Raw genomic sequence first — 72,089 nt, forward strand, 5'->3', positions numbered from 1 at the left:
CTTTAAGTTTTCAAGGTCCACAAATATTTTTAGGAACACAATTTTTGCAAACACATCACTTAATTAGACATAATCAGGTAGAAGAGAAAGACTGTGTGAAGAAAACTCCAAGTTAAAAGGTAATTTCCCCTCTATCCCATTTATCCCTCCTCTAGCGATCCACTTAGGACAAGGAATTAATGTTATTAACAAGGAATTAGACACAGAAAAGGGGATTGAAAAATAATAATTGAAGAGAGAGGAAATATTATTAGTGCTACCATTACAGTCTGACCAGAAATTCCCAAATGAGGAATAGATCTGCTATACATACATACATACATACATACATATATATATATATACTCATATATATTATATCACTTGTATCACTTGCATCACTTGTCATCCCATTGCTCATCAATTTGCTTGAGTGGGCACCAGTAACATCTCCAGTCGTCTCTGTTGTGGGCTAGTGTAGACCAATGGCATCTGCTAACTCCAGAAACACGAAGAGTCTCAAACTGTTCATTCAGGGTCTTGACAAAGAAGACTGAGCATCTGGTAGGTGAGCGGCCAGGCGTTCTTTTGACGTCCCGCGAAATCTAGTCTGTAACAGCTCTAGTCCAGCTATCATCTCCAAATCGCATTACATGTCCAGCCCATCTGATTTTTGACGCCTTGGCAAACAAGACAGCATCCCTATTTTTGATCATTGATGGAGGTCGGAACTCTGGATTCCTTCTCTCACTTGAGTGAAACTTGATATTCCAAGCATAGCTCTTTCGATTCTTCCTTGGGTGATCCAAATAGTGTTCTCATCCTGTTTTCATAGGGATCAGGTCTTTGATATGTATATTAATGCAGGAAGAGTGGTGGAGACGAAAAGATGTGCCCAGAGCCAGAGGTTCTTCTTCCTCTTAACAACTTCTTCCACACTCTTGAAATCGTTCCATGCCACTCTGTTCATCCTGAGCAGCTCAGGTGCCAGGTCGTTTGTCATGTTGAGTTCTCGACCTAGATACACATAACTGCTGCATTCGGAGATGTTTGTTCCATTGAGAGCAAATGAAATGTCAGGTACTAGTCTGTTTCTTATGAACATTGTCTTGGTGAGATTCAGCTGCAGTCCGACCTTTCCACACTCATCGTCGAAGTCAGCCAGCATTTGTGCTGCTTGGCTAATGTTTGGTGTTATTAGAATGATGTCATCAGCAAAGCGGAGGTGGTGTAGTTGCCAACCGTCTATCTTCACTCCCATTCCTTTCTATTCCAGTCGTCACATTTCGTTCTTGAGGGTGACACTGAAGAGTTTCAGTGAAATGGTATTGCCCTGCCAAGCCTCTCTCTTTACGTCGATGACTACTTCCTTGTAGAATGGTGAGATCCTGGTAGTGATTCTGTAATACAACTCTTGGAGGCTTCTGATGTACTGAGTTTACACGCCCTGTATACCTATGACTTTGATGACAGCTTCCATCTCAACAGAATCAAAGGCCTTCTTTAAATCGATGAATGTTAGATAGAACGGCATCTTGAACTCTCACAAAACCTCAATGAGCTTGGTCACTGTGTGGATATGGTCGATTGTGCTGAATCCTTTTCGGAATCCAGTTTGCTCGTATAGTTGTCCTTTGTCTAGAGTTCTGTCAATCCTATTCAGGATGAGTCAAGTGGAAAACTTGTAGAGGAGGGACAACAGGCAGATCAGGCGATAGCTGCTGATGTCGTGGATGTCTCTCTTCTCGTATAGCAGAACAGTCCTGCTGGTTTTCCACTGGGACAGAACCTTGCATTCAGACAGGTAGTGTGTGAAGAGCCGAGCCAGTGTTTTGACAAGTACTGGGGGGCAGATTCTTCAGGTGTTCGGTCTGACCTTGTCTGAACAGGGTGCTGTATGCGTCTTTACCACCGAAATGGCATGTCAGATTTCAGAAAGGAGAATGCTGAGCACAACATATCCATCCTGCGAAATTTGGTATGTGGGTAGGTGGACATGGCTGTAGAAGAGATCAAAGTAGAAGTTGTGGATAATCTTTTCCATTGTCCTTCTGGAAGATGTGATAGATCCATCAGGACATCGGAGGGCAGTCATCTGGGTCTTATAGTTGGTGAAGGACAGGCAGACGTTGCAAATACTTTTTCTGGCTTCTGTCACATTGGCCAACACTGCTGCTCTTCTCTCTTTTAGGTCTTCCTTTATCACTTCTCTGCATATATATACATATATATATATATATATATATATATATATATATATCACTGTCACTGTCATCACTGTCATCCCGTTGTTAGTCAATTTACTTGAGTGGGCACCAGAAACGTCTCTATTCCTCCCAGCCCTGAGATTTTAGCAGCCTGTCCTTGGATTGGAGGCTCTTTCAGGGTCAGGGGAATGAGACCTATTGTTACTGGTTTTGGAATATTGAATACGCCATGGGGAGCTTGCCAGTATGTGCAGATACTCTCGGTAGTTTGCTGGGCACTCCGAGAGGTATGTATATATCTGTTACTGTATTTGGGATATGAATACACCACGGGGATTTTGTCAGGCTTCCTGAGCGGGCAATAGACTCTTGGTAGCTTGTCAGGTTCTCCAAGAGGGAGAACTAGGCTATTAGATGTCCTGAAGCTTGGTTTTATAGTCTCTGGATGTTGGCCATTGATGGTCACAGCTCTGGGGGCACTTTCTGGGTGTGACTGCCTAGCTACTGGAAAACTGAGATCTGGGTGAAAGAGTCCCAGTCCCAATCCAAGCAGCCTTGGAGATCTATCTATCTATCTATCTATCTATCTATCTATCTATCTATCTATCTATCTATCTATCTATCCACATATATACATATACACATGTGTATATATATGTATATATAGATATATATATATATACTTGTTTGTTTGGGGTGACTCTGAAATTAAAACATTAAAAAAAACTTTGTTTCTGACTCTTTTACTAAGCAAGCTATTCGGCACTTGTAACATGTGGAAGGAAAGACTCAGAGACATTCCTTGTGATGTAATGAGATTGTGGAGCGGGGAAGGAGAGAGAGAGGAGCGAATCAATCTTGGTTTCTTGGAGTATATAGTTTGGCATAATGGGTCTAGATAATTTCTGTGGGTCTAGACAAAGTAATAAAATTTAGTAAGAGGAACAAACCGGTTTATTATCATTCATCTTCCCAGTCTTTAAGGTGTATTAAAATTCAACTACAAGCATGGGGGGAAGCTATATGAAGCCTGAAGGGATCATTGATTGCAAAAGCCACAAGGGTGAGCTATTGGGAATTGGATATCTGTGTGCCCCAAATATATATAAAGTGAGCTTAAGAATGAACTCAAATCAGATAGTATCCATACTAAAAGAGCTGATTGGCCATAAGCAGATTCTATAGATTTCATTTCCCCCCCTCAAAAAAAAGTATACATTGGGACTTTAATCCATAATGTGAGCTATCTGATATAGGGCTTTGGGAGACAATTAGGTTTTGATGAAGTCATAAATTAGAGTCTTCATTGTAAAATCAGTGCAGCATAAAAAAGAGTCTCTTCTTTATGATTGATAGTAAAGAACCTCTCTTCCTGATTAGAAACCAAATATGAAGTTTCCCACCAAGTAAGAACAAAGTAGAAAGAAGACAGTCTAAGAGCCAAGAGACTCTTCTTGAGGCAACCAAATTGGCCATTAGTTGTATGTTGGAATTCTCAGTCTGTGGAACTGTCAGGAATTTTTGTTGGTTTAGTCATTCAGCCTATGGCATTTTTTTATGGCACCCCAAGGAGACCAATACAGTTGCTTTGTGGTGACAAGCTCGGTAGTAAGTTTCATATGTAATATTGTTCCTAACACCCCCATAAAATTGTATAAATCTGCATTATTATTAGCATAGGTACAGAGACTTAAGCATGATGAAATTGACATACTCTAAATTACTCATTAAGAATTTATGGCAAATAGAAGAAACTGGAAAGTTAAAGGAGAGGTTTTTAGATAAACATAGATTTTATTTTGTTTGCATCAATAAGTAAAATCATAAAAATTAAGTATAATAAAGCATTATTATTAACTTTCCTTGATTGATATAATTTTGATTTTGTCCTTTATTGTCCTTTTTTATGATAAGCATAATCATAGCGGGTATCCTTTAAAAAGATAAAAAATAGTCAGAGAATATCTTTCAAGAAATGAGGTTGCAGAGCAAGATAAAATACCACCATTTGTATGAGATAACCAGGATCAAGAAGCAATTATTTATTCATTTAACAAGAATCTACTTAATTTCTACCATGTACCAGGCAGGCAAGGTCCAGGGAAAATGTACAGGAGGCATGATTCAGGACAGAGGAGAAATGAACTGGAGAGAACTCCCAGGAAATGATCTCATTTCCATCGAGTGGAAAATGAAGTCAGTCACCAAATGTGAAGATGGCATGACGCTACAAAGTCGAGGCTGCACCCAGAAATGACATAATCATCGTGATTTGCTTTGGAGCTCAGCAGCAAAAGCAGAGGAGGGAGAACATGGAGGCTTTCCAGAGTCAAGGGACATCAAATGAAAACAGAGAAAGGGCCAGGGTGAAGAAGATGAGAGCATCTTGAGAACAGGATTATATTTTCTTAAAATTCATCCGTGGAAGTTGCTGTGGATGTGAAGAGATGAAGAACAAGGTCCAAGAGTCATTTCATCAAGGTGAGGGCTGAGCACGGAGGATTGGAAGGAACTGGATGCAGGTAGCTAATAAAGGGTCCACAACACCTACAATCCAACAGCTCAATGAAACGATTTAAGAAAACCCACCCCTATTCAGTGCATGGAGTTCTAACATAATCAGAGAGAAGATCACGAATCTCATATCCCCGACTGATGCTCAGAGAGATCTGAAGGGGGAATCTAAATGGTATGTTGAGACAACTGGAAACTGATGGGTTCAAGCTTCAAATGCTGTTACCACTCACCATGAAACCTCGTTCTCTGCTGAATACAGTACGTTTTTGTTGCAGGGCAAATGGGTGGGAAGCACATGGCAAGCCTCTTGGGTCTCACATTCTGTTTTAGTTAGCTAATCCATCAATTAAGTGATGCACTTAAACTATTTGAAGACAATCAAGAGAGTCCTTAGTCTAGAGCGATCCAGTCAAGCTGACATGTGGCGGCCCCAGCGCTAGCCCTGGCCCAGACGGCATTCCCTCAGCGCCTGAGGTAGAGACACTGCCTTATTTGTTTGGGCAGTAATTGTCTCCCTGCCCTAAAAGAGGCCCGAAAATTGCTTCTATGTTTAGACACAAGATTGCTCTGTTGAGGCGGATGGCCAGAGAGTCTTCACCTCTTGATGGAAGCCTGTTATTCTTAAAATGCTATTTCCTAATTTAGGCCTTCGTGGTATTTGGGGAGGGGGATGTGAAGGAGTATTTGCTCAGCACAGGCTTAGGATAGTGAAGACCTTGACCGGTGTGTCTGAGGAGGCCAGGATGGATCCTTCCTGGTCAAATATTAATTGTACGGGTATATGGTCTACTATTCTGGGGAAACTTTGTGATTAGCTCCATCTTATGATGGTTCAGTTTTAATAAGGACAAGTTAATCATTGAGCTGAGTGAGTTTCAAACCACTGTGTGAAGTACGAGTCCAAATTCACAATTCCAATTGCACATGTGGAGAAAAAAAGATTCTTCAGTACTTGATCTAAACTACTTACAACTTAATAATACTCAGACCCTTGTAAGTAAGTACCTACCATTCATTTCATTTAAGCCCATAATTTTTAAGTTTCAGATAATCAGTACACTATTTACATTAACCATATGCTTGCTTGCATCATACACCACCAAATCACCCCCGTTGTTCAAGGAGATGAAACGTATGAGACAGATGTATACACAGACTGACTATGGAGATTTCACATTTGATCATGACCAACTTCAGTTTATTGTTCCACTTAGTTATGATGAATGAAAATCTTTCTCATTGTCTCAAAGAGAGAAAACATATTTTTCCAAAGAAATTCTCAGCAGATTAATCTAAGACTCTCATGCCAGAATCAAAGCCTGCAAGAATTGTTCAGATTTTAAAGTAAAAAAATACATTGTGTGTTTTATGTTCTTGCATCTGACATCCTGCTAGCCACAAAATCTGCTCCTCAGAGAGGGGTTGCTATCCCTATCAGTACAACTTCTATTCTTCTAATGACTCAGGTTCAAGTCATCCGTGACTCCCCCATCCAGAGCATTAGGCTACCCTGTTGGCTCTATCTTCAAGAATCTGACAACTTCTTACCAACTCAGGGACTTCTACTATGACTTAAAACATGACTATCTCCCACCTGGATTGTTTTCAGTAGCCTCCCACCTGATTCTTCTTTCATTCTCTCCAGTCTCCTTTCCAGCAGCCACAGCACTCCTCTGCAATCTGGGGCAAGCGTCAAAGAATTTAGGATTGTCCCGATCTGCTCTCTGAGACCATCTCCTACCAGTCATCCTACAGCTCACTCCCCTGCTGTTACTACTTCTCAGACAGGCTGTGTTCTCCCCTGAGGCTTTTGCACTTAACGGTTCTCTCTATCTGGTATGTTCTTCAAGAAGACTATGTGGCTTTATTCTTGACTTCTTGCACTTCAAATGTCATCTCACCAAAGAAGCCAGATCAGCAACACCCTGTCCAATATGTCCAATATTGCTACAGGCTCCCAGGACTACACACCTGATCAATTTGCCCTGATTTATTTTATTTTGTAGCATCTATTGCCTCTGACATATTATGCATTTATTTACCTCTTATATTTACTTCTCATTACCATAACCTAACATTACCTTATATTTACTTCTCATTACCATAACCATGCATTACCTAGCCAGTGGTAGACACTCAATAAACATTTCTTGAGCCAATGGTGATGATAATAATAATAACAATCTCTTAGGCTAGATTTCCTATATAGCAGTAGTAAGAAAGTAGTAAGAAATGTGAACACATCATCCTTAACATAGCAGTCTAGCTCTCATTGGACATCAAAAAAGAGCTGAAGAAGCCTCAAATAAAAATATAAACTCACTTGACTCTTTAAACCTAAAGAAATCATGGTTTATTAAAAATTTTGAAAAATTAATTTGAATCATGTATTTCTATATTTCTATGTTATACATAAATATATAATTTGAATCATATATATGCAATTCATTTGAATCATTATATATTTATAAAATTATATAAATATATACATATAAATTAAATAAAATATTTAAAATAAAACAAAATATTTAAAATAAAAATAAAATATGTAAGTATAAAAATATATAAGCATCAGAAATATTAATTATTTCTATAATATTAAGCATCAGGAAGCAGTGGAGATGGGTCAAGGGACTCATCCTTTGAATACAGAGCCTGTGATAGTCCCTGGGCACTGCTGAGTGTGGCCCCAATCCAGTATAGACACACACACGTGTGTGTGTGTGTGTGTGTGTGTGTGTGTGTATACACACTGACCTGGGTTCGATTCCTCTGTCCCTCTCGGAGAGCTCAGCAAGTTACCGAAAGTATCCTGCCCACATGGCAAGTTACCTGTGGTGTATTCAACATGCCAAAAACAGTGTATATATATGTATATATGTGTATATATATACACACATACATCCATATACATATGTAAAAACAGTATATATATACATACATATATACAAAAGAGTGTGTATATATATATATACACACACACACATACATGGACTGGAGTGATAGCATAGTGGGTAGGGCGTTTGCCTTGCACGCAGCCAACTCGGGTTCGATTCCTCCATCCCTCTCAGAGAGCCTGGCAAGCTACTGAGAGTATAGCCTGGCAAGCTACCTGTGGCATATTCGATATGTCAAAAACAGTAACAACAAATCTCACAATGGAGACGTTACTGGTGCCCACTCGAGCAAATCAATGAACAATGGGACAATAGTGCTACAGTGCTGTACACATACATACATGGGTATATACATGTATGTATATATATCATCAGAGTAAGGTTGACCAAGACAAAACTTTGCCTGCCAAATATCTCAGGGGTAAAATCCTGCACATGCTCTAAGAAGATTTTTATCTCTCATATGAGTGAAGAGTTATATGAGAGATATACTAACTCTCTGGGAACTTTACTCCTTACATTAGTTTTAACAAGTCTCTGTGACTGATGAAATTTCTCTGCTTGAGCTGACAACTTGTGTTTTCTTCCCCCTTCTCCTTTTCTGGATTGCGTTTTCTTCCTACCTTCTGTTCCTTTTCCTTCAACAACCAGATTGTTGGCTCAATCTAGTCTCAACAAATAGAAATCTGGGAATTCCCAACAGGAATCTGAAGATTCTAGGCAGTATCTAAGAGGGAAGAGCACTGGCAGGAGGTACAGATGAGAAGTACGAGACTCAGGGGGTATTGTAAGCTTTTTAAGGAAGAGTTGCAAAAACAAATAGCCGGGAAAAAAGCAAAACAAAAACAAATGAGCAACAACAGCAACAAATCATAGGAAAACCAAAGCCCTTTCAAAGTAGCAAGTGACAAATATACAAAAAGTTTACTTCTCCTTATTTATCAGAATTCTCTCCTATCACTGTATCACTGTATCACTGTCATCCCGTTGCTCATCGATTTGCTCGAGCAGGCACCAGTAATGTCTCCATTGTGAGACTTGTTGTTACTGTTTTTGGCATATCAAATAAGACACGGGTAGCTTGCCAAGCTCTGCCGTGCGGGCAAGATACTCTCGGTAGCTTGCCGGGCTCTCCGAGTGGGACAGAGGAATCGAACCCGGGTCGGCCTAAATGCACTAAAAATTCATTCCCAACTTTCAAGTTGTCCTTAACTCAGAAAACAAAAAACAGACAGATACAAGTACAGCAAATCCTCAAATAATGTCATTTAATCAACATCTTAAATATTGATGAGAAAAAAATCTCAGCTGGCTCTGTACAAAATGTTCAAGGACACTTCATACACTTAAAGCCACCATTTCCAATAAGCTATTGATGGCAGCAAATGAAGGCTCACTGTACACTGATTATTATTAGGAAAAGAGATATATGTCAAGTTTGAAAAGAGAATACAGGAGGTCAATGCAATGCAAACAAGTCTTTGATACAGGAATAGTCTTGGATGATAACCTGTCAGTACCTATATTGCAAAGCATAATACCCAGAAGTAAAGAGACAGAGAAAGAAGAAAAGTGCCTGCCATTGAGACAGGCTGGGGCAGGAGTGGGGGTGGCAGGAGGGAGATTGGAGACATTGGTGATGATAAATGTATTCTGGTGAAGGGATGGGTATGGGAACATTGTGTGAATGAAACCCAACCATGAACAAACTTTGTAACAGTATTTCATGGTGATCCAAAAAAAATTAAAATAAAATAAAAATAAAAATATGAAAAAAGAATAGTTTTGGATTCTAAATAAGTATACTACTTATCTTTTATACATTAGAAAAAATATTTAAATTCCATAAACATTGGGTAGAGGAAGCTACAATGAAAATGATACCAATAAATAAGGTACTTACCCAAAGAGAACCATGGTGAGAGAAAACCCAGAAGGGGCACTCAGTAAATGTATATTTTATATTTTATTTTATTTTCTGTGCTGGAGTGATAGCAAAGCGGGCAGGGCATTTGCGGCTGACCCGGGTTTGATTCTTCCACCCCTCTCGGAGAGCCCAGCAAGCTACCAAGAGTATCTCACCCTCACAGCAGAGCCTGGCAAGCTACCATGGTGTATTCAATATGCCAAAAACATTAACAAGTCTCACAATGGAGACATTACTGGTACCCTGGTACCTGCTCAAGCAAATCGATGAGCAACGAGATGACAGTGACAGTGTGCAAGACCTTGAATCAGACCCAAGATCTCACACATTCAAGACCAGTGAACTAGGGGCTGGAGGTATCGTACAGCAGGTAGGGCATTTGCCTTGCACATGGCCGACCCGGGTTTGATCCTTGGCATCCCATATGGTCCCCTCAAGCACCACCAGGAGTGATTCCTGAGTACAGAGCCAGGAGTAACCCCTGAGCATCGCTGGGTGTGACCCAAAAAGACAAAAAAGACTAGTGATCTACTGATTAGCCTCATCTCTGGACCCTCAAACCCCATATTAATTTATCACGAGTCATTTACCTATGTGCACTACGTCCAGCTGAAAAGGATATTCAAAATGAAATAGCTTTATAGGACAAGGATTGAACCTGCATTTTTATTTAAACATTTCTCTTTGGACTTCTGGGAAATTTAAGGGTTTTTAGCAGTATTTGACAGATTCTAAATATCATTCATGCCTTTGAGGTCCATTCATGATGAGTCATGCCACTGAAAATTTCTTCTAATATTCCGCCCCTAAAAGGAAATTTTACCATGTTAACAATAGCAAAAATAATTACATGTCATATCAGCAGTCAGAAGAGATTCTCTACATATTTTAGGCCACCATGGAAACTGGAAATATTTTATTTAACCAATCAGGCATTTCAGTGAAAATGGTATCAGCAGAAAGAATACTTTTTAAAGAAACGCATCAAACCTTTTCTGATTTGAAATAGATCTGATAAGTTTAGCTAGCAAATATTTCCTATTGTCTTACTATTAAAAAAATCAAATTTTCATCATATTCCAGGATCGTGGATGTATCTAAAAGCAATTGCTCAATGCCACTAATGATAAGGATTATCTCCTACTGAAAACTGGGGAAAGCCCATGAGAAATAAAAGCAATTTATCTTACTTATCTTTGGTGTCATTTAAACCCTTGAAAAATATTGCCACATTGATCTTCCTGTTAGTTTTCCTTCAAAGAACTATTTCAAACTTCAAGTATTGGAATGAATTGTGTAAAATAGCATTTATTTTCTCATTTCACATGCATATAATAAAGATTTTAGAACTTTTGTTTAATTTTATATTCTTTGTATTTTTAGGGAGTCTCTCCAGCAAATGTTTGGGGTACGGATGATGGCAAAGGCACTTTCAAAGATATTTGACCACTATGTGGCCTAAATGATCAGTATTTGGACCCAGTGATGGGGTACTCCTTTAACCCATTGATCCTGGGTGATATTAGAGCCACCTGGCAGTGCTCCAAGACCATGTGGAATTGGGATCAATTTAGGGGTTTGGTACATATAGGCAGGTACTCCAGCCCTTTGAGCTACCTCCATGGTCCTCAATTTTCAAATAACAAATACAAACAAAACCCACTAAGTGCTATTGTACAATTATTATGGTTTTCCCTTTATGTGAATTGTAATAGGGGCTCAGTACCTTTGCTCATTTGCTACGCATTCCTTGGGATTAAATGTCTGATCTAAACACAATGGCCCTTAAATTCTGTCCATATAAAATATATTTAAGAGGAAATAAGAGCAAAGTATATTTTTGAAGCAGACTCTCAGATATTTATCTAAATGAACTCTTGAGGGTGAAATATGAATATAATCAGAAATAAATTATGAACTGAAAATAAAGTTAGACTACAAGAAAAATAAATTATTCTCTGTTCACATAGCATTCACTTCTAGGGAGGAATCTGCTCATTCTTATTCCTCCTGAAAATCCAGGCAGATACAATCAAATATTATTTTCTGATTTTTGAAACGGACCTTACCCACCATCTGAAAACTGGAGAAGTGATTATAGTGTCACTTCCCCCTTTCAATTTCAAACAATTAAAAACATGCATGCTAATGTCGCAGTGGTACAGCTTTTGCCTGGCATGTGAGGTCCTAGGCTCAATTCCCAGCTCCACTTGCATCACAAAGCACTGCCAAGAACAAAACCCTGAACATTAATCTGAGAGTAGCCACTGAGCACAGCCAGCTGTGAACAAAAACGAACAAACAAGAACAAATGCTTCATCGCTCCCTAGCTAAATTCCAAGCACGGTATCTTTTTCTCAATGAAGTAAGTAAGTATCACTTTTTCCTAGCTTTCTGAAGATATAATCTACTTTTAACATTGTGTAAGTCTAAGGTGGACCAAGGGATGATCTTATAAACTGCTATATTGCAAAAGTATTTTCGGTCATTTTAATATATCCATCACTGGCATAGTTACTTTTGTGTTTGTATGAGAGAGAGAAATATTAAGATTTATTCTCCTAGAAACTTTCAAATACATGTAAGAGTATTCCTTACTATTATTACCATGCTGTACATTATATTCCAAGAACTTATTCATCTATTTTTCTGGAACTTTATACTGTTGGGCCAAAAATTCCCACTTTCTGCCATTCTGGAAGCTATCGTTCTATCATTTTTCAGACTTTGTCAATTTTAGAATCTTCAAAAAGTGAGAGCAAACAGTACCTGCATTTTTCTGAGTTATTTCACTTAGCATATAGCTCCCATGTCTTCCTATATGGTGCAAATGTCAGTATTTCCTTTTATATCACTATATTTATGTATCATATGATCTTCAGATATATAGACACACGTGGGCTAGCTAATTCTTGGTCTTGGGCCATAGTGACTAAGTGACTAATAATGTTATGATTGTAAGAATAGAGACAGTTCTTTAAGAAATGGTTTTATTTCTTGTGGCTATTTACCCACAAATAGAAATGCTGGGTCCAAATGCTGGGATTTTAATTTTTTAATTCATGTTTTTATAGTGGCTAAACCAATTTACATTCCCACAAATAGTACACAGAATTTCCTTTTGTCCACACCCTTTTGTGTCTCTGTGTGTGAACATTATAATAGGTGTGACATAATACCTCACTGTGGTTTTGACTCGATTTCAAATCAAATTTCTTTGAGGGCTAGAGATTTTGCAATATTCCATGAACCTTCTGGCCATATCATGTCTGTTTGGGAAAAGTTAGTGTGAAATTATGCTAATTTATATTTCATGAACTTTAACTAAAGGGTTAGTTACATTATCTCATAGTTTTCTTTACATTCGATTTTTGAGTGGTCACCCATGTCAGTGCTTAGGGCTTGCTCCTGGAATACTCCTGGCAGGATCAGGGTCCTTCAATCAGCCAACCAGGTTCTATCCTGGGCACTCCATACGGTCCCCAAACCCTGCCAAGAGTGATCTGTGAGTTCAGAGCCAAGAGTAGGCTTTGAGCATCACCCAGAGTGGCCAATAAACAAAATAAGGGAAAAGAAGAAAATAAGAGGGAAGGAGAGGAGAGGAGGGGAGGGGAGGGGATAAAAGAAAGAAAAGAAAATACAGGAAAAGAGAAGCAAAGCAAAACAAAGCAAAGCAAAGAAAAAAGAAAAGGAAAGAAACAAAAAAAGAAAAGAAAAGAAGAAAAGAAAGAAAAGAAAAGAAAAGAAATAGAAAAAGAAGTAAGAAATCACTTGCAAAGTTTGAGGGAACTATACTCTCTTAGTAATGTATCACCCTAGTATAAGCTGCCTTACTAACAATGCTTCAAAAAAAATTTTTTTTTGTTTGTTTGCTTGTTTGTTGGCGGGCCAAGCCCAGCAGTGCTCAGTGGTTGGTTCACTCCTGTTCAGTGCTCAAGATAACTTTTGGAAGGTCTTGGCGCACTGTTTGAAATGCCAGGGATCACATAGAGTCAGCAGTCTGCAAAATAAGTGCCACACTCCTGCACTACCTCTCTGGGCCCCCAAGTTCAGTTTCTTAAGTCAAATCAGTTAACTTATTCAAATTCCAAGCATGAGCCTCTTTACAAAAAATATATTTTATTTTCTAGTTTATTGTTCAACTTGGACTGGAGCAATAACACAGCGGGCAGGCCTTTGTCTTGCACGTGGCCCACCCTGGTTCGATTCCTCTGTCCCTCTCAGCCCAGCAAGCTACCCAGAGTATCCCACCTACATGGCAGAGCCTGGAAAGCTACCTGTGGCGTATTCGATATGCGAAAAACAGTAACAAGTCTCACAATGTAGACATTACTGGTGCCCACTCGAGCAAATCGGTGAGCAATGAGATGACAGTGACAGTTACTGTGATTGTTCAAATTAAGCTTTAAAGAATAATATGAAGAAAACAAGGCAAGTACCTTACCTCCTGTACCACGCCTCTGGCCCTACTAGCTTGTTTTTAAAATGAGAAAACTGAGTCCAAGAGATGTTGAGAGGTTTATACAAGATCCTAATGCTGAAAAAAAATGTAAATCTGTGACATAAGGGCATCTCATTCAAATTCCAATGTACTTTTCCTGCACCGTGCCAATAGCAGAAAATAATGAAAATAAATTTATCATATGATAGAACTTTGCAAAAGTACAGGTATATATTCCTTTAAAAAGTACAGGTGCTCTTTGAATTATCCAAAAGAGACAGGGAGGGGGAAAGGAAGATGTTCTGTTTTATATTCACTCTCACCTGAGTACTTTTCCTTTTTTATGCTATTCTGCATAATATTTTGTATAATATTTCATGTACGAGATAATTTTTTTCTATAAAGAAAGCTGGAAATCTGACTCTGACTGGTTTGATCCATATGAGGACTAATGCTCTTTCACTATCAATAGATAAGAGTAACTGAGCAACATAAAGCAAACATGGTGAAGGGTTTTTATGAATATCTAAAAATAACTATTGCTAGAAACACAGAATTTAAAATACACAAATCTCCTGGAAATGGTTGTCTTCCTCATAAATTAGTCTCTTGTACTAGTATAAAAAACCTAAGGAAAGTAGATAAAGTATATGAGAGAGTGCCCTTGAACTTCAATTCCTTCATTGGATTGATGCATAACCTGTATGAAAATTTAAACTCACACACACACAAAAAGTTCCAGATAGTAAGTGTCTGTCCTGTGCTGAGTGCAGAGAAAAAGTAGAAAAAGATCCCCTTAAAATGTGTAAATAGGGGGTAGAGATATAGCACAGTAGGTAGGGCCTTTGCCCTGCAAGCAGTCGATCTGGGTTCGATTCCCAGCATCCCATATGGTTCCCTGAGCAAAGCCAGGGGTTAATTCCTGAGTGCAGAGCCAGGAGTAATCCCTGTGGATGGCCAAGTGTGACCCAAAAAATAAAAAAAAAAATGTGTAAATAGTATAAACCTTATATGGATCTGAGCTTCAGATTTATTTTCGACATAATCCTAGACACTTACTGGTATGTTAATATAGATATTGTTTCTGGGCAGTTAAATGCAGAGGAAATATAATGGAAACTTTTTTATTAAAGAACTGTGATTTACAGTTATTGATAGTCATTTTGAGTCATTCGAGTCAAGAGACTCAAGAGAGTCTCTTGCCTGCATGCCTGGCTGTCTTCCCCGGGGCCCCTCGGAGGGGATGGGCTCCAGCTTCCCTCCCCACACCGAGGAGAGCTCCTGGCAGCCAAAGACCACCAGAACCTAGCCACAGCCCTGCTCAAGGCCCCTCTCCACATGTTCGGACAGGCCTCACGCATGAAGTACCAGCAGAGGAACCCAGGTGTGTGTAATCCCGTCAACGGCCAACATTCAGAGACTTAAAAGCGAACTCCCAGAAGCTTATAACCTACTTCTCCCTCTGAGAGAAACTAGCAAGCTACTGAGTTTCCTGCCCACTTGGGACAGCCTTGCAAGCTTCCCATGGTGTATTCATATGCTAAAGCCAGTAACAAGCTGATCTCATTCCCCTGACCCTGAAAGAGCCTCCAATGCGGCATTGTTGGGAAGACCAAGTGGAGAGAGGCTTCTAAAATCTCAGGGATAGGATGAATGGAGAGGTTACTGAGCCCACTCGAGAAATCGACGATCAACAGGATTTCATGATTCGTGTGATTCATGATAGTCATTTTAGGCATATAATGTTTCAATACCATCCCACCACCAGTATCAACTTACCTTTACCATTACTCCCATATTTCCTCCCCACCCCAACTCCCACCGCATGCCCACCTGTCAGCTTGACAGACACATTACAAAGTTTCAGTGGTTGCAGTTTAGATCTCATGATTTTAAGTTTTGTTGAGTTTGTATTTTGAATATATGGTGGTACCACCTACCCATATCACTAGTTTCCTGTTCACTCATTATCTTCCATTCTCTTCTTCCCCACTTGATTTACTTCCTTTCCTGTCCTTCTCTATAAACACTGGGGTTAAGGGTGATGCAGGCACCCCCTTTTAATCAAGTAAATTTCCTCATCCAATAATCTATACACCACAGATAAGTGAGATCATCCTGTGTTTGTCTTTCTTCTTCTGGCTTCCTTCATTCAACATAATATCTTGCAATTCCAACCATATTGAGCAAATTGCATGATTTCATCATTCCTTGCAGCTGCGTAATATTCCATTGTGTGTCTATACCCATGTTCAGTGGAAAATTTTAATGCTGGGAGGATATAGACTTAATTTACAATTCACAGACAGAACTTTTCAGTAGGAAGTCATTAACTCAGTTTCTACCCAACTTTATTAAGGGACTGTGATTTCTAAAGCTGCTAATGATCATTTCCTGCATATGTTGTTTCAATGCCACATCCACCACCAGAGTATTTGCTTCCCTCCAGCAATGTCCCAAAGTTCTCCTCCATCCACCCACCTTCAAAGAGTTCTGGGATCAACTCCCCAATTCTATTGCTTATAATGAACCAAAATCTTAAATTCTTAGTAATCAACACACATTGAATGAGAATCTGTAAAAAATGGAACAGGAATACTGAATTATCAAATAATAGAACATCATAATGCAAATTCAAATAAATAATACAAAAATGGCTAAAAGAAAATAGAAAGCTAAAACAGACCATTAATTAAGGACAGGTATGTTAAATTTCACAGTACTTCTAAAGATGAAGAATATGGTTAGTGCAAATAAAAACATGTTAGGCTATATGACAGATTAGACACATTTATAAAGAGAGCCGATAACGTGGAAAATCAACATTAGAAAAACTACACTAAATGAAAATAAAAAGAAAATTACATGAAATCAAGACAGAAACATTTAAAAATTAAAACTATATGGCCGGGGCCGGAGCGATAGCACAGCGGGTAGGGCATTTGCCTTGCACGCGGCCGACCCGGGTTCGATCCCCGGCATCCCATATGGTCCCCCAAGCACCGCCAGGAGTAATTCCTGAGTGCAAAGTCAGGAGTAACCCCTGAGCATCACTGGGTGTGACCCAAAAAGCAAAAATAAATAAATAATATATAAATAAAATTAAAATTAAAACTATAGCAGAATGTTTTATAGAATTAAATAACACATCAGATCTATAATTAGAGTTCCATATTTCTTTTAAAAAATACAATATAAGGCAAAGGAAATGTTACTGTTTGAGAATACTGACTGGGAATAAAATATTTCAGGGCAGAAATTTAGAAAGCACAGACTCAGGCATATTTTTAAAAGTCAAAATAACATGTAAAAGATTACAGGAAAAACTTAGGCAAGAGGTTAAATGTAATACCAAAGGAGATGTACTCCTTGTAATATCAGATTTTCAAAAGCAACAATAAATCCACATGATGGAGTAATCTTCAAAGTTCTGATAAAATAACCGACATCCAATGAGATCTTGCAGTTTACTGCAACTTGGATGGAACTGGAGGATAACATAGTATGTGAAATAAGTCAAAGGGAAAACAAGCACTGCATGACTCACTTATTTGAAGTAGATAAAGAAACATAATAAGAGAACTGACAGTATCTACTGGGGACAAATTGTTGGTCTTTGAATGCAGAACTGAGAGGACGTGGCAGCAAAGAGAGTATGAGAGTAGGGCAGACTCAGGGAGACACAGAGTCAGAAGAGTCTTGGTTCTTGTTGAGAGTTTTGTGCATTTTGGTGGTGATAAATTATAGTAACTTTGTTCATCAAAACCACACAATTTAACCGTATTGTCACAATTTTACCAAATGACAATTAAAAAATATTTTAAAAATTGTCATCCAAACATATGCAAAACTATGATTAACTATTATTAATGAGTGAACATAAAATAAACCTATTTTCTATTATGTTGACTTTATTTCTTGTAAACCCCCACTGAAAGAAAGTCCATTCTTGGGACCGGAGAGATAGTACAGGGGATAGAGCATTCATCTTGCATGCAGCCATCCCATGGTCAGTCCCTGGCGCCCGGATGAGTTTCCAAGCCCCTCCAGGAATGAACCCTGAATGCAGAGCCAGGAGTAAGTCCTGAGCACTGCAAGGGGTAGCCCAAGCATGAAATAAATTTCTGGTTTTTTAGTCCTGCTTCCAAATTGAACACACAAAGGAAACTTTTCGGTGATTACATTATGAAAGGTTGACACGGTAGATATTTGCTTTATCCAAGATTTATAGCCAACTTTAAAACAAGGATGATTGGGACATGATGAATATGCAAGCAGTAATCCATTGCATCTGCTCTTCCCCAGTCCATTTCCACCATAAAGTTGTTGCTCTATACTGGACTGTGGGATATACAGACAAAGGGAAAGAAGACAGGGAGGGAAAGGGAAGCTGCAACTCTGCAGACATCTTGGCTTACTGTTCTGCTTAATGATATCTTAGGGCCTCGCATTAAATTAGAACCAGCTGAATCAACTATTGTTATGTTATCTGAATCAGACAAATTTAAAAATATTTTGTTTTACTACTTCTAGGTACAGTATATATGTATTTACATATACATATATGTATATGTGAGCCATTTGGTAGATAAAACAATAGTTACCACAAAGCTCTCAGGCAAGGACCCCTGATCTTTATTTCTCTAGTTCAGCATGTAGCTGAAATCTGTATAATCTTCATGATAGCTATTCTCTCTGCCAAAGCTACTCTGAGACTCACTAAAACTTTCCCAGTGGGTCAGTCCATTAGCAAAACCAGGTGTTTCTGCAATTGTGACACTGTGAAACCCATTCATAGAGCTCTAAGGTCCTTTAAACGCTCACTGCACCTGTGCTTTCTGGTTGAGTCCAGTGACTGCTTATATTTTTCCGGAATCTCCGTGTTTGTGTAGGTGCATTTCTTTGTTTCTGAATTTATTTTTGCTGCATTTTAAAGAGGAAAATTTATAGAAAAAGGTTTAACAAGCTGACGTTGGGAGTCACTCACATTTCAACCAGGTGCGCTCCAAATGTGCAGGTGGAAAGCAACGCGCAGGTAAGGCGAGCACGAAGGGAGCAGTCGGGGCTGAAGGATTAATTGTGCAGGATCATAATGAACATATCCCAAGATGCTCCTTAAACATATGTTACAAATTAAGATACTTTCTTCCTTAATTTTCCTTTTTCCATTTTCTTATATATTTTAGATGCTTACTGTAAGCATGGCCTATCCATGAATGTCATGAAGTGAATATCTATGTTTCACAGATCAGTTTAAAGCTTTAGAAATTTTAATTTTAAGGCAATGAAACCATAGAGTTACTCTTCTAAGTAACTGATTTTTAAATATTTGAGCATTGTGTGAAGAACATTTGAAGTTTCTTGTTTTTTTAAATTATATTGTAATGCAGTAATTATACCCAGATCCATACCCTTAAAGTTTGATTTTACGCAGGCTAATTTTTCATTTGGGTTACTCAGTGTTCTCATTCTGATCATTTTAGAGGGCATATGTGATTAAAATGTAATATTTAATCAAAATGACTTTTCTTAAATAGTAAATCTGAATAACATATTATTTTGTTTTCTGTCTCAGATCTTGTAGCATGTGAGCTTTATGCTCTCCCAGATAATTTCTAGCTAAATAATACACATAGAAATGGAAAGAGTATCCTTTGGGAATAAAATTTAATATCAAGCTTAAATACAAACCCTTCTTTTCAGGGTTGAGATATGGTTCATCCAAATGAAAGATGAAAAATGTTTAATGTTTTCAAGTTTTTTTGCCCCCCTCCTTACTATTTTGTCCCCCTTACTATTATTGTGATGACAGTGGCAGCAGGTGGGACTGGGGGCACGGGAGTGTCTAACTCACACACACAGCTAAATACTCACCAGCAAGGCACAATTTACTTGTTGTGGTCCTGGGGAATCCCAAAAGTAGGGCCACCAGGATTGTAGTAAGCTTGTGGGCTGGTGATGGAGATCAAACTTGTGACCTCACATCTACAAGGCAGTTAACTTGTGACCGAGCTATCCCTGACACCTCAATATTTTAATGACACTCAACTTACTTTTCCAACAGTGAAATATTTAGCTGCAATCACTCGTTTCACAAGTACAGTTATGTTCCATGAATATGATATGTGAGTTCAGCCACCCAGATATTAAGGGAACTGGTTTTCTTTCATCCAAACATTTTGAATTTAATAAGATAGATGATTGCATCTTCTGATACTTAGATGATGATTGCATCTTCTGGTACTGCAGAAAATATGAAGCAAGCTATGCCTGACTATTTGAGTGAAGGAAGTTGTGACTTTAACTTCTTTTTTCCTTTTAATTTAAACACCCAAACCTTGTTTTCCTAAAGTTCTGGAAATTGGAAGTATAAAATTGAGCTGCCTCGCTCAGAGAAGGGAACAAGTAGAGGATGTTGGGAGGACCCATTCTGGTTGGAAGATGTGAGCTGAAAGTAGACTATAGACCAAACATGAAGGCCACTTAATACCTCTATTGCAAACTACAACACTCAAAAGGAGAGAGAACAAAAGGGAATGCCCTGCCAAGAGGCAGGATGAGGTGCTGGGGGATGGGGTGGAGGTGGTGAGAGGAACACTGGGATCATTGGTGGAGGTGAATGGGCACTGGTGGAGGGATGGGTAAACGATCACTGTATAACTGAAATGCAAACACGAAAGTTCATAAGTTTGTAACTGTACATCACAGTGATTCTCTAATAAAAAATTAAAAATTGAGCTGCCTCTAGAGTTGATTTTTCCTGAGACCCTGGCTTGCTATGACCTCACGTGATCTTTTCCCCAGCAAATGTGTCCCTTGAGTCTCTTCCTATTCTTACAGGGACACCAATTCCTTCTAAAGAAGGATCACACCCCAAGTCCTCATTCCGCACGAATCACCTTATTAAAGATCCTACCCCAGAATGCAGCCCATTGGGTTTAGGGCTTCAAGGCGTGAATGAATGAGTGTGAGGGGTGAGTCAAATTCAATCCACATCATAGAATAGTTGGAGAAAGAAAACCAAAATTGGACTGTAGAAGGTGCAGGTTTTACTAGCTCTATAATTGGGGCAAATCCTTTCATTTCTCTAAACATCCCCCTTTTCCTTTATAAAATAGCAATGATCATTTATTTATGTCAAATTACTTCTAAGTACTTGGCTCCATTTGCAAATTATTTATTATAAAACTTTCTAGGGGCAGAAAATGAGGGTCATGTTTCAGTAAATTAAAGTTAAAAGGACAGCCACAAAGCAGAGGTTACACGCTGGCATCCTGAGGAACCAGAAAGAGCAAGCTGGTTGTTAACCTGTGCAGTGTTTAAATATTTTTAATTAGTTGCCAACTTTTAAAAGTTGATTGAATTCACACATTAAAAAAAATCCCACTAGATTTCCAACTCAGCGTTATTCAAAATGTGGTAGTAGTAGACTGACTTGGAGTAGCTAAATTACCACCTTGGGTTGGATTTTTTCCATTAAACCACAATTGCTATTATTTCTGACAATTGCTATTTATTATCATATGTATGCTGTTGACAGAAACATAATATAGCTCCATTGGGTCTCAAGGTCATTGCCTTGGTCAACATAAAGGTTGAATATAGCGATAGAAAGCAAGTCTGCTGTTTAAGTCAGTCACAAAAGGCATGGGAGAAGTCTTAAGAGGTTCTAAGAGAAAAAAATGAATGTTAAAAAAAAATACCCACGCAATAGTTGCACATAGAAATTAAGGATTCCTGTTTACATTTGCAGGCATTTTGATTCCCAGCATAAAAAAATAAACCTTCCAGCTCTGTAAGTACTTGAGGGCAAAGTACATCCACGCCACACAGCTAGATTCAAGCCTTCTATGTTAGAATGCAAGCTCTTCTAGCAGTTTCTTCAGCTGTTGTTTTGATTGAACTGCTAGCTCTGCTCTGTGGACAGGGCTACCACTGAAAACCCCTTCATTCGCTTGGAAATGAAGATGAATGTTTGCAAGGAAATAAGGCGGACTCTGATGGGCTTCACAGAAATAATCGCCATGAGGCACGCAACCTGAATATTAGAGGCTGAATGGTCGGTTTGGAGGGAACTGGGAGGGACAGGGCTGCCTGCCCACTCAGCCTGGACTGAGTCATAGCCTTTAAACAAGGCCTTGAGTCAGAACTATCAGGCCAGGGCTGCTGTTTTCCTGGCTCGTGATAAGCCTGTCTCTTTTTATCCAGAGGTTGGGCCTGTGATTTAACATAGCAATGACAGGGATAGTTATCCCCAAAAACATCCTTAACAACTCTTTCCTAATACAAATCACTTATTCTTTGTGAAAGATGAGTGAGTCATTCAAGCAGCAGACTGCCCATTAGTGGTGCATTGTTAATTTGCTCTTTAATTAGTTTAGTGGCATATAATTATTTGAGGTCAAATAATAATTAAATTTTTGTACACTCCTTTTTTCCCTGGTCAATTACCACTGGACCACCCTCCATGATAAAGGATCTCTAAATAACACACAGGACGCTCGCTGTATAACACCAGGAAGTGTGTGATTTTTTTTTCCCCCAAAAAAAGTCCCTTCAAAAAAAATCTTCATGAAAAGAATCATTTTATCATCATTGCTCATTGTTCAGTACTCTCCTTTTAAGCATAAAAATCATTGAATAGAAATATAATAAACTATTCTTTTAATTGAGTTACTTGACAAAAATACAAAAAATACAAAATTGTTAATAAATATTAATAAATATTAATTCAATTTGCAACTACTATAAGCATGTTACCTTAGAAATTGCACAAAAATATATCAATCTTCCTCAATAATCTTAAATAAAACACCAAAATGATCCCATAATTCATTTTTTCCCAGAAATAAACAGTTTATATTGGAGATGATTTAGCTAAAATTTCACATAGTTTGCCTTAAAGACTAGAACTCTGAAATAATTTTCTCATTTGACTTATAAATTAAGGAAATCATGTCTATAATATTAATTATTTTTTATTTATATTTAAAAGATATGAGATAGGAAATTAGGAAATAGATATTAGAAAAGCAAGGCTACTATGTTTATGAGTGATTAAAAAGGCTGCCTTTGTATTAAAAAGCAATAAGAACCAAAAAAGCCTCAAAGTTTTCACCTAAAAAACCTCTGAGTTGAATAAAAATAAGTTCTGGTGCACTACCATCATCGTCCCTAGAAAGAAAATACCTCAATTCAAAACTTTTTCTGATTAATACCAGTATTCATAGAAAAATTTCAACGGACACTTTGTTATAAGTTAACCTAAGCTAAACTCATAACTTTTGTCAATTACAGAAGGAAGGTCTTAGGAAGAAATGTTGGGTGGGTGGGGTGGTGGAGGAGAATATAATACAATCCTATATAATCATTTTTTAAGTCATAGGAAGACCTTTGCCAACAAAATATTTTGTGAGGTTTTTTTTTTAATTTATATAAACTTAACACAGAGCTGGCATGAATTAATGAGTCTTCTTGATAAGTACAGAGCCAGGTGGTAGTTAGAATAGTTAAACAGATTTTGTTCAGGAACTATAGAAACAGTAGAGGAAAGCTTAGTATGTAACTGAGTTCAGTTCTGAATACAAGAACAATTGTAGAATTACAATCAAGGAACAGCTTGGGAGACATTCAGAGTGGGAGAAATTTTACTAAATAGATTTGGTGGAATTCATGCTGAAGAAGCCAGTCAGGGTGATCTGCTATTACCTGGAGGTTTGGGGGAAGGGTGTGTGTGTGGGGGGTGGGGTGGATGTGAAAAAAGGTTAAGTCTCCAAATTAAAACCATATAGGCCATGTTTGTGAAATATAAATGATATTACTATTATTTCTGCCTTTAGGCATTATGTATAGTGCTCTGGGCTAAACCCTTTATAGCATTATCTCATTTAATCATAAACATAATGTTTGTAAGACAGGGAAATCAGAACTTAGATTGCGTGAATCAGTCATAGTTACATAACTGTGAAAATTAGGCTTGGAAATGAGTTCTGTCAGACTCTTAGCTCCAAATCATTACCCACGTTACCTCCCAGCCCTGAAGTGGAGCCTAAACTTTATCACTTATTGCAACCATTTTGTGGTTATAAACCATTGAAACTTTCCTTCTCCATAGGAGTAGAAAGTTGAGAAAATGCTTTCAACCTGTTCATCCTAAGAAGGACACACCTCCCTGGAAATACAGCCATCTTTGGTCTTCAGACAACCTGCTTTGAATTCAAACAAATGACTTGAAATTCAGGGTGAAATAGCCTACAACTGAACTTACTAGAGGTTTCAAAGTGACCTAACGTCGTTAGATAGCCCCATAGATGAAGTTTAGGCCACAGAAAGCAGGACTGGATATCTCTGATGTGGACTAAATGGGTATAAAGTCAGTTACAAATAGTACACTGGTAAAAGATTTATTCTTGTCATTATAAGAAAGCTATGAACAAAAGAGAAAGATAATAATGTTTGTGAACAAGGTTTTCTTGGTTTATTTATTTAGAAAAGGACAAAGTATTATGGAAACTAATCTCAGTCTATAAAGATAACTTATGAAAAGTGAATTTTTTCATGTAAAATGGTTTTTATTTTGGTGTAGAGATGATAAAAATTGACTCTGCATTATAAGTATGATAGATATCGAAATGTTATAAAGCTGCAAAGATATGAAGATGAAAACATTTGGAATATATGACAAAGATTCACTACTGCTAAATGTAATATTTTAATTGTTGTAAAACAGAGACTCACATGTAAGACTTGCATGATAAAGACACAAAAAGTAGCAATTCCCTTGACCACATTTCTGTGTTCACTTAAAACTTCATGAATACCATTATTATTACTCATAAGCATTTAATGTTAATTAAAAAGTTTTAAGAGATCCAGAATGATAGTACAGTTCTATCCTTAGAACACTATATAGTCCCCTGAACCTGCCCAGGAGTGATTCCTGGGAGCTGATCCAGGAGGAAGCCCTAATCACTGCTGGGTGTGGCCAAAACACAACCTCCCCACAAAAAAATCTCCCACTTCTAATTACTTCTTCCAATAAAAATCTTGGGTTGAAGAGACAGTACAGGGGTTTAGGCACTTCTCTTGCACATGGCCAATCCTGAGTTTGACACCCAGCACCAAATATGGTTCCCTGAGTATCACCAGGAGTGATCCCTGAGCATGAGCCAAGATTAAGCCCTGAGCACAGTTGAGTCTGACCCAAAGGCAAGCAAACAAAACCAGAATGGATGCATCTTCTCCCATATTTTTGGGGACTGATAGAGAATGCCAACAGTTCATCAGAGCTTCAGACATCAACAAGGGAAAGTCTGCTACCCAGAAGACAAATCTCTGGCACAGCAGTAGACACTGACCCCTATTCTGTAAAACCCACAGTGTAAGGATTTCTGCTCCTTCAAATAAACACTGGGACAAGTCAATGAGGAACCAACTATATTAGTAAGCAACCTGAGTATAGACCATACTTAGTTCCTATTCTGAGGAGAATATAACATCATTCTCCAAGTTGATGTGAGACAAAAATAGATCTAAAAATACCTGGAATATTCAAGTACAATCTTAAGAAGTTTAAATGGAGATTAAAATAGAATATTAACTCAGGTTGATATATGCTACACTCAAAATCCAGCCTCCTTGGAATATGAAAATATATTTTGTATGTTCTCCCAATAGGGTGCAGTAAATTTTGAGCAACTTATGACCAGGAAGTCAGTACATTCTCGTTAGAGCACATTTTTACATTGGACTGACACGATCAAATGATTATATATGTCCCACCAGCTATTCCAGAAGGATTTTCTATAACTGAAATAGATTTCTAATTACTTTTTGTGTCTTGGTGGGTCCGTTGTTGTTGTTGTTGTTATTGCTTTGGGGACCACACCCAGCAATGCTCAGTGCTTACTACTGGCTCTGTATGCAAAGATCACTCCAGGAAGTGCTCAAGGACCATATGCAGTGCTATGAATCGACCAGGGTAGATTCATGCAAGACAGGTGCCTTAATCCCTGTTCAATCTCTTTAGCCCTGATGAAGGTTTCTAACTGCAATTTGCTACCAAAACTGTTCCCACCTTGAGCCTTATGGATGTCAGAGTTCAGAATGTTATCTCCAATTACTCCATTATTATGTTAGGCTACAAGCAATCTCTCAGATTTTCTCAGTAAATATTTGAGTTGATTCTGGGGAGAGAAATTGTATAACTTTCTTGTGATTTACTATCACCTTGACCAAAACAAGAATTTCATTGGAAGATATAGGACTACCATGGATTACCTTTAATAAAACCCTTTTGCCCATAGAGGCAGGCTGAGGGGTGGTAGGGAAATTGGGGACATTAGTGGAGAAAAGTGGACAACAGAAAAGGGACTGGTGATGGAACATTGTATACCTGAAACTCAATGATGAATAAGTGTAATTCATGATTTAGTAAACAAATAACATTTAAAAATAAACCCTAGTGCTCAAAGAAAAAATCCCAATCTTCCCCTGTAGTCAAAGAAATAGAATATTTCATAAATACTCCTTTTATCACTATGTACTTAAAAGTTGCTGAATCTCAGACTTAAGTGTGTATAGCACAAATCTGAATAAGTATAAAATTTCATACTCCCATGTCTAAGATTCAGTCAGTAGATTTGGGGAGGGACCCAAGAATGTCTGCACTTAGCTATTTTTTCCATTTGGTAATAGTATAGCTTACCCAAAAGCACTATTTGTCAACAACATTGCTAACCAATGGAAAACAGCATGCCATAGACACAGTGAGTTTCTAACATTCTACCAGTCTTTTGTCCTTCCACAGTCTTTAGAAAACTGAATGAAGTAGTCCACAGAAATTTTTACACGAACTGTTCCAAGAAAAATGAGTTAACCTCTTTCTTGTGTACTAAAAAAAACTACCTAGTCAAAATCTAGTGAATCTCTTCTTTGAAGACAAAATTAGTGACTTTCATTTAATATAACATTTAAAATAACCTGAAGGTTTTAATATGCATTGTAGTAAAGAGGTAAGTTCCATACATTTAATATTTTCAGTGTTTTTCACTGTCTATTTTCCATCCTATCTAAGAGTTGAACTTTGGTAGCAAGGGACCTTAAATGTCAAAGAAAATCCTAGTTAAAGCTCTACATTTTCAGTGTCATCATTAATGACTTCTGTTATCATTGCTGACATGAACTTATGAACTACTAAACTAAGCTTGACTTAATTCATATTAATCAAGATGTCAGATAGGAGTACTTACCCTATCTCCCATTTGACTTTTAGGTCTCATGTTTTCTTCCCTTATAAAAGGTGCCATACTATCAGTTGAAGATTGAGCAATGGCTCAAAGTCAAGTGGTTAAATCAATTAAAGCTGTCCTTGGATGTTTAAGAATACAACGTTCAACTTATCACCTAGAAAAAAGTGTATCATTGGAGAAGTAACCCTAGCAGAGGAGACGAGAGAAGGCCATTAATGGTAAACAGAAGAGGGCAGGAAAGAGTGAAAGATGTGAAGGTGGTAACAGAAGGAAGAAGGAAAGAAGAAAGTACCGCTGGATTATTAAAACACCATTATTAGATTGATGCTTAAAATATTGTATAGAACCTAAAAATCCATAGAATTTTATTAACAGCATAACCCAGTAAGTCACAACCTATGCAACCCTACTCCCACCATATGTAACATGTGAAGATATTATTAAGAATTATGATATAAATAGATTTAAATTATGTTTAACCACTTAGAGAGGCAGTAAAGAAAATCATGTTTAACTATAGTAACAGAAATTTCCTAAAAATTTTGAAAGGAATATTGAAAGGAAGACAAGATGGTATCCCTATAGAAATGTTTACCATGAGACAATCAGTGGATCTCCTTAGGTTAAAATTTACAATTTGTTTCTGTTTATAATAGGATCATAAATCTATTATTGCCTGAATGTCTTTTTACTATGTATTACCCATATTATAAAGTACTGTGCTAATAGTTTTAATTTAAACATATTTTCTGCAAATTTTCTATTAACTGATCCATGAATAAATATACATGGGACTCTTTAAAAAAAAGAAATGTGTAATCCCCAAAGAATTTTTGAATATGTTATTTCCTATTTTCTTTATTCTAGCTGTTTCTGAAAAACTGAACATTTATAACCATTTCCCATATTTCTCATCTGATAAGATAGGGTGTTATTTAAAAAAAGAAATATCAACAAGGCTATAAAGTTTTTAGAAAAAGAAAATTGATAATTGTCTTCTTTCTTTCATTTCAATTTTTTCTTGTAATGCCAGAAATGTAACCGAGGGCTTCACATGTGAGAGGCAAGTGCTGCTGAGCTTCATCTTGGACCCAAATGACTTTTGCTTGTTTTTTTTTTTTCTTTTTGGGTCACGCCTAGCGATGCACAGGGGTTACTCCTGGCTCTGCACTCAGGAATTACCCCTGGCCGTGCTCAGGGGACCATATGGGATGCTGGGATTTGAACCCGGGTCAGCCGCATGCAAGGCAAACGCCCTACCCGCTGTGCTATCTCTCCAGCCCCCTTTTGCTTGTTTTTTGTTTTGTTTTGTTTTGTTTTGTTTTGTTTTGTTTTGTTTTGATGCAGTCTTTTAGTCACATCTGGCTCTCTGCTCAGGGGTCACTGAGGTTGTTCCAGTAACTATATGCAGTGCCGAGGATCAAACTGGGAATCAAACCAGGGTCAGATACATGCAAGGCAATTGTCTTAACCACTGTACTATCTCGTTGGACCCCAATTGTCTTATTTCTAAAGAGACTTTCATATACCGATGAAGAAAATGCCACTCTGTGACTTGATACTAATTGAGACCAGGATGTGAACGTCACTGATTCTCCACTATCACTTTCACTAATAATTTTGCTTTTTCCCATCCTAGGTCCTCTAGTTTCTGTTAATCTTATCCACACTTAGAGCTAGAAGTAGGCCACATCAATACTATAATGATGATGCAATCTCTTATCATCCACCTTCTCATGTTTAACTCACTTGGCAAAAACCACTGTTGCCCACAGATCCTCTCATTTATATCAACACTGCATCCAGAGAACACTGTCGTGAATATGATAGCACCACCATGTCATTTTTCTTAAACTGAATACTTCTGATCTTTCTAGCAGGATGTAAGTCCTTTGAAGTCAGGCACTCTCTTACATTACTGTCAGCTTCCTCACAGCATCTGGGAAAATGCCAAGACCAGAAAGAATGCTGAATGAGTCCTCAGAAAATCAAAGTCCTCAAATGGTGGCCAATTCTAGGCTCCCTAATCTCAGACTTACATATTGTTATTGAAGATGGACTATTGTTTACAAGTACTGTGATGAGTCTTCAAGTGAACATAGCAGAGTGATGATGTGATGCAAACTGAAACTGCCCAGATTTTGGTGGATGGTCTCAGCGCTCACATGAGTTCTCTGGACTTGATCCCTACAGTTAAACCCAATGTATCATCATAACACATCCATCAGTGCACACATAGAAAACACCAGAGTTTCCAGTGGGTTTTGTTGGGTATTTCTTTAGAAGTCCATTTATAGTTCTTATAGATGTACAACTGAAAATACTTACCTCATATATGGTAGATTACTGACAACTATTATAAAGTAATGCCTCATTTCTTTTTATAAATCACTTGATGAGTACAAGACAGAGTGTCTTAAAATCAAGATAATTAAAGCAGGTGAATGTATATGAAATAGCCTAGAGATTCAAACTGACAGAGGCGAAAGGATATAGAAAATAGACATAGATTCCCTTTCACATCTTAGATTCAAAACTTATTTGAAAAAAAAGTCATTCAATCTATAAAATTTTTATTTTAATACTTAGAGCTCAGATCCATGAAAGCACTGGGAAACAAGTGGCTTTCATTATTTCCAAAAGCATTTATGTGCCTAAGGATTAAAGAAATTGATTCTAATTTATTTAGGTGCCTCTCCAAACATAAATGATAAAGCATCCTGTATGTGTTCATTTCTTTCTAAGTATGCATTAATAGTGAAGACTTGTACAGTGTCCCTGAAAGATTTGTATCATTTTCTTCTAAAAAAGAATTTTAGGCATGTTAAAGAATTCTTGCTATTTCACCCAAAAAGCCAGCCACATGGTCATTAAAATTTTCTGTGGCATTTAAACTTAATATGACTAAGACGTGGTTATAAAATAAAATAACACTCCATATTGGGAAACCTTTTAAAAAGCTGAATGAACCTTTTTATTCTACATACATCAGACTCTTAATGGCTTTTCAACAGTTTAGACCATTTTGTGAAATTGCCACAGCTGCTTCACATTAGAAGTGAGGTTTTGTTATAAAAGAGAGCGTACAAGCTGCTAAGTCAAACTCCATCGCCCCAAAGTCCATTTTGTTATTTATTCCTTCTGGGTCTTATGGTTTGTTTTGTTTTCTACTTAATGAAGTCTTTCCAGGAATTTTCTAAAGTAGAAACAAAAAAGAAATCGATCTTACGTTCTCTCCAATGAAAATGCTCCAACAACTCAATTATTTATTGAGTGTTTAATCATACCTGGCAATAGACCTATTAAAATATCAAAATATATCCTCAGAACTTCTGAAATTCCAATTGTCATTTCCGTGAAATTGTAGAAACAAGAAAAATATTCCAGTACAGATACATTGTTTTGTAAAAGAGGAGAAATTAATACTGAATATGCTTTTCTTTCCTTTTCAAACTCAAAATTAAAAATAAATAAATAAACTTTAACAAAACTGGTTTTATTACTTGGTACTCAGAACATTGCTTTGAAGTGGGTACATAGTAACTATAAGTATGATCACTTAACAAGTAGAAAACTTAGGGAAGCCCTTATTTAGTTTTTTTGTAGACCACATAGATTTCACATTTGAAGCCAAGGAAAACCTTTACAATAGCTTAATGCAGCCTCAACAAGACCTTCATGGTCTTGTTACTTCCTGAGGCCCTACCTTATAAAAAAGAGCTACCTATTTTTAACATAGATTAGCTCAATTTTAATTTCAATTAAAATTATAAAAAGATAAATTCTTCTTGGTACTGTTACAAAATCCTTATTGGTATCTCTCCTTAAATATTAAATTAAACTATCTTTCAAATATTACTAAAATTAAAAGAGTGAGTAATTTTGAGAGAAAGTAGAAATTTGTTAAATTCCATGGACCTTAGGCTTGGAAGAAGCCTGCGAAGTGGTAATCAGCAATTAATGATGCAAATGTATTCCTTCACTTCTTTTCCCAAAGAAACTATGGCAGTGGCCAGCATTGATAACAGTATCTAAATTCAACTACCATAATTCCTTTTTTAACTTTTTAAAACAATTCTCACTCTTTTAAAAAATCATAGATCAGAATATCTACACATAGGTAAAGGACCAATAATTTGAAAATTACACATCTTAGATAGGAATGTCAAAGATTTTGATTAGCATTCACTGTTTTATCCAGTAACCAGTGGATTAATACATAGCCAACCAAGTGGTATTTGTAGTTTGACTCCAGTTTTATATATAAGAAAAATAAATTTCTTCAGTAGAAGAAAATTAAGTTAAAAAAATTTAATGTGTTTAGGATTATCTGAACTTATCACTTAAATCTAATACATGAACATATCTATCAACAATTTTGGAATATATTAGTCATGCAGATAAGGTGTGGTAGAACTGGGCAAAGAGAAAAGAAAGATGAGAAGGGAAAAAGATAGGAGGAAAAAAATCTCATTGATTATCAGACACTTACTTTAAAGTATCATGTCAATATTGCCTCAGAATGGAAAAGTTTGTGGTTTGCTTATATTTATATTTGATTCATTCAAATTTTACCTATTTTATTATTCTTTTATCAAATATTTAAATTTTCTATGTAAGCTGTGATGACACTCTTGCATATATACATAAATACATTCTTTCTGTAAGTAATATTTGCGTATGGACAAAACAGCACTTATATATGTAACATCCAAAATTCCTTGGAGTGAAACTTAACATTTTTCTTTTTCTTTCTCTTTCTTTCTTTTTTTTTTTTTTTTTTTGATCATACCTTACAGTTCTCAGGGCTCACTCCTAGCTCTGAGCTCAGGAATTACTCCTGGTGGGCTAGGGGACCATATGGGATGCCAGGGATTGAATGCTAGTCAGCTGTGTGTAAGATGCCCTACCCACTGTACTATGGCTCTGGTTCCTTAAAATTCTTTTTTTTAGGGTGGTTTATTTTCTAAATCACAATGCAACAATTTTATTCATAAAAAGTCCAATAAGCCAGTTCTAAATTTAGTTATTCAGTTCTACTTAAATGCTCTTTGAAGTCTTAGAAATAATTTGACTACAGAATATATTTTGCTTTTGAAAATTCTAGCTTTAAACATTAAACAAGTGTGTGAGGGGCTGGAGTGATAGCACAGCGGGTAGGGCGTTTGCCTTGCACGCGGCCAACCCGGGTTCGAATCCCAGCATCCCATATGGTCCCCTGAGCACCGCCAGGGGTAATTCCTGAGTGCAGAGCCAGGAGTAACCCCTGTGCATCGCCAGGTGTGACCCAAAAAGCAAAAAAAAAAAAAAAAAAAAAAAAAACAAGTGTGTGATTGTAATTGGCATTTTTATTCAGCATATGCAACATCATAGTATGACTTAACTTTTATAGGAATAAATTTTCTGTAAATTAATTATAATAGAATGATATTTCTACAAAATTATACTTTTATAAATGATAAAAATTAAGTAGCAATTCTATGGTTTGGCACTAATAATTCATCCTTTCTATTATCTTTACAATATCCCTAATTATCCACAAAAAGTTATATGTTTTAAGATAAGTATTTTAAGTCAAGTCAAAACAGTTTTGGAAAGACAAGAGCTCATATTTACTATCCAAGTTATCAAGAAAATAAATATTTTGGAATATTCAAATCAATATTAGTAGTCTCAGTTGGATTATTTATAAGCAAGTTTCAATGAAAATAATTATAGTAATTGTTAAAATCTAGTCAAGTATAAAAATATTTTGATAAATAATTAAGAATTATTTTAATCCTACACAGGTTGCTTATATTTATGGTGATTGGCAAACTTTTTGCTCTCTTTATAAATAAAAATTTTAACAAGTAGTTCCTGTGATAAAAACAGTTTGTACTTTCTAGATGCTCTTAAATATGTAAAGACAAGTACATTTCATTATTTATGAGCTTTTATGTACTGATATGGATGCTTGTATATTTTCTATTAACTTTCCATTTCTTCAAATACGGGAAAATGATGTTCTTGATTAAATGCCATGATATTTAGGGCCTTGGTATTTATATGTGAAATAAGAACAAGCTTACGTTATCAAACTGTTCTCTAGTATAAAAAGAAATATAAAATGAATAAAGAGGAGCCGGATGTCTTGAATGAAACATTTACCATGAGCCAAAGAAACCTCTTCTGCTTGCAAAATAAATTATAAACCACATTTATTTATCTGTTGCCATTAAAACCTTTGAGTCATTTTCTAAGTTTCCTTGTTATTACATATATATTAAAGTATACAAGCCTTTTATTTATTTATTTATTTTTGCTTTTTGGGTCACACCCAGCAATGCTCAAGGGTTACTCCTGGCTCTGCACTTAGGAATTACTCCTGGCGGTGCTCGAGGGACCATATGGGATGCTGGGAATCGAACCCGGGTCGGCCACGTGCAAGGCAAATGCCCTACCCGCTGTGCTATCACTCCAGCCCCAAAGTATACAAGTCTTAAGTGGACAACACAATGATTTTTGCCTATATATTAAGATTTTCACATTGACATCTCATATATAAATGATGAACTGTACAGACAGAAGTATACCACAACTCAAATTAAAAACACAATTTTCAATACCTTAGAAACTACCTCACACCTGACAACTAATATGTTTTTCTGATTTTTTTGTTGTTGTTAACTCTGTTAGCACCACCACTTGCTGGTGAGTCTCCACTACGTTACTTCTGGGAAACCTATTTGTTCCCCTTCCTTTGCGCCTCCCCCACCCAAACTTGGCACTCTCACATTCGTGTTCTAGTATCCAAGGTTTGTTATTGATTGATAATGTCCAAACCCTTGATTTGTTTTATAACAATTAAGATAAATAAGATCATACTACAGTTTTCCTTCTGCCTCTGGCTTTCATTACTCAATTTGATACTTTCTGATTCTATTCAAGTTCCTCAAACTGCATGATTCATTTTTTTTCTAGTGATTGCATTGTATCCCATTGTGTATACGTGCAATAACCTTTTCATCCATTTAGCTGTTCTTGGACATTTGAGTGGCCTCTATTCCTGGCTATTCTAAAAGCAGCAAAAAACACAAGTGTACATATATCTTTTCAAGTTAATGTTTCCATGCTTGAGGGATGGGGAATGATACCCGAAATACTACTTCTTTTTTCTATTATGAGTAAATGAAGATCCACAGCAATTATTTTTTAATAATTGCCAATAAAACATAAGTGTCACATTTGGTTTAAACTATTCTTAAATCCACTGTGTTTAACATAATCAATTATGACAAGATATGTTTCATTGTTACTGGCACATTTTTATTACACACCTCCACATCTTTTTTGTATTTATTGGCCACTTTATTTCGATCTTGAGATAGTACTAGAAAAAAGGAATATGATGTGAATATAAATTTTATTTTATTGACAATATCTGTGAGTCTTTAATGTAATAACGTTTATACCATCAGAACCCTGAAGTGAACCAAATCTTTTTCTTTCTATCTTTTTTAGATAGCTGGTGTGTACTAATTTTCAAGACAAGCATTAACACTTGAAGCATGAGTAAATTCCCCAATTTAAATGTTCTCAGTCAAAAGTTAAGTTTTTTAACTTTTAAAAATAAAGCATAGTTAATATTTTCTGATTATTATCATAAAGAGTATTAAATTTATTTCCATGTAAGTAAAACTAATGAATCCATGTGCTTGGAAAATTCCTTAGTTAAACAGGGGTTGGGAAACAAAGGGATTTTAAGTGGTAACTGTCTGATAATATTCTGAGGTTAATTTTTACTTTACACAAAACATATGGCTTCTAAGAAGTTCATAGACATCCATACCTGAAACTGTCCAGTTAATTCAATTTTCACTTACTATTAGATAAGTAGTAAGTTACCTAATCTTGTCTTCTACATCATCAGATGTTTGGAAACTTCTTTCTTGTATTCACATCTTAACTTCCTTTTCATTTTCTTATATGTAGTAAGGTAACTTTTTTTTCCTTTGGATTTTCCAAATTCCAAGGTAATTTGGTTCCCTTGATGCTTATCATCTGAAAATATTAACAAAGACAATCACAATAAAACCACAACCATTTATTCAAGTTTTATGTGCCAGATATGCCGAGAATAAGTACCTTACTTGGGTTTCCTCATGTTATCTTTCACCTGAGACATGTTAAAAGAGGTTGTAAAGATTGAATAATTTAGCAAACAGCATAGATCAAATAGCAAAGCTGTGTTTCAAACCCAGATCTGAAGAACCCAAGTCATATTGTCATATTCACAGGACACTAGTTTACACCTTTATAAGCCGTGCCCATATCACTCTAGATGTGCCTAAATGTGCCCAACTCCTTTCATATATTCTAGTTAGTGATTATACTATTCATTGTGTTCTGGGCCCAGCATATCCATTTGTCAGTAGCACTGTAGCACTGTCCCTGTTGTTCATCGATTTTCTGGAGCGGGCACCAGTAACGTCTCCACTGTGAGACTTATTGTTACTGTTTTTGGCATATCGAATACGACACGGGTAGCTTGCCAGGCTCTGCTGTGTGGGTGAGATACTCTCAGTAGCTTACCGGGCTCTTCGAAAGGGACAGAGGAATCGAACCTGGGTTGGCCACGTGCAAGGCAAACACCCTGCCTGCTGTGCTATCACTCCAGTCCATCCATTTGTCAGTATTCCAACAAAATATCATTACCCAGAAGAAAACACAGTGTCCAAGTCTAGGCCAGGTGAAAAATAAATACTATGACCTTCTTTTCCTCAGATATAAACATTTCAAGCAATGCAGACTGATGTGGTTTACAATACTATTAATGTCAGGGTTCCATGCGCACAACGCTTCAGCACCACACCCTACACCAGAGTGTCTGCTTCCCTCGACCATTGTCTCAGCTTCCCCTCTTCCATCACGCCACCAGTCCATGGAAAGCTCAGTTATATAGAAGAGTTCTCAGGTTCTGTTGCAATTTGCCACAGTTTTCCCTGATGGTTTATCTTTATATCCCACATATGAGAGCAGTCATTCTGTGTCTATCCCTCACTTTCTTTCTGACTTACTTCACTCATTATGCGGGTCCGTCTATGTAATGGTAAATTGCATTATTTCATCTTTTCCTTTTCTTTTCCATTATAGTTTATGCTATAGCATTACCCTGGTGTTTGATTGTTCTGGCACTGATGTAGAAAGATGCTGTCCACCCTTCTACTGGAGTGCCTTTGACCTTCCCCACATATCTATGTCCAGTTGGTTTCCAAGTTCTTTCCTCTCACTACTGCCCCCATGATTTTTTTAATTGAGAGTTATAGCTTTGGTACATACGGTTACTTTCTTTAGCATCACCCAGGTGCACTAGACCTTCCACTGACATTCTAAAAATTAAATACATTGAAGCCCAAGAGATAGTGCAGTGGTAGGATAATTGCCTTGCAACACAGCCAAGCTGGGTTCAATCCATCTGTATCTCATATGGTCCCCCAAGCGCACCATGAGTGATACCCTGAGAGCAGAGTCAGGAGTAAGCTTGAGCGCTGCTGGGTGTGGCCCAAAGACCTTCAAAAATAAAGCATTAGACACATTAACAAGTGTTTAAAAATCTCTTGTATTTTGTGAAGTATAGAATTACATCACATGAGGCTGACACACAAGGACAGTAGATACAAGGACCAGAAGGATTGCCCCATATCTGGAAGACTACTTCATGAGCAAAGGAGAGAAGGCAGATGGAATAGAGAAGGGATCACTAAGAAAATGATGGCTGGAGGAATCAGTCGGGATGGGAGATGCAATGCCGAAAGTAGATAACAGACCAAACATTGACCTCTCAGTGTCTGTGTTGCAAGCCATAACACTCAAAAGGAGAGAGAGAGTATGGGGAATATTGTCTGCCATGGAGACAGGGGAGGGTGGGAAAGGGGGACAATACCGGGGATATTGGTGGTGGGGAATGTGTTCTTGTAGAGGGATTGGTGTTTGATCATTGTGTGATTATAACCCAAACATGAAAGCTTGTAACTATCTCACAGTGGTTCAATAAAATTATAAATAAATAAATAAACAAATGAACAAATAAATAAATAAATCTCTTCTATAAGTTCTGCTGTTTAGTCACCTTGGCTCAATTGATGACCCGCTAAGTCCAACCATATTGTTCATGCAAACTTTCATTAAATTTTGTACTGTCTATAACAACCTACTAACACCTTTAAAGTTATTTTGTAACTAGATGCATTGAAACTAGTAGGAAATGTCTGAGAGGCCGCTCATAGTGGTGTTCAATAGTTGGCAAGCGTCACAGTCAGTAGTGCTATGGGGTGAGTGGTGCCATGGACCCCTCAGATGCATGGACAACTTGACTACTAAAATGCCTTTTCCCTTCCAAACCAAGAAAAATTGGCATATAAAAACATCCCATTCTTCATTTCAAGCCCAGAAAATAGATTTGTGTGTGTGATTTTCTACACATTTTATGCTTCAAAATTCACTGAGACACAAAATTAAATCTGTGCTGAGTTTTTCCACTGTAAAACCCCACTCTTGGACAGAGTTGCCATTGAAAAGGGTATGAACAGAGCACAGAATTAGAAGCCACAGACAAAAACTTTAGAATAATTTGGTACAACTGAAGGGAAATTTTTCCAAATTATAATGAGAAATAGATATTATTAAACACCCAATGTGTGCTAACTAGTTTAAATATATAACAATTTAGTTATCTTTTTTTAACGAATTACATTAAGCATGACATTCTAAGGTTCAGGAAAACATCATTGAAATATACAGATGTGTTTACTATCTTAATTTCATCACTGAAAGTTCAATTCTATCTTTCACCTTTTGCCCTTATTTGCCTGGCAAGCCTCGTAACCACTTCTGGTAACGACTAATTGATCTATAGTTGAAACATTTATTTTTATGGCAAAAGTTCATTGGTGGAGTAGTAATCTTATATAAAAAAAAATTCTTGTCTTCTCAAGTTGATGAGACAAGAATTTAAAAATTCAATTGCTGAGTTTCAAGCAGCATTCTCTTTCATGAGAAACACACTATATTTCAAGTATTAAGATAAGATATCAAGTATCAAGATTAAGATATCTTTTTTAAATTGGGGGTAACTCCTAACTGTCTCAGGGCTTGCTCCTGGCTCTACACTAAGGGATCACTCCTGGTGAGACTGAGGGGACCTTATGGGGCACTGGGAAGAGAACCCAGGTCAGCTGTGTGCAAGGCAAGTGCCTTCCCCCCTGTACTATCTCTCCGGCCCCTAAAATTTTTTTCAGGTGAACTAACCCAATTAATTATTCTAAAAGTTGACTATTTTCATAGGGGTTGCTAATTTCTTTGAAAGCAAAAGAAAATAAAATATATATACATATATATATATCATAAGAGGTATTCCCATAATGTCACCTTATTATTTATAGCAGTTTAAAGGAATGCTTATTTCTATTTTTGACTTAGATTTTCTTATAGTACAGTTATGTATGTGTGCCTTTGCACTATGTGTGTATGCTTTTCTTCCCTATTCTGTTCAAGACTCTGTGACACAAAACTACCATAAGCTTATCTAAACCAACACCAATTGGTTTCTCACAGTTCTAGAGTCTAGGCTGTAAGTTCAAGGTACCAGTAGATTCAGAATCTGGTGAAAACTGTTTCATGTCTATATTCAACTGTGTTTTGCTGTTTCTTCTCATGGGAGAGGAAAGTCAGCTTCAGGGACATCTTGTATGGAGTAGTAATCCCATCCTTGTGGGTTCTGTTCTCATGAGGAGTCATCTCTCCAAGCCCCACTACTAATCCTGTCATCTTGTGGCTTAGATTCAACATGTGACTAATATGTATAATAAAATTATGAGAGAAAAAATAGGCCTTTTACCCACCTGTTGCTGATGTAAAACTTATTTGGATAAAAAAAAAGTTAACGTTAAATTACTATGCTACTAGAAAGCTTATGGTTTGACTGTATTTCACAATGGGGCCATAGGAAGTGTTTCACAAATTCCCATCACTGATCTTCCTGGATTCAGCAAGAATCCAGAAGAGCCGAAGGTGGGATTAAAAAAAAAATCTTTTTCCTTTTGACTTTTGGGCTCCACCCAACACTGCTCAGGGCTCACTTCTGGCTCTGCACTCAGGAATCACTTCAGGAAGTGTTTAAGGAACCATATGGATGTGGGGAGGAAAGCCCTGGAAAGCCACATTTAAGGGAAGCTTCTACCTGCTGTACTATCACTTGGCTCCCAGAACAAAAATTATTTTTTTAAGTTTCAGAGTCAAAAGAGAAGACTGACTTTGAAACAGATGACATTTATCTACTGTTGCTCTGGGAATGATAAGATGATCCCAACGACATGGCGGTAGGTCAAGAAAACAAGTAAAACCATTAGGAGCTTGTGATCTCCAAGCTGGGCACTCGATTAGAAGGTTCTAGTAGAGAATGCCTTGTAAAGCACTCAGTCTTACTGGTACATTTGAGAACAATTATTTTAAGGAGTTTCAGCTTTTATTATTGCCCATTATTAATAGGTGTAATTCGCACCCATTACCACAGCCAGCCCTTTAGCATCATCTCAGTAAGTGTACTTTGCGTTTGTCCTAGAGAATTGGGCTGTGAGAGTTACAGTGGTAGGACATGCTGGCATTTCAGGAAAAGAAAAAGCATCCATGGGGAGGCCAGTAGAACTTCATAAAAGGGGAGGAGTCTCTCAAGAGCAGAACAGAAGTACAGATCAGAAAAAGTACAGTTAGTATGAATCTGTAAAGCAGCTCCATGCACTGAGCGCCATTAAATATTTATGATAAAGAAATGAAATAAAGGCTAAAGGACCTACTGCCTATTGTCAAATGCAAGCATAACTCAAAGGGTAGCAATCTGTACATGATGGGGAAATGTATCTCTCCAATTAGCCAAGAATCAAACATCATATACGTCATCTTACAGTAGTTAATGATCATGATAAAGCTTGGAAATACATATTTAAATTGTTTCAAAAATTAGAAGGTGCTATAGGTTTGTGTCGGGATGGGGTTTGTAAAAAGTGGTGAGGAATAAGGTATACTTCAAGAGATACCAAGTGAAATTTGGAAGATGGCAAAACCAATTACGATGCTCGGAAACATTTAGTAATCCAAGATAAAAAATAAATACAACACACCAACATACAAAATAATAGTTTGTGTAACTGAGACATCATTTGCCAAATTGCTTTAGATCATATAGAAGGAAATATGATAGCTTGTGCAGAGTATACTGCTGCCATAGAGGCAGGCTGGGTGGAGAAAAAAAGTTATGTCTCAGCGTATTGTACTGTTCTGTTGCTGGCCCGCAAGCTTCTCACTTGACTAGGCATGGACAAGATTTATAAAGCCCAAGTGGAGGTCACTGGATGAAGATGACATGGAAAGCATTGGTGGACAAGCTGGTGCCTTTACCTGCTATTTGCATGCAGGATTTGCCAGAACTATTACTGGAAATGAAGTTTTGGGGGTCCTGAAAGGAGCTACAAATGGAGGCTTGTCTATTTTTCACAGTGCCAAACAATTACCTGGTTATGAATCGGAAAGTCTCGTTTGCCAAAGCATAAAAAATCAGATGGGCCAGACACGTAATGCGATTCAGAGACTACCGCTGGACTAGAGCTGTTACCGACTGGATTCCACGGGACGTCAGAAGACCTTGTGGCCGCCCACCAACTAGATGGTCAGATTTCTTCGTCAAATCCATGAATGAACCATTTGAGGCTCTTCCTGTTCCTGGAGCAAGCAGATATCATTGGGCTGCTCTAGCACGCGACAGGGACAAATAGCGACATTACTGGCGCCCGCTCGAGCAAATCGAAGATCAAAGGGATGACAGGTGATACAAGTGATATAAGTGATGAATCGTAAAATAAAGAACCTAATGCTAAAGTATATTGGAAACAAATTATGGTCAGAACATTGCAGAATATATGCATTACCTAATGGAAGAAGATGAAGAAGCTTACAAAAAAACCGTTTTCTCAATATCTAAAGAACAATATAACTCCAGACATGATGGAGAAGATAAAGAAGAAAGCTCATTTGGCTATGCAGAACAATCTTCTCTAGGAGAAAAGAAAATCTAAGACAGAAGTTAAAGAAAAGAGGTGGAAGAGTCTCAAAATGTCTCTCACCCAAAAGAAAAATCAGGAAGTCGAGAAAAAAAATTTCCTCAGAGCTCTGGAGCTAAAATCAAACTGATTTTTTTATAGAGAATTTATTCAAAGGTTAATAAACCTGGGGCTGGAGTGATAGCACAGCAGGTAGGGCGTTTGCCTTGCACGCAGCCACCCCGGGTTCGATTCCCAGCATCCCATATGGTCCCCTGAGCACGGCCAGGGGTAATTCCTGAGTGCAGAGCCAGGAGTGACCCCTGAGCATTGCTGGGTGTGACCCAAAAAAGCAAAAATAAAAAACCACAAAGATTAATAAGTCTATTGACCAAGCCAAAAATTAAAAAAAAGTGAGAAGGTAAGTTCCTCCCCCATGTACAATTTGACTGCAAAATACTAACTTCAAGTTTTAAATGGAGTTACATGATGCAAATGCTTCTGTTTTGTCTTTAAGCCATATTGTTTTCCCAAGTGTTAAATGGGCTATATTAAAAAGTAATCAAGATCCCTGTGTATTTTTTAAAGTATTCATCCAGGAGGTGGGGAGGGTGTGATAGGAGGAATACTGAGGATATAGGTGTTGGGAAATGTACACTGGAGGAATGGGTGTCGGAGCATTGTATGATTAAACCCAATCATGAAAGCTTTTAACTGTTATCTCACGTTGATTTAATTCAAAAAGAAAGGACTCAGGGAGAGTATTAATGACAAGGTGTTCTGGGGATACCATAAAGAAGATGATGTTGTTTATGGAAAGGATTGGGACATTCCATTCTCATAGTCTGGAATTCTCACTCGTTGGACCGATATAAATTACAGGCCACAAATCTAGGTTTTTAGGGTGATATTATGACACACACTTTGACTTTTCTTATCCTCAAATAAATCTGACCAACTGAAACAGGGACTCCGATAATTATTACAGGACAGAAAGTGAACTCTTGGACACTCTGCGCATTTTTTTAGAGAAAACAAAGGACACCTGGATGAGGTCTCGCTGTTTCCAAGATGATTGCAACATTGGCAACAAGGTTAAATGTGACGATTTTCATGACTTCGGTGACTGCTGGCATGGAGATAAGTGTAGCCTCAGATGTTAGCACAGCACACTGAAGGAAAAGCCCACTTTTTGCCAAGGTAATGAAAATGTTGAAGGTCTGCCAGGGTTAATTAATAACACAGTGAGGAGACCCTGTTCACCAATGGTCACTTGGAGGTAAACCAAGAACTGCGTGAGTGAAGCTGGGCTGCCTGCCATAATGGCCGTCTCATACACTGCAATTATGGGGTGCACAGAGTCAACAAAAATATTTGGTCTTGACCTGTTTGGACTAAAAGCCTCTCTTCTTTCTTCTAGATGCCTGACTTGAGTACAGAAAAATAGAGTCCCCAAATGTCCTAACTTTGCACCTCAACCATATCCCGGCTCTGTCTGCAATCTTTCTATTGCCTTTTTCTTAGATCTGGTGCTCCACTGTCTCCAATACATCAGGAGAATGGCTTCATCAGCATCTTATCCTCAAATCCAGAAGAAGTCACGTAAATAGACACATTTTTAAATGATTTGCCCCCCAAACAAATGACTCACAATTTCTCCCTCCTTACTTGTTATGCTCTGCACTGTGATAACTCAGTGTCTACTGACTCCAAATGCTTCTTCAGCATTGTATCAAGAGTAACTGTGTCCTCATGTACATAAGAGAGTAGAAAGTTCTTCTGGAAAAGATAATTTTTGAAAGCTTAAACAATGCCTGAGTTTAAAATTTTTAAAATAGGTTTCGTACTGTTATAAAGATTTCAAAAGCTTTCTCAAATAGACAGCAACAGAGGAAAACTTTCAAAATGTGCAAGGGAGGGAAACTTTCCAAAGGACTAGATACTCACTTTGTTGGTCAACAAGCACAGTTCCTTTCCCTTAAAAAAGGACAAATAAATCAAGAAGAGGTTCACATTCCAATTTTTATCTAAGAGGACTTAAAAGTGATCTGAAGATCATTTTAAAAAATCTCTGGTAAAATATTTTAGTTTCATGAGGGAAAGTGAAAAACAAATTAATTTATATATATATGTATATATAAAATAAAAGACTTACTAAACCCTCTACTATAATTTTGCTTTTTTATTTTGTTTTTAATTTTTTTGTTTTATTGAATCACCTTGAAAAAGAGGTTATTATTATTATTATTATTATTTAGAGGTTATTATTATTATTACAAAGCTGTTCATGATTGGGTTTCTGTTTTTTTAAAATTTTTTTTAATTTTATTGAATTATCGTGAGATAGTTACAAGCTTTTATGTTTGGGTTACAATCACACAATGATCAAACACCCATCCCTCCACCAGTGCACATTCCCCACCACCAATATCTTGGGTGTACCCCCCCTTTCCCACCCTCCCCCTGCCTCTAAGGCAGACAATATTCCCCATACTCTCTCTCTACTTTTGGGCATTATAGCTTGAAACACAGACACTGAAAAGTCATCATGTTTGGTCCATTATCTACTTTCGGTGTGCACCATGATTGGGTTTCAGTCATACATACAATGTTCCAATACCCATCCCTCCACCAGTATAATTTCTCAGCACCAATGTCCCAGTTTCACTCCCACCCCCTCAAACACCCCCTATCCCCCAGCTCCTCTCTATGGCAGGCACCTCTTTTCTCTCTCTCTCCTCCCCATCTCTCTCTCTCTCTCTCTCTCTCTCTCTCTCTCTCTCACACACACACACACACACACATTTTAGGCATTATGGCTTAATTTTGCTTTCTTTTGAGGTTGTTTGTTCAGAAAATTCCAATTAATGGAGATAACCAGGATTACTATTAGGCTGGTGAGACACTATCTTTGACTGCAAAATTCAAGAGGGTGCCAGAAAGACTTAGTAGACATAATAAACAACAGCACTGTTGTTCATCAATTTGCTCGAGCGGGCATCAGTACCATCTCCATTGTGAGACTTGTTACTGTTTTGGGCACATCGAATATGCCACAGGTATCTGGCCAGGCTCTGCTGTGTGGTCGGATACTCTCGGTAGCTTGCCGGGATCTCCCAGAGGGAGGGCAGAATTGAACCTGGGTCTTCCTCGTGCAAGGCAAACACCCTACCGGCTGTGCTATCACTCCAGTCCTATAAGCAATATTTATATTTAATATCTTTGTAAGCCAAATTGAATGCAAAGTTTTATAAAGAACAAAATATCAAAAAATTAAATACAGACAGGATCAATTCGTTAGCATGAGCTGAAAAATAAAAGTGGATGAAATTATTTGGTATAAATTAGAGTGGTTCATCTAATCTTCATCAATAACTTTTTTTCTCAAATAATTAAAAATCTCATTATTGGGGCTGGAGCGATAGTATAGTGGGTAGGGTGTTTGCCTTGCACGTGGCCAACCCGGGTTCAATTTCCAGCATCTATATGGTCCCCTGAGCACCGCCAGGAGTAATTCCTTAGTGCAAAGCCAGGAGTAACCCCTGTGCATTGCCAGGTGTGACTCAAAAAGCAAAAAAAATAAAAAATAAAAATAAAAATCTCATTATTATGTATGTCAACAATCTCACATCTAGGTAAACTAAAATGAATATCTCAAAATCTTATCTACACTGCCATGTCTACTTGAGCATTATAGCAATAGTCTGAATATGGCAACAGCATACACATCCTTCAATGAATGAATGATAAAGAAAATGTAGCATATAAAATGAAAGACATATTTTTATGGTGGGATATAATTACTTTTTTCAAAGGAGAATTTTTGCTTTTTGCATCAATATTAATGAAACTAGAGGATGTGAAATGAATTGGACACATAAAGACAAATATTGCATTATCTCACTTCCATGTGGGGAGAATAAGTCAAACTCACAAAAACTAATAATAGTAAAGTGTTTTCCATGCAGAATCGGGACTGGTTTGCCAAAGAATACAAGAAATCACTTATAGAATTGATAAATTCTGGATACATCATTAATGTACAACATAGTGACCATGGTTAATAATATATTGTTAAATTTATTAATAATATAATTTAATATATTAAATTTTCTACAAATCTACATTTTAATTATTCTAAACATAAAAATGTTTTACTTGATCATCTCTTGATTGTGATGATCATTTCACAATGTTTTGTGAAATACATATATCATGGATATCAAATTATCATGTATGCTTTAAATACATTACAGTTTTATTTGTCAATGAGAACTCAATAAAGCTACAAAAGGAAAAAAACAAAAACAAGATCTGTCCTGTACTGTCCCTACTAGTCAAGATTTTTTCTTGCCCTTAGCCAATCAGATTGTAGACAATGATTATATTAGATCAGAGATTTCCAATTTTATTTGTAAAATGTATTACATAAAGATTAGAAGGAGTGTCTCAACTATAGAACAAGTTGTGTGCAATCAGGGAGAAGAAAATAATGGCTTTACAACATCAGAATCTTCTTTAAAGAAGAACATACCCTCCATTTTAAAAAAGCACCTTTCGGGTAGTAAGATGTGCAGTCAACATGTGATCGATTTGTTTGGAATAAGATGAAAACCAAATGCTTCATCAATACAGAGTGTATAATATTCAAGATATCCAGTCAGTCTGAAGGAGAAAGACATAAAGGGTAAAAAGATGGTGAGCTAGTATACCACGAAGAAAGTTATGAAAATTCTTGGTGCTTTAAGGATTTTTAGGAATGGTGTCTGGCTGATAGATTACACCAAGGTTTGGAGCATGTGCTTTGCATATGGAAGTCCTGGGTGCAGTTGCTGGTCCCCTGAGTATAACCAGGAATAACCTCAAAGCTCTGGGCTGGGAGCAGCTTGAGCAATGCTGAGTGTAGCCCCCGAACAAACAAACAACAATACAGTTGTAAGATTAAATATATCTACTGTTGTTTTTTGTTAATTGTATGAGGTTGTGCTACCCCTTGGTACTAACTGCTACGCAGAGTGGCATTAAGTCTTCAGAGAAGTTGACTACATATGAATCCTTGAGAAACAGAAATGGAGAAAATCCAGATACTCACATTTGTCACAGGTAGCAAAACTGTACTCAGAAGCTAAACTGCTTGATCTCAGTTCTTTCTGTCTGGTTTATCAAATAGTTTATAGACTTGAGAGAGTTAATCATTATGCATCTGTGGGAGAATAAGTAGAGAATAAATAGAAAAATCTTTTTGGTGAGGGACATGGTGAGTCTTGTGCACATTTACAGGTGCTTAAAAAATATGAAAAAGAAAATTTAATAAATATATCTGAATCTCTGCTTACTCATATGTAAAAGAAAACAGGATAAAAAGGATTATATATATGTGTGTGCCTATTTTATGTTATTTAATATGTCATAACAGAAATTCAAGATAATCAAGTGAAAATAATTACACTATAGAGACAATAAGATCAATTTAAATTATATACATGTCAAATACTTAAAGAATTTCTCATTTTTGTTCAATGTTTTTACTCTTGGTAGTAAGTAAATAAATATTGTAAAAATCATTTAAAATATTTAGTGTGTGTACAGAGACTTTTTCTGTTACTAGAATTCTAATTTTAAAATTTCTATAATAAAAACCATTTTCTATTTTTGAAAATGTTCCATGTGCACTGGAAAAGAATGTGTATTCTTTCTTTTTGGGGTGTAAGGCCCTGTATAGGTCTATTAGGCCTCTCTCTTCAATTTCTTCATTCAGAGTCAGTGTTTCCTTGTTGAGTTTTGTTCTTGTGGATCTATCTAGAGGCGATAAGGCCATATTGAAGTCTCCGACTACAATTGTGCTGTTAGTGATGTCCTCTTTGAAGTCTGTTAGGAGTCGTTTTAAATATTTAGCCGGTCGTTTGTTAGGAGCATATACGTTTAAGAGTGTGATTTCTTCCTGTTGTACATATCCCTTGATAAACAGAAAATGACCTTCGCTGTCCCTTTTGATCTTTTTCATCCTGAAATCTATGTTGTCGGATACCAGGATGGCCACTCCAGCTTTTTTAAGGGGGTTGTTTGCTTGGAGGATTGTTTTCCATCCTTTGACTTTGAGTCTATGTTTACTCTGTTTGTTCAGGTGTGTTTCTTGCAGGCAACAGAAAAAGACCTCAACATTAGACCACAAACCATAAGGTACATTGAAGACAAGGTCGGCGAAACCCTCCACGATATTGAAGATAAAGGTATCTTCAAAGGTGACACGGAACTAAGCAATCTAGTAAAAACAGAGATCAACAAATGGGACTACATTAAACTAAAAAGCTTCTGCACCGCAAGAGATACAGTGACCAGAATACAAAGACTATCCACAGAATGGGAAAGGATATTTACACAATACCCATCAGATAAGGGGTTGATATCAATGGTATATAAAGCACTGGTTGAACTCTACAAGAAGAAAACATCCAACCCCATCAAAAAATGGGGCGAAGAAATGAACAGAAACTTTACCAAGGAAGAAATACGAATGGCCAAAAGGCACATGAAAAAGTGCTCTGCATCACTAATCATCAGAGAGATGCAGATCAAAACAACTTTGAGATACCACCTCACACCACAGAGACTAGCACACATCCAAAAGAACAAAAGCAACCGCTGTTGGAGAGGATGTGGGGAGAAAGGGACCCTTCTTCACTGCTGGTGGGAATGCCGACTGGTTCAGCCCTTCTGGAAAACAATTTGGACGACTCTCAAAAAATTAGATATTGAATTCCCATTTGACCCAGCAATACCACTGCTGGGAATATATCCCAGAGAGGCAAAAAAGTACAATCGAAACAACATCTGCACATGTATGTTCATCGCAGCACTGTTTACAATAGCCAGAATCTGGAAAAAACCCGAATGCCCCAGAACGGATGACTGGTTGAGGAAACTTTGGTACATCTATACAATGGAATACTATGCAGCTGTTAGAAAAAAGGAGGTCAAGAATTTTGTAGTCAAGTGGATGGGCATGAAAAGTTTCATGCTGAGTGAAATGAGTCAGAAAGAGAGAGACAGACATAGAAAGATTGCACTCATCTATGGTATATAGAATAACAGAGTGGGAGACTAACACCCAAGAACTGTAGAAATAAGTACCAGGAGGTTGACTCCATGGCTTCGAGGCTGGCCTCACGTTCCAGGGAAAGGTCAACTCAGAGAAGCGATCACCAACTACATTGTAGTCGAAGGCCATGTGGGGGAAGGGAGTTGTGGGCTGAATGAGGGCTAGAGACTGAGCACACCGGCCACTCAACACCTTTATTGCAAACCACAACAGCTAATTAGAGAGAGAAAACAGAAGGGAATGCCTTGCCACAGTGGCAGGGTGGGGTGGGGGGGAGATGGGATTGGGGAGGGTGGGAGGGACACTGGGTTTACGGGTGGTGGAGAATGGGCACTGGTGAAGGGATGGGTTCCAAACTTTGTATGAGGGAAGTATAAGCACAAAAGTGTATAAATCTGTAACTGTACCCTCACGGTGATTCTCTAATTAAAAATAAATAAATTTAAAAAAAAAAGTGAGAGACAGACATAAAAAAAAAATTATTTCTTTTTCATAAGTCTGATCTACAGCAGTGCTAAATGGTAAAATTATAAGAGAAAACAACACAGGTAAGAGAAAGTTATGCCTTAACCTTTATTTCATAATCACTGTCTCACTGTATCACTGTCATCCCGTTGTTCATTGATTTATTCAAGCGGACACCAGTAATATCTCCATTCATCCAAGCCCTGAGATTTTAGCAGCCTCTCCTTGCTTGTTTTTCCCCAACGATTGGAGGCTCTCTTCAGATCGGGGGATGAGACCTAATATTGTTACTGTATTTGGCACTACCTCACTGACGCCATGCTCCAGGCTGTTTTCCACACCCTTGGGCCGAGCCTCACACATGAGTGAACATATTCTTGGACTGTGGGCACGCGACACATCATCATAAAGGGAAATATATATCTATGCATCTCAGAGAATACGGCAAGCTACCAAGAGTATCCCACCCGCACAGAAGAGCCTGGCAAGCTCCCCGTGGCATATCTGATATGCCAAATTATTTCATAATAGTTTTCTTATTGATTTACTGTTAAAAATCATGTGTAAATACCCCAAAGAATCAGAAATCATATTAAAGACCTTAATTAAACAATAATTTAAACTTATTTATCTTTTAAAATACTGTCTCATATCCCAATGAAAAATTTTGAAGCCAACATAGTAAAATATTTGGATGCTTAATGGTATATTGGGCTGGAGCAATAGCACAGCAGGTAGGGCATTTGCCTTGCACATGGCCGACCGGGTCTTATTCCTCTGTCCCTCTCGGACTGAAAGTATCCCACCCACACGGCAGAACCTGGCAATCTCCCCATGGTGTATTCTATATGCCAAAAGCAGAAACAACAAGTCTCACAATGGAGATGTTGCTGGTGCCTTCTCGAGCAAATCGATGAACAACGGGATGACAGTGCTACAGTGACAGTGCAATGGTATATTAGTGAATTTTGTGACTGCTCATAAATTAATCCTCAACTTTCCTCTAATTTCAGTTTTAAAAAATACTTTGTTATATAATTTTAAAAAGAAAAAGTATTTCTAACTTAAACAGTAACATTATATTTCTTTCCAGCTAACTTATTTTTATGCAGAAGCTCCACCCAGGTCATTTTTTTGCATAGGACAAAACATTTCATCGAAACTCATTTTTAAATGCAGTTTCCAATTTTCAAGACAAGATCTGGGGGTAACTTAAATAGCTAAGGTATTCATGCCTAGCATACATAAATCCACAAGTTTGATCCTATGCACCACACATTTCCCCAGCACTGCCGGGTATGGTCCTCATTGCCCTCCAGTATCACTGGCCCAAGCATCTCTGGTCTCTGAATTACTGAAAATGGACTCTATTAAAAATGATTATAAAAATTTTATACCTGGGCTGGAGAGATAGCACAGCGGGTAGGGCGTTTGCCTTGCACGTGGCCGACCCGGGTTCAAATCCCAGCATCCCATATGGTCCCCTGAGCATGGTCAGGGGTAATTCCTGAGTGCAAAGCCAGGAGTAACCCCTGTGCATCTCCAGGTGTGACCCAAAAAGCAAAAAAAAAAAATTTTTATACCTATAAAAGTATGTTTAAATGTGAGTATGATGAATGAGGTATATTAATTGCAGAATGTATAAAAGATCTCACTGCAAACTATATCACTGTCATCCCGTTGATCATCTATTTGCTCGAGTGGGCCCAGTAACGTCTCCATTCGTCTTAGACCTGAGATTTTAGCAGCCTCTCTTTACTCGTCCTTCCCAACGGTGCCACATTAGAGTCTCTTCGGGGTCAGGGGAATGAGACCCATCATTGTTACTATTTTTGGCATATGAGTATGCCACGGGGAGCTTGCCAGGCTTTCCCACGTGGGCAGGAAACTCTTGGTAACTTACCAGATTCTCTGAGAAGGAGAACTAGGCTATAAGATGTCGCACAGTGCAAATAGGAACTTGGCTTTATAGTCTCTGAATGTTGGCTGTTAATGGAATTACACGGCACCAGGGGCAGTTTGTGGGTGTGGCTGCCAAGCTACTGAAAAATGTGGGGTCTGGGTGGAGGAGGTCCAGTCCCAATCCGAGCAGGCTTGGAGATCCCAGCCCTAGGTCCTGCACACCTGGGTTCCTCTGCCGGTTCCTTCATGCATGAGGCTCATCCGAATGTGTGGAGAGTGTCCTTAAGCATGGCTGTGGCTGGGTTCCAGAGGTCTTCAGCTGCCAGGGCTCTGCTCTGGCTAAGATCATAATGAAGTAAATAAACTCTACCCTAGTTCCACCACTCAGAAATTGCAAGGCTAGGAGAAGGTCTACTTCATATCCACCCATCTTTTAGCTCCTCCCATTTTACTTATTTCTTCCCACATTATAGTACACATTTTCTCATGTTACTATATGTTCTTCAAAAATATGCACGGGTGAAAGAAAGCTGTAAATGTATTCTAAATATGTGACAAAACTTTTTACCTACTCTTAACACTGAAGTTCTCTTTAGTTATTAGTTGTTTGAGTAACACTGTGAAGAAAACCTCGTCCATAAATCTTGGTGAGAGAGTCATTTATTACTCTTCCCCAGAGGAAAAGCCTAAGAAACTAAGGGATCAAAGGATGGCATCCTACAAGACCGTGGGACACTTTTTAAAATTCTATTTCCATAAAATGAAGAGTTCCGAGATTCGTGCTCTTTTAGTTTCTGTAAATGATGAAAATAGAAATATTTTATTATCAAAATAAAATATCATCAAGATATTATCAAAAGCCACCAAAATGAATATCTACCTTGTCATGATCCCAAGGAAAGGCTAGCCTGGACCAACTTCTTATCCAAGAGTAGCCTGGTTCACCCCTAATTAACACAGAAAGACCTGGAGGACCTCTTAGTGTGACATACAGCAGGCTGGGCAGGGCAAGGCGTGTTCCTTAATATTCTCCTTACCAGAATTATGTGCTCCTTATCTTTGCAATCGGGACATTCTTCCACCACGGGACCTTTCTGTCCCTCTAGAAATGATATAACGTCAAAGACAATGTGTGGCAATCACAAGGGGAAGAGGTGTGGAACATGCCTTTATGACTTGAAGTAAATTATCAGTGAGATGAGGCAGGCTCTGTTCCTGGGGAACATCCAAATTCATTGTTTACCAATTGATTCATCTTAGCAATCGGGCTTTAAAACGCCGAAGGGGAAAAATTCATGACAACGGATGGTCCTTTGGTCCTTTGTGCTTAGCAAATCTATTCCCCTACAGGACAACCTTGTGCCCTTCCAGAACTTTCTAGGCCTCCTCCAAATGACTCAAGGGATGGGAATTTCACCACCTCTCCTGGGAGATTCTTTTATGGCCTCTTAAGTCTCACTCATTATGAAAGCCTTCCTGATGAAACCATTTTCCCCCCTTTTCTTCAGTTCATTCATTACCCTTAGATAATCCCCTAAAGACCACCCCCACCATCCCTCTCCTTCAATGGGGCTTATACTTTCAATTATCTGCAAATAGCTATCAGACCCCCACCCCACACACATGCACATACCCTCCTTAGCTCTTCAGCCAACCTACACACATGTAATTCTTTTAATCTTTCCTCATACATCAAAACCTCCAGCTGCTTAATCATTTTAGCTCCTCTAATAAGCAGTGAATTTGAAGGGGGATTATGGTTTCCTTCTCAAGCGTTTCTCATGTCAGCTGTATCCCTTCTCTTCGACCACATGCCAGATTTCTGTATGCCAATAGCCATTCATCAACGGAAATGAGGGTTTTCTGGAATGCTGTGTTCTATACTACAGGAAAAAAGGGTCCCTCCTACCCATAACTCATTTCTAGGGTGAATCAATATTTATACAAACTAATACTGAGGAAAGGACTGAGAGAAATCTGGGACTGCCCTAAACTTCCAAGCAAAATGAGAAAGAAACTTCTTTTACTCTAAGTAAGAATTCAAAACGTTTTGCTTTGTCTACAGCCATACCACCCTGAACGTGCCCGATCTCGTCAAAACATTTTGCTTTAATATGGACTGTGACTTAATAAAGGAAATAAGTCCCTTTCAGGTAAGGGGCTCAATGAAGTGTTGACTACTAACTCCATTACTGATGAAAAAAGAGCCCATGTGAATTTCTCAATGGAAAGTCCTTCCTGTCGTTCTTGAAGCACTGTTATTAGAATAGATCACAGAGTCCATGGTCCTTCCAAGATCCCTACACATCACAACCTTGATTACTATAGGGATCACTAGGTTGGCATCAGCCTCATTGTACAAGCTCAGTATCTCAGTTCTCTAATACTTTAGTCTAAGTGTAATGAAGCCATTCTCTGCTGCCTAAAACATTCCTGGGACCAAAATCCCATCCACAAATCCTCTGTCTGAAACACCTCTCCTTTGCCCCCCGTCCTTTCCAAATCTCTTCCATCCATCAAGTTCTCATTTCAGTTTCATTCTCTCCAAGAAATCTGCCTTTTCTTTTAGGCTTTCTAGTGTTTGATACCTATAGTATTGACATATTTTATTTTGTATTATTTTTCCCTCCATGGGCTTCCGACCTGAGTTTTGCCTTCCTCAGTCAAACCCTCTGAAGACATGGATTATGTCATAATTATTCTGCTCTATCCTCCCCATCCCAAATAATCAATATATTACTCTTTACAAAGTAGATACTTAATGAATATTTCCTATTACAAAGTAGATACTTAATGAATATTTACAAAGTAGATACTTAATGAATATTTCTGACTCCTAATGCAATCAGAATATTCAAAAGAAAGCTGCCAAAATTTTTAAATGTTTAAGTGATCATAAAAATCACACTTATTTTAAAGTACAGAAGATTCCCCATTTGATATTAAATTTTTGTTCTCCTTTGTTATTAAAGCATGGTAAAACTTACAAAAACCTAAAAACAAATCAAATCAGCCACCGTATAGACTCACACACCAGCCCTGCTCTACCATTCCTGACTAAACTTTCCAGGAAATGCACACCAAGCTGCTAAAAATCATGAAATCACGGGTCCCCATAGATGAAAATTCTAGGGCGTTCTCAGGAGGTGAGACAAATACCTGCCAGTCGAAGTTCTAGCAGTCGCACACACACCCCACCTCTGCAGCCACGCCCAGGGCTCAGCTCCACCACTTCAGGAATGTTCTCTGCAGAGACGCCAGTCTGCAAAAAAAATTGAGGTTCCCAGGTCCCAGGCTAAGAACTGTGTTGTCTTTTTTGAGGGGTGGGATGTCTCCCCATAACCCTTCATACTTCTGAAAGCCCAGGAAGCCACGCCCACCTCCCATCGCCACCACCAGGTCCAATCACAATGCTGAAGTCTCTGGACCACGCAGCCGCCACCTAAGTGACCGCATGACGCCTTCTAAAGAAACAAACAGCTTCATAAATTCTTAGGGGAGGACTTAACAACCCTGTAATAAGATATAACAACATTCACATCAATTTATTATGTTAATATTGCAGCTTCGTTATTTAATCAATTTTAATTTTAGAATTGTATCAACACTTTTTTTACATTAAAATTAATTTAAATATTTTTTAATTTTTATTTTTTATTGAATCACAATGAATGTACAGTCATGAAGTTGTCCATGATTGGATTTCAGTCATATAATGTTCCTACACCCGTCCCTTCACCAGTGTACTTTTCCCACCGCCAGTGGTCCCAGTTTCCCTCCCACCCTCCCACCCCATCCCACTGCCTGCCACTATGGCAAGCGCTTTTCTTCTCTTTGTCTGTCTGTCTTTCTCTGTTTCTCTCTCTGTCTGTCTGCCTGCCTGCCTGCTGCCTGTCTGTCTGTCTGTCTGTTTTTCTTTCCTTTTGGGCCTTATGATTTACAATACAATGCGGATAATGAAAGATTATAAATTAAATATATATATGTATATATATACATATATATATATCACTGTAGCACTATCCTAGCACTGTCATCCCATTGTTTGTCGATTTGCTCGAGCGGGCACCAGTAACATCTCCATTGTGAGACTTGTTGTTACTGTTTTTGCATATCGAATAAGCTACCAATAGCTTGCCAGGCTCTGCCATGCAGCAGGATACTCTCAGTAGCTTGCTGGGCTCTCCAAGAGGGATGGAGAAATAAACCAAGGGTGGGCCGCATGCAAGGCAAATGACCTACCGGCTGTGCTATCACTCCAGTATATGTATCACTGTATCACTATCATCCCATTGTTCATCAATTTACTCAAGCGGTCACCAGTAACGTCTCTATTCCTCCCAGCCCTGAAATTTTAGTAGCCTCTCCTTACTTGCCTTTCCAACGATTGGAGGCCCTTTCAGGGTCAGAGGAATGAGACCTATCGTTACTGTTTTTGGTATATTGAATACAACATGGGAAGATTGCCAGGCTCTGCCCATGCGGAGGGATATTCTAGGTAGCTTTTGCTGGGCTCTCCAAGATATATATATATATATATATATATATATATACATTACTCTCTATGATTTATTGCTTATTGTCTGATCTCCATCAAATATGGTGTGGTAATTATGGAAAACGAGTAAGAAGTGTCTTATAATATGTGTCCTTCCCAGCCTACCAGTCCAGATAGCAACCTGGAGTGTGGCGGCAGTTGGGTAGTGGAGGTTGGCTGCCAGGGCTGGGTCCCTTGGGGCAGGGAGGGTTCTCACCAGACCGCCTCTGGGGAAAACAGTGAAAATAGTCTGTCCTGGAGTCTATCTATCTATCTATCTATCTATCTATCTATCTATCTATCTATCTATCTATCTATCTATCTTATCTATCTATCTATCTATCTTACTTTCAACACTCAGTTCCTGTTCAAAATGATCATTTTCAACTACTATTGTCATTTTGGTCCCTTTTCTATCCTAATTGTTCTTCACCCCCAACACACTCTTGTGGCAAGCTTCCAACCATTGACCAGTCCTCCTGACCCCTGTTTATCTGGCCTTGGATATTAGTTATTATGTGTATATATATACACATATATATGTGTGTGTATTTTATATGAATTTTTGTGATAATGACACATGAATACAGTCATTCTATACTTATCCCTCTCCTTCTGTCTCATTTTTCTCAGCATGATACTCTCCATGTCCATCCATAAAAGAATATTTTTAAAAAGAAAACTTTTTAAAAAATCTTATAAAACCCAACAAATTTATTTCATCTTTGATATCCACAATTAATCTTCCTGTTTTCTAAAATTAAGGCCATACCTCTTGTTCCCTATAAAACTTTACCATTTTATATTCTACTAATCCATACTTTTCCTCTTCCCAGAGCTTTCTCTTTCCCTCTACTATGCATTCCTTCATTCTTTTTACCAACTGACTGCCCCCTAAAAAATATTAAAAATATGGGCAGGGAATGGTCAACGAATATGTGTCCAGACTGATCTCCAGTATCACATGGTCCTCTGAGTATCTCTGGTCATAGCCCTGGAGGACTCTGAGCACCTCTTGGGTGGCCCTGCTGGTCCCTGGCACTGCAGAGTTGGAAAAACGCCTAAGTCACCTGGGAATTGGCATTAGACTTCTGTGGCAGTTGACTGTCACTGGGACTGGCCTGCTAGATCTCCTGAAAACTACTTGTGAAACCCCCCCCCAGTTATGGAAATATACATTCAAATTATAAAATCTGCTCTTCAGCAATTGGTGTCATTACTCATTTTATGGTTCCTGTAATGCTCACAAAAATCATTCTAATCTTAATGAACTCCATCAATATTTCTTGTAAAAGTCTATGTTATGCTTTGCTTTTAATTTTTAGCTAATAAGCAGCTGAGCATGGGGTTGAGGTTGCTATCTTTAAATTTCCAGTCAATCAGAGACTCATAGGTACATATTTTCCAGTTAAAAGGTAAGACTTTCTTTCAAAATTGTTTTCTTATATGTTCATTGCCATGTATATTAGAAGTGTGTTGACATATGTGTTAGAAACGTGTGTTTCCTGCAACACATTTTGCCTTCTGGTTAAGGATAACCAGAGTATCCTGAGTGACATCTCACACTCTAAAAATAAAGCAAAGTCCACCACCCTAACAAAAATTCTTGCACATGCAATGAGAAGGCTAGACTCTATATTCACTTAAGCAAACATCACAACATTGATAATGAGCCTTTAAATATTCTTGACCCTCAAAGATTTCATACTTGAGTTAAAACATATGTTTTATGCAATATCATAAAGTTTTTCACTGCTGGAACGTTTTCAGTATAACCAAAAGAAAGGTGCCATGCATAAAATCTGACTTTTAAAACTATGTGGCAAGTTTATATACACTTTAGTTAAACAAAGAACTCCTCCAGCAAGAGTTCTATCTATGAATTCCCATTTTTATATACTGTGGTGATCTAGAAACTTTTCTTTATGAAATATGCCTTATTCATTCAAATAAAAATTTGAAAATAAATGAAAAATAATTTGGTGTTAGATTAATTCCATTGAAATACCTCCTCCATTATGTATTCTACTTTGAACAAGTTGATTTATTCTGAGCATTTTTTTTAATCTTTGTAGAGAAAAATCAAAACTCTAAACCCAGACATTCTCTCTGGGATTGTCTCTCACTATTGCCACCTTGTACTTGAGTACCCTTGGGAAAAAAACTAACCTCCATCCTTGACTGTGCTATAAAATAACAAATAATAAAAGTCATGTAAGAATTAAATGCGGGGACTGGAGCAATAGCACAGCGGGTAGGGCGTTTGCCTTGCACGTGGCCGACCCGAGTTCGATTCCCAGCGTCCCATACGGTCCCTTGAGCACTGCCAGGAGTAATTCCTGAGTACATGAGCAGGAGTAACCCCTGTGCAACGCTGGGTGTGACCCAAAAAGCAAAAAAACAAAAATAAAAAAAATGAAATAAAATAAAATTTATTCTTCCCTACCCTCCCTATCCCCCTTAAAAAAAAAAAGAATTAAATGGGACAGATAATATGCAATGACATGGAAGGACATTATACTTAGAAGATGTACTATATTTAATGACAATTTCATTTCACTGTCAAATATCAAGCACCGCAGATTATAAATAAAAGCAATTAAAATAATGTATCAACTTCTGAGGATCATTACAATTCTATATGCAGAACAATTTTTACCATTATATATCCCATAAACACATCCCATAATGGTTTAATTATTGGAATAAATATATGTAAGACATTTATTTAGGAAAATATTTATTCACAAAACATTTGTCCATCAATAAGATATATATCTTTATTTAACTATTAGGATTTTCCAGGAGCATCCTACATCAACAAAGTATTAGTTCATCTAATGAGGCTTTATCTTTAACCTAGATTTTTTAAGTACTTTAAAAAGAAATATAAAGTAAATCATTTTCTAAAATTTCTTTTGAATAGTCAATTGGGGAAAAAGAATTCTAAATAAATTAGAATGTAGGAATTGGAGAGAGTACAGGGATTAAGCCTCTTGCCTTGCATACAGCTGACCACAGTTCAATTTCTGGCACTAGATATGATCTCCAAGGAATTACAAGGAATGATCCTTAAGAACAGAGCCAGATGTAAGCCCTGAACAATAAAAAAGAAAACCTCATTTTTTTGACCCCATGTACAAGACATCATCTTCAATTTAAGGTGATGGCTCTCTGGATCTAACGAGCATTCCTTTACATATTTTCTCTGCCTTCCCACAGAGTTATACAACTGAGAGCCCAGACGTGCATTTCTATACTCAGATTTAATCCTTTCTTTTCATGGGGACACTGACTCACTTCCTTAGTGTAAGGAAGTCCACAACTTTCGGTAAAACTGGATTTCAAAAATAAACACAGGAAGAGGTAGAGATTATGGGCATAAAGATTAGTCTTTAAATGGAACTGATTCCCTCATCTGACTTGATGTGAAAACTCCAAATGATTCTGACCTCACCTCAGAGTTCCATATGTGAGCAGACTAGGACACTTAGGGTTTGTTCACTGTGGAATATGTAAGGAAACACTTGAAGCACACCACACTGAGTAGACATAGTTAGGACGGTGTCTTCAAATATTCTTTTTAAGCACCAGGGAAATAAAAACTTTTCAAAAAAATCATTATTTTGCTGCAAAATCATGTTTCCTTCTCTAGCAGTGTTATTGGGATCTTGGGATCATTAGGCAAAGATTGAAGAATGAGAATAATCATGTGGGGGCCTGAGAGATGATACAAGGCTGTCTAACTGTCAAGCTCAGTTCAATCCCCAGTACCACATAGTCTCCTGAGGATGGCCAAGTGCATACCTGAAGGTCCCAGACCACCATCCAGTGGCCTGAGTGATCCCCAGAGCTGCAGGGCCCAACTAACATCCTCAGGCGCACATATTGAATCCCTGACTAGTTGGCCAAGAACGCTGGCTAGAGCCACCGGGACTCTTGAGCCATACTTGGAGGCTCAAAAAAAATTATTTTTTTTTTAAAAAAAAGCTTAATGAAGGGGCTGGAGAGATAGCACAGTGGATAGGGCGTTTGCCTTGTATGTGGCCGACCCGAGTTCGATTCCCAGCATCCCATATGGTCACCCAAGCACCACCAGGAGTAATTCCTGAGTGCATGAGCCAGTAGTAACCCCTGTGCATTGCTGGATGTGACCTGTCCAAAAAAAAAAGAAAGAAAAAAGAAAGCTTAATGAACTTTTCACTATTTGCAGATGATATGATACTATACTTAGAAAACCCTAAAGACTCTACAGAAAAGCTCCTAGGAAAAATAGGTCGAAATAGTAAAGTGGCAGGCTACAAAATCAACACCCAAAAGTCCATTGCTTTCTTATATACAAATAATGAAAGAAAAGAAAGAGACATTAAAAAAACAATCCCATTCACAATTGTACCTCAGAAAATCAAGTACCTTGGAATCAGCTTAACCAAAGAGGTGAAGGACCTATACAAGGAAAATTACATAACACTACTTCAAGAAATAAAAGAGGACACTAGGAAATGGAGACACATCCCCTGCTCATGGATAGGAGAATTAACATGATGAAAATGGCAATACTGCCCAAAGCACTATGCAAATAATTCGGTCCCTATCAGGATACCCGTGACATTTTTCAAAGAAATAGACAAAACACTCCTGAAATTCATATGGAACAATTAACCCCCACGAATAGCTGAAGCAATCCTTGGGGGAAAGAAGATGGGTGGAGTCACCTTCCCCAACTTCAAATTCTACTACAAAGCAGTAGTAATTAAAACAGCATGGTATTGGGATAAAAACAGACCCGCAGACCAATGGAACAGAGTTGAATATCCTGTCACAGACCCCCAAATATATGGCCACTTAATCTTTGGCAAAGGAGCAGGAAATGTGAAGTGGAACAAGGAAAGCCTCTTCAACATGTGGTGCTGGGAAAACTGGATAGCTACCTGCAAAGAAATGAACTCTGACCTCTGTCTAATGCCAGGCACAAAAGTCAGATGAAAGTGGATTAAAGACCTCAATATTAGACATGAACCTATAAGGTACATAGAGGAAAAATGTAGGCAGAACTCTCCATGACATTGAAATTAAAAGCATCTTTAAGGATGAAACAGCACTGACCATGCAAGTGGAAGCAAACATAAATAAATGGGACTACGTCAAACTAAGAAGCTTCTGCACTTCAAAAGACACAGTGACCAAAATTCAGAAAGAGCCCACAGAATGGAAAAGAATATTTACCCAATACCCATCTGATAAAATATCCAGGATATTCAAGACATTATTAGAGTTGTATAAGAAAAAACCTCCAACCCCATCAAAAAATGGGGAGAAGAAATGAACAGAAGATTCCTCAAAAAAGAAATACAAATGGCTAAAAGGTACATAAAAAATGTTCTACATCGCTAGTCATCAGGGAAATACAAATCAAAACAACAATGAGATATCATCTCACACCACAGAGACTGGCACACATTCAAAAGAACAAAAGCAACCAGTGTTGGTGTGGATGTGGGGCAAAAGGGACGCTCCTTCACTGTTGGTGGGAATGCCAACTGGTCCAACCTTTCTGGAAAACAATATGGACAGTCCTTCAAAAACTTGAAATTGAGCTTCCATATGACCCCACAATACCACTTCTGGGAATATATTCCAAGGATGCAAAAGAGCACAGTAGAAATGACATCTGTACCTATATGCTCATTGCAGCACTGTTCACAATAGCTAAAATCTGAAAACAACCCGAGTGCTCTAGAACAGATGACTGGTTAAAGAAACTTTGGTACATCTACACAATGGAATATTATGCAGCTGTTAGGAGAGATGAAGTCATGATATTTACTTACAAATGGATAGCCATGGAAAGTATTATGCTAAGTGAAATGAGTCAGAAAGAAAGGGACAGACATAGAAGTACTACACTCATTTGTAGAGTGTAGGGTAGCATCACATGAGGCTGACACCCAAGGACAGTAGATGCAAGGGCCAGGAGGATTGACCCATAGCTGGAAGACTGCTTCATGAGTGGAGGAGAGAAGGAAGATGGAATAGAGAAGGGATCACTAAGAAAATGATGGCTTGAGGAATCAGTCGGGATTGGAGATGTGTGCCGAAAGTAGATAATGGACCAAACATGATGACCTCTCAGTGTCTGTGCTGCAAGCCATAACACCCAAAAGTAGAGAGAGAGTATGGGGAATATTGTCTGCCATGGAGGCAGGGAGAGGGTGGGAAAGAGGGGGGTATACTGGGGATATTGGTGGTGGGGAATGTGCACTTATGGAGGGATGGGTGTTTGATCATTGTGTGATTGTAACCCAAATATGAAAGCTTGTAACTATCTCACAGTGATCCAATAAATTACAAAAAAAGAAATAGTAAAAAAAATCTTAATGATTTTATCAATTTTAATTTTTGTGTACAGAGAACTCATTCCTCTCAAAGCAGTAGAATTTTCCACTGTCTTTAGGTGTTCTTTTTATGTTACACGAAAATTAGGAAGAAATTTTCATTCAACTAGTCAGTCGGCTAATCCATGAGAAGTGGAAAATGAGTAGAATGATAGGTCTGGTATTACTGTAAACACACTCTTAACAGAAAAATTTTGTGTTTACATAGTAGATAGAGAATGAAAAACCATGGCAGTAGTATTTCAGAGTTTTTCCTTCTGTTATGTCACCATGGATTTTCTGCAATGATGAAAATATTTTATAGCTATATTAACCAAACAAAAATCTCTAGCCATGCTTGACTATTGAGAGTTTAAAATGTATCTGCAACAACTAAAGAATAGATGCTTTAATTTTATTCCTTGTAATGTCTTGGGGAATTATTGAAGATAAAGACTCTAACGAAAGCAGAAAGGCTAATATTCTGTGTTTCAACCATTTTCAAAACTTCTTATTCAGATAGCTAAAACTATTATTTATATTAATAACTATAAAAAAGAGCTACACCTGCTATGTATACATATATATTTGTACAGTTTCTTAAAATTAGATGCCTCCATTAACTTAGTTTCTGTTTTTCCACAGGAAAAATAAATTTAAAAATGTTTTACTTGTATCTATAAACAGAATCAATTTATAGTCTCATGTTATCTTTTCCTCATTTTCAAACTCCACCACAATCTGAGGATAAAAGGTAAAGTAAGTTTTTCCAAGAAAAGATAAAATCTAGGCAGTTGGGAGGAATTCTCTCCCTTGCAGTGATTACTAGTTCGCCTTTGACTATCTTTTGAACATGAGCCCACAATTTGACATTAACATAATTTCTCAGTCATCAAACAATGCTGAATGGCCCCTACTTGAATATACGGAGCCTGTGCATTATTGGAGCTTTTCTCTGCTTTGAGATTTCTGTAACTACATGCATCATTGGAGCTGTTAGGGTGAATGTCAAAACAAACAACAGAAAAAATGTATTTCACTCCTGGTTAGGATTCTGAAAAGACATTTGCTTACTGCCAAAACATGTCAGGAAGAGGGAATTTGGTAGATTTCATAGCCTACTAAAAATGAATAAAATCTTAATATGAAAATAAGCTTGGTAAGAAAATTTTCTTTAGTTTTCAATCTCAAATGAGGAAGCCTCAAATTATCTAATGGTCTCTAAGTTGAAAATTATTCTTCAACAGTTCTTATCTGTGTGGAACAGAACCAGTATTCATGTTTAAGTCAGTGGGGAAAGAGGAAATAGACTAATCCCTTTTATATTTCATGCACTTTCTCATTTTGGGATGTGTTTAGGTATTTTAAGAGAGGGCATCCTAGTATTTCCACCCAAGTCTCATAGCCTTAGACATATTAACATGTAGATGGTACCAATCATGGTCTACACATTCACAGATCACAAGCAGTAGAACATTCTAAATATTTTTCATTCCATATTTTAGTGCAATTTTTTTTTTGATCACCCATTCTGTCTGGGTAGCATAGGCCAAGTCTGACATTTAGAGTAGCTACTCAAGGTTAAGGCCAATGAACAGTACCAAGATATGAAAAGTGAGTACTATGAGCTTTCTGATGTCAATTGTGCACTGAGACACATTTCACAATGTCCATTGTACCAGTGGCCCTCATTTGCCAGTCTATTCAACTGCTGATTTGGTTGTTATCTCTACCCGTAGATATGGCCTCTGAGCCTTAGGGTCCCTTGGCTTTGTGCTGCCATATGAGTTTACCTGTGCTCTGCAATCTTCAGTGGCTGACTCGTCCCATCTGTCTCTCCCAGATTCTTCCGGTACTGCTGCCTTCTGGATTTCTCTGAATTCCCTTTGTTGTCAAAGTCTTCAAAATTGACCTTGAGCTTCACAAATTCATTTTCCTATATCAAGAGAGAATAAAACAGGGCCTTACATCTCAACATTCCTCTGTAAGCAATTTTCGCATCAATACCATGACTGGAAGACTACCAAAGAAAGGCCTATGATAACTGGGAATGAACGAACACATGTAGAGAGGTGTCTTCCAAAGTTGGCATAGTGGTCCTATAGACAACAGAGGAACATTAGCAAATAATCTCTGCTGGTTCCAAACACCACCTCCGTCTACAACTTGCCTTAAAAATTAGATCTCTAAAAAATCAATAATTACTAATCTGTAGCATTGTAGCACTGTCGTCCCATTGCTCATCAATTTGCTCAAGCGGGCACCAGTAATGTCTCCATTGTGAGACTTGTTACTGTTTTGGGCATTATTGAATACGCCCGGGTAGCTTGCCAGGTTCTGCCATGTGGGCAGGATACTCTCTGTAGCTTGCTTGCCATGCTCTCTGAGCGGGCTGGAGGAATCAAACCCAGGTTGGTCACGTGCAATTAATAATCTAAAAATTATTAATCTAAAAATCAAATTATTCTGTCTATTGCTATTTGCCTTTCCTTGCTATAAAGAGAGGATGTACTCAAAGTCCACACTTACTTCACCCCCAACCCTTTTCCTTTCAGTTCTCCCCATAGGCTTTGCCCTTCAGGAGGAGGGGGCAGTTACCTTCCTGTGTCTTTCCAAACCTATTGTGAACTTCTTTGGGACCTCTTATCCCTTTAGACCACAACCCTTTATTGATGACCTGCGTGTGTAATACCAAGCACTGGTGACATTAAGAAATGCAAATGATGGTCATTCTCAGAAAGAATTAAGGGTCCACTGCTAGAACTTTTCTCTGTTTATCCTCTTGTTTTTCTTTACAGATACTCAGCAGAGATCATGATTATATGTGTTTCATAGGTTTTTCATAAAATTCTCCATAGTTCTCTGTCATGAGCCCCTCTAAACATTTCTTCTCCCACTTCTCCAACACACTGTTCCTTTATTTGTGTATTTCTGCTTTATCCATACTTTTATTAGGTAGTTCATTTTGTAGAAAACTGTATCTTTAGAGTGACACAATATAGCACATGATTTCTATTCTTGTTAAAAATAAAATCAAAAGCTTTTATGCAAGTAAAAACAGCATCATTAAATTACGTTTCTTAGGGTTGTCCTCTCTGATAATGTGGTTAGAAAATAAAAGGTTTTAAGACAAAGAGGCTAAACTTTCCAATGTTCTTATTCAAAATGATTTTACTGAATATTTTTAGCACTTAGCATTGTTCATGAAACAACGTGTTATATTCAGATTCAAATTCCAGATTATTTTAATAAACAGCACAGGAGATGTTATAAGAATATTAGTTTTCTACATTAACATAAAGCAGATATTTATATAATTATAAGATGTTAATATCATTAATGATGTTAATATTGTTGATAATATTAACATCTTACATGATATGTTTACCACATATTATTAAGATCATACAACAAGCATTTCACAAAGAATTATGATTCACTAGCAACTCTTTCTTATATCATGTGATATAAGAATAATAGCTTAAATGCATGTATATAAAAAACTATAAATTTTCTGATTTCAGTGATATACTATGCTTCTAAAATGTGTCCAGCAAGTTCCTGACCTTTTGTGCATGGCAATTTAATTTCTCCCTTGGCCTGAACTTTCTCTCAGCTGATCTTTGGAAAAGTGCAGCATTGTGGTTTATTCACATTGGAAATTATTTCAGAGTGAAGAGGGATGTCCAAAACGAAGCTTGTTCTAGCCACACATAATATTTTCCCCCAGAAGTGCCTATAAAATCTCCTAAAATAAGAAAGTGCTCATTATTTTTGATAAACAGTAATGACCGGAAATTCATATTTCATTTTAGTACCGTAAGTGTGGAGTTGAGATACAGTAGCGTTCTTTTTCTGTGCCGTATAGTGGCCTATTATTTCACGAATTACTATTTACTTTGTGTCTGTAGCTTAACTTGAAGTAAATTCTGCCTTTCTTCTATAAGTTAAGTGGGGAAAAAATTACCTCAAACCCTACCAAGGGTCAAAGCTGCCTTAAAATATTGGTATTTAAAGGAGGTATAATACCAATAAGTCTGAGGCGATTAAGAGTTCTGAGTGGGGATATACAGGGCTGTGTTATGTCATTTATGACAGAAATCTTAAATTAGGATGGCAACAGGGATGGTGTAACTTGCCTGTAGGCTAGAAAAAAAATATTTTATCAAACCGTTACTTTTTGGTGATGGCACTTAGTAAGCATTACTCAATAAAGGCACAAAGAGTATGACTTTTTCCAATTCTGATTTTTTTTTTTAGTTCAAAACTTTGAAGTTTGCAATGCTTTGTTCTCTACCTCTCTGCCAGGCCAGTAAAAAGAATTATTATTACTACCACATTTGTGTCTCTTGGATTTTATTTTTGGCTAATGCAAGCACTTTTACAACATGATCTTGGTTGAAGGAGCAATTAGAATTAAGGAGCCTTATCCAACAATTACAGCACTTATTGCAATTATATTAGTAACAGAGTAAGTTGACAACTTACCGAGTTACCCCAACGCTACGTTTTTATTTTGCTTTTAAAGTTATCAAAAGCCTGATGCTGGAGGTTCATAATGACTTTGTGGTAGCCAGATTTGAAGTCTGAAGCCCCCCCTGTCCGCCCCATGGTTAGTCATCAAAGGAGACCTGCCCCACCAAGCCTTCTCTTTTCACTGCAGGATATCTGGTTTCTTTTATGAGGATACAGCTATGTTAATTTGGTTTAGTGGTTTGTTGGAGGTAAGCAGGCTCTTCACAGCACAAACACCAAAATCTCCTTCAAGCAGTTTCTTGTTAATAGCTGGGGTCTGATTGGCAGATTTGCATTGTAAAGTGTGATTTGGTTGGATAAATATGTTTAGTCTAGTAAGCACTTTAGTGATTGAGTGTCTGTTAATGGATAAAGGTGGATTATGGTGAAACCTCTACAGGCTGTCACTGGGCACTTAGCATCGGGAGATGTCAAGGGGAATGAGAAACAAACTGATTCCAGAGCAACTGAAGGGCAATAAAGTGCTCTAATATTCGGGACTAATAGTGGGCTTGCCATTTTCAGATATTGATTTATTTGGGATGCAAGGAAATCAACTTTTGGTGTTTTGGGTTTTTTCCCCCCCATCCCTTCTCTTATTTCCCTTTCCCAAGCTCTTTCCCCTCAGGTAACCTTAGTTCTATTATCAGAGTTCACAGGTTTGTCTTTTTACTGTGTTTATCTGTTCATCAACTTCATCTTTTCATATCACACATATGATGGGTGACATCATTCAATGCTTATCTTTTTCCTTCCAGATGACTTCACAAAATTCACTTGAGATCCTTCTCTTTTGTTATGAATGGCAAAGAAAATAGAGGAATAGCATTCTATTGTATAAATGTATATACTTTGTATACAAACTATATAAACCTATTCTCTATCTAATTGTCTATTGACAAGCTTCCATGCTTATTCTGTGCAAATAATGCTGCAATAATAAATGTTGGAGTGGATCAAATATTTAAGCATTCACTTCAGTCAAAGAGAAATGTCTATAGTAAAGCTTTTGTAACTCCAGTGACAAAATAGAGATGTCCCACACATTCTCCAAAGCAGTCCTCTTCCTTTGAATTAAAATCAGAGAACTAACACACATGAACAAAGGTTCATCATTACCTAGGAATGACTCCAACAATAGCTGAAATCTTTGCAGTCAGACTAGAAGTTGAAGAGGAGAAAGGCATTAGAGTTAATGCTAAGGAAAGTTGACATTTGCTCATGGAACATAGGTACACTCATAGTATGTTCTGCTTTCCTGGAATAAAGACATTTATAAGCACTAAAATGATGAATTTCCTTCCTTCTTCGCTTCTCTAAGCATCTGGATATAAATACTTTTCCATTTCTTTCCTTTGGAAAAAGAAGTGCTGAGAGTCTTCATAAAACTTAGCTGAAAAAAGTCACTTTTTGTTCCTCCTCAGGTGAATTTGCAGAGGTATTTTTTATGAGGTGAAAAAATATCAGCTTACTTTGGGGATATTAATTCCACTTAAACATTCCGGGCTCTGGGACAGAGACGCTAGAATCTCTGCTTCCCAGTCAGTCATGAACTTCTTAAAACCTCAGAGAGTTAGCACAGTGGGGTGGGCATTTGTCTTGCTTGCAGCCAATCTGAGTTTAGTCCCCAGCCCCCTATATGAACCCCCAAGCATTGCAGGAGTAACTCCTGAGCACAGAGCCAGGAGTAACACCTGAGAACCACCAAGTATGGCCCCAAAACCCAGATATGCATATATTTAGACACATTACACTGGCAGTTCTAGGGCATTAAACATCTTTCTTCAGGACTCCAGGAGGCAACTGATGGCCCAGCAATTCTTATTAGTGTCAGGAATTATGTGTTTATCTTCAGAATGCCAGCACTCAAGATTTTACAAGTTCAATGGTTCACCCATTACTATGACCACTGTTTATTTCTAGGTTAAGCCATATCAGAAGTATAAACCAGCAGTAACATTCTGCAACACTGAGTTAAATCAAGGTTTTTGCATTGTAGGGATAAATATTTTTCCAACACAAGTTATATTGGAGAAAAGTTAAAAGTCTTGAGTCTAGTGAGGTATTAAAAACCATATTATTTGACCTTGGAGAGAGCTCAGCTTCTGTGGGTTCCAGTTCCAATATGCCATCTTAATGATAAATAAGATGATGCTGGCAATACTAATTCACAGCTAAAGAACTTGAACAGTTGCACACATATTGATACTGAGCCTAGGTGTGGGGGAAGTGTAATTATCTTCATTACTCTAGCACAAGACTTATTTCTTGGTTTGAACTACTACCCTACTAGAGGAAAACATATCTTTATATATAATGTAAGAATATAGCATTTATTATAAATCTATAATATATAGATTCTGTACCTAGCAATACATTTATATGTAATCTCCCTATCACCCAATTCCTAGAATTGTGTCTAAGCTCCAGAGGTGTCCAAATGCCAAATGTGCTAAATGTCTAAATGCCAGAGGGTAGGTGTCCTTCAGGTAGGGACCAGGCAGCATGTCTGATACTTACTTCTTTTCTGTTCACGCTGATCCCTATAGAGATTGCTCATTTGCATCCAGTTCCAGGTCCTGATTCGCAAAGTTCCCAACTCATTCTCCAGACATCACCTAAAATCTGTCTCAGGCACACCTGTGCTTCTCTTGGGTATGTCAGAAACACAGGATCTTCTCACATCTCTATGAAGCACATGGAAATCTGCCCATATCTCCTCCGGACACCCTTGATGCAGCCCTACCTGTTCTCCTGTTCCTCTGCCATATTACCCAGAAAAGGTATCCTGCCACCAGAAGCTAAGCAAAGAACATATTCTCTCTGTACTCACATTCTAGAAAACTCTAATGGACTTTATTCTGTAGTGTTACACAGTTGTGCCCTGCTGGAGCATTGCAGGATCTCTGCTTTGTCATTTGCATTCCAACTCCATCTCTTTTATAGAACATTCATTTCTCTAGAAGGAATCAAAAAGAGTCTGTCTAAAAAGACAGACTATAAAGAAACGTAGAGTGATCAAATTGAATATGATGTCCGATGACAAACTGAAGCTGAGTTCACATCAGGTCTGGTTTACAAACAATTATGCATATGGATGATAGACCCATAAGATATTAATTCTGATATTTGCACTATATAGTTTAGACCAGAGAAAGAGGTGTCAGTGAATTCTCCTGCTCTACTCTTCTTCATCACATCATCTAGACACAGTTAAGCGCCAACTCCTACTCACTTCTTTAGGTTGCTACCAAAAACTTACAGCTTAACATATTGACCTTAACAATTGGTTTTTCAACCTTTAACCTTGAAACCACAGCTACAAATAACAAGGAGTCTACAGAGATTGGGTGTGAAAATAGACTAAAATAGTAAGTGCCCATGTGAAAAAAAGAACAAGGATTTTAGAACAAATATATAACTTAGTTGTACAAAATTAAGATGCAATCTTGATTTGCAATTTTTTAAAAAATTTGGTTTTGTTTATTTTTGCTATGGGGTCACATCCAGTGATGCTCAGGGGTTATTCCTGGCTCTGAATTCAGGAATCAGTCCTGGATGAGCTCAGGAGACCATATGGTATGCCGGAGATCAAACCTAGGTGGGCCATGTGCGAAGCAAGTGCCCTACTTCTGAACTATAACTCTGGCTATGCAAATTCTTTTTTATTTGTGCACAATAATTCTGGTCATATTAGCAGTCTGGTTAGCTACTTATTGGATCACAGTTTGGAGAAATCTGGACAAAGTATCAGTGGGTCTTCTCAAGGGCTTATGGTTCACAAGGGTGAGACTAAGGTATCAGCCTTAGGGATTTTTTTTAATTGAATCAGGCTTTTTAAAAATCAAATCACCATGAGATACACAGTTACAAAGCTGTTTGTGGTCAGGTTTAAGTCACACAATGTTCCAACACCCATCTGTCCACCAGTGTATATTTCTCATCACCAATGTCCATCCTACTTCAGCCTGTCTCTGACAGGCACTTTCCTTCTCTCTCTCTCTCTCTCTCTCTCTCTCTCTCTCTCTCTCTCTCTCTCTCTCACTCTCTCACTCTCTCTCTCCTCTCCCTCTCCCTTTCCTCTGCCCTCTCTCTCCCTCTCTCTCTTTTCTCTCTCTTGTTCTCTCACTCTTTTTTTATTAGTGAATCACCGTGAGAGTACAGTTACAGATTTACATATTTTCGTGCTTGTGTCTCAGTCATACAATGCTTGAGTACCCATCCCTCCACCAGTGCCCATTCTCCACCACTGATTATCCCAGTATCCCTCTCCCCATCCCCCCCTGTGGCAGGTCATTCCCTTTTGTTCTATGTCTCCTTTTGGGTGTTGTGGTTAAAAATAGAGGTATTGAGTGGCCGTCATGTTCAATCTATAGTCTACTTTCAGCACGCATCTCCCATCCCAAGCGGGTCCTCCAACCACACAACCACACTTTACTTGGTGTTCCCTTCTCTATCTGAGCTGCCCTTTCCCCCAGCATGTGAGGCTGTCTTCCAAGCCATGGTTTCTCTCTCACTCTTTTTTTTGCTCTCTCACTCTTGTTCTTGCCTTCTCTCTCCCTCCCTCTCTCTCTCTCTCTCTCTCTCTCTTTCTCTCTCTCTCTCTCAATTTGCAATACAGATACTGAGAGATTATCATGCTTGTTCCTTTTAGGACATAGTTCTTTTCCAGAGTGATCATTTCCAATTATCTTTGCATAGTGATCCCTTCTCTATCCCAAATGCCTTCTTTCTTAGCACTTGAGATAGGTTTTCAACTATGGACCAATCCTCCTGGCCCTTTTTATCTGCTCTTGGGTATTAGTCTCATATTATATTTTTTATGTCCCACAAATGAGTTCAATTATTCTATGTTGATTCCTCTCCTTCTGAATGATTTAACTCAGAATGATACTCTCCAGGACCATCCATTTATAAGCACATTTCATAACTTCATCTTTCCTAACAGCTACACAGTATTCCATTGTGTAGATATACCATAGTTTCTTTAATCAGCCATCTGTTCTTAGTGGCTTGGGTTGAATAGAGCCACAATGAACATAGAAGTGCAGATGGCATTTCTGTTTTGTGTTTTGGGGCCCCTGAAATATATTCCCAGAAGTGGTAATGCTGGATCATATGGAAGTTCAATTTCTAGTTTTTTTAGGAATGCCCATATTGTTTTCCCAAAGGGCTGGACCAGTCAGCGTTCCCACCAACAATGAAGGTGAGTCTCTTTCTTCCTGGATGCATGCCAGCACTGGTTGCTCTTGTTCTTTTTGATGTCACCAGTCTCAGTGGTGTGAGATGAGAAGCACCTCAAAAGAAAGGGTGACCAAGATACAAAGACAGCCCACAGACTGGGAAAAAAATATTAACCCAGTACCCTCTGGTAATACCCTCTGGTTAATATCCAAGATATATAAGGCACTGGTAAAACTTAATAAGAAAAAGAACATCCAACTCCATCAAAAAATGGGGAGAAGAAATGAATGAAAATGTCCTCAAAGAAGAAATACAAATGGTCAAAAGACACATAGAAAAAATGCTCTATATCACTAATCATCAGGGAGATGGAAATCAAAGCAATGGACTCTTGCCCACCGTTCAAGGTCTTCATGGAGGCTCTCTCATTTATAGGCAGCACTCTGGTCCTTGCTGCGTGTTTGAATGAGTTTCTCTCTTTCTTACTGGCTTTTGCCTGGGGATATTCTCAGCATAGAGAAGCCATCATCAAGTCCTTGCTAAATGATCTCCAAAGATCAATTCACAGATTCCATCCTTTCCCTCTTGGAGGGGCCCATCCCTTTCTAAGAGATTACCTGACAAGCTCAAACCCACACATTAAAACCTCCTTTCTGATTTGCTTAGAGTCAATTGATTAGGGGCCTCCAAAAAAATCTCTGCTGCCATATAAATTCCCATAAT

General features: G+C 37.8%; 1 pseudogene; it reads left to right on the plus strand.

Moving 5' to 3' along the window:
* Positions 1–4,633: 4,633 nt before the first annotated feature.
* Positions 4,634–41,441, plus strand: LOC101558603 (60S ribosomal protein L5-like; annotated as a pseudogene).
* The last annotated feature ends 30,648 nt before the right edge of the window (positions 41,442–72,089 follow it).

Source organism: Sorex araneus, chromosome 1 (genome assembly GCF_027595985.1).
Source record: "Sorex araneus isolate mSorAra2 chromosome 1, mSorAra2.pri, whole genome shotgun sequence".
NCBI classification, from domain to species: Eukaryota; Metazoa; Chordata; class Mammalia; order Eulipotyphla; family Soricidae; genus Sorex; species Sorex araneus.